Source organism: Myxine glutinosa, chromosome 4, assembly GCF_964187855.1.
Source record: "Myxine glutinosa chromosome 4, kmMyxGlut1.1, whole genome shotgun sequence".
In the NCBI taxonomy this organism is placed as follows: domain Eukaryota; kingdom Metazoa; phylum Chordata; class Myxini; order Myxiniformes; family Myxinidae; genus Myxine; species Myxine glutinosa.
Window position 1 is genome coordinate 30,424,641 of NC_136264.1, and position 59,643 is coordinate 30,484,283.

General features: G+C 45.3%; 1 protein-coding gene across 2 annotated transcripts; it reads left to right on the forward strand.

Annotated features, from left to right (window-relative positions):
* Nucleotides 1-518: 518 nt before the first annotated feature.
* Nucleotides 519-29,197, forward strand: DDOST (dolichyl-diphosphooligosaccharide--protein glycosyltransferase non-catalytic subunit). Of its 2 annotated transcripts, XM_078775591.1 has the most exons (12): nt 678-701; nt 841-1,051; nt 1,631-1,741; nt 6,566-6,652; nt 6,939-7,042; nt 7,728-7,822; nt 11,579-11,672; nt 11,985-12,133; nt 17,913-18,060; nt 21,267-21,387; nt 22,930-23,036; nt 28,361-29,197. In XM_078775591.1, the coding sequence occupies exons 2-12, from the start codon at nt 910-912 to the stop codon at nt 28,508-28,510; spliced, it is 1,308 nt and encodes a 435-aa protein (XP_078631717.1). In that variant the 5' UTR covers nt 678-701; nt 841-909; the 3' UTR covers nt 28,511-29,197. The 2 variants fall into 2 exon arrangements, with proteins under 2 accessions (XP_067968229.1, XP_078631717.1); XM_068112128.2 differs by having other exon boundaries at nt 519-1,051.
* The last annotated feature ends 30,446 nt before the right edge of the window (nt 29,198-59,643 follow it).

The following is a 59,643-nucleotide window of genomic DNA, read 5'->3' on the forward strand; positions in this document are numbered from 1 at the left end:
TTGATTTGATGCAATAAAGAAACTCGGACGAATTCCAGCTTTTTGTCGCGTCCATTCTTTCGATTCGAGTTGGAGCACAGCTCCTTCAGAGTTTTTGATAAAGATGGCAACCCCACCACCAGGACGAGGCTCAGGTCTATCATACCGGAGGAGGGAGTAACCAGGGAGAGATATTAAGGAATCAGAGACATCATGAAGGAGGAAAGTTTCTGTTCAGCAGATTAGGTAAATGGAGAGATCAATCAGGTTTGAGCGAGATCGGGGTGGACAGGATAGATACTAGATAGAGAAGGAAACTTCTTCCACCCCCCACTCCCGCCTCATATTTCAGATAGCTGTTCCTCATGACATTATCTCAACCTAATTAGATCACGGCTGTGATTGGCATTGGATAAATTATGTTGCCATGGCAACTATATCGGTAACATGGCTTATGTGTGCAATGCAGTATTTTAAAAAACCATTGAACATTTATCTTTCATTTTACCCAGATCTTTTCCTCATACCACCCAAAAGGCGGGGGACCTAGTCTCCAAGACTCGAGTGTCACTCCTTGTTTATATGTTACGTAGACACCCCTTGTTATACATGGTACGTGCTCTTTCCTTGCTTAATTAATTGACGCTCTGTATTCAAAAAGATTACGGGCAAACAACCTACAATGTTTTGAGCGGTTTGTTGTCGCCATGGCAGAAAGGTTAGTGATAGTAATTTTTTTTTTAGACGGTTCCTTCACACTTGTCAACGCATCCTCAGTCTTAGTTTGTGTCATTTGCTTCTTTTGAAAATTCTGAAACGCTATTTTTCAATGTCGAACTGAAAGGTAACGTGGCACGTTAGGTACCTCAACATCAGTCATCAGCACCTCAGGCCTCAGGGCCGCACGCATGAGACGTGTGCGGAAACAGTATGGCGGCAGCACGGGTGTTCGTGGTCTTATTTGCAGTGTTGTTTGTCCTCAATGGCGCGTACGGCGGCGGAAAAACCCTCGTTCTGCTGGACAACATGGCCATCAAAGAAACGCATTCCATGTTTTTCAGATCGCTCGCAGGTTCGTACTTCCTGAATCCGCAAGACTTACCCAATTTGCTTTCAAAAGCGGTTCATGACGTGTACACTGTACAGGTAGAAATACCTGTCTTGTGTTTTTTGTATATTGCACACGTTCATGTCGGTCGTGCTCGTGTGTAACATGCAGTGCACCGTAATCCCTCGATATGTTTGTCGCCAATGACAATGTGAGGACGCTTATTAGTATTACTATGAGGGTGTATATTATATTATTAATTATTCTCTTATTTCATTCATTATTTTTTATTTTACATACAGTATATATTTTCAATCATATGGCCATTCATTCATTATTCAATTCATTCGTTCGTTAAAGTATTTCATTAATTCATTCATTCGGTTTCATTCATTCGTTTAATTCATTCGTTAAAATTCATTCATTATTCATCCATTCGGTTTTCATTCATTCCTTATGCATTCGTTTTCATTTATTCATTATTCATTCATCGTTTTCATTCATTATTCATTCATTCGTTTTCATTCACTATTCATTCATTATTCGCTTGTAGAAGATGGTGCGTTTGTTTCGATGTCATTGACATGCGTCTTACTCCTGCAGACCGTGGGTTCGAGTTGACGTACAAAACGGCTGATGATCCAGCTCTGTCACTCATCAAGTATGGCGAGTTTATCTACGAACACCTGGTCATCTTTTCACCATCCGTCGAGGGTCAGTGTGGTCCAATCATTGCTGTCCAAGGTCTAAAATATCTGCGATAAAAGGGGAAATGTAAGCTATTTATGTAATGTCAGATGTACGGTTACTATAACTTTATGTAAATGTTTACCAATGGGGTCATAGTGGCCCAGGTGCCTTTCACAAAAGTGGGCAAGCTATCGCCGGCACCCCGAACAAAGGTTGCGGGCATAAGCTTCTCTACGTGCGGGGATCCATGTGAATGTGGGACCTGGCCAGCCGGTTCGTGAAAGACTTGTGTCCAGCCGACCCCATACGAAGGTGGGGTCATTGAAGTACTGCAGTCGCAATAGTTGAACCCAAGTACACATTTAGTGTGAGGGGCTTAATGGAAGCCCAAGAGAAGGGCATAAGCTTCTCTATGTGCAGGGATCCATGTGAACGTGGAACCTGGCCAGCCGGTTCGTGAAAGACTTGGGTCCTGCCGACCCCATACGAAGGTGGGGTTTATTGAAGTACTGTAGTCGCAATAGTTTAACCCAAGTACACACTTAGTGTGAGGGGCTTGATGGAAGCCCAAGAGAAGGTAGAGTTGCATGAAAAGCAAACAGACTTTTCTGTTTCAAACTTCAAACATATGAGATAATATTGGGAGGCAAACATGAACTCATTCCTGCATCGTGTAAGATTGTAATCCTTGCTAAGAGACTGCTTTATTAAAGTGGGTGCTCTATAAAGAGCGTGGTACATTTATGATGAAACTTTCATCAGATTATTTGCAGTTTCACTGAGATAGATGTAAATTTAATTGATTTGTCACCGATTGTAAATGAAGAAACATACAAATTGTCGCCTTGAAACATACGAACCGCCTGTTGAACTCTGTTTCTAGTGCAGAAGCTGCTACACAGACAGCACCCACATCCTGAAACATTCAGCAGTGTAACTTGGTGTCAAGGCCATAACACTTGCTACCTGCAGTCCGGGCAGGGAATTTGGAATTTGTTAAGGATTCCGGTGATATGGCTCGCATACTCTTCGTGAAGGACACCGTGGGATCTTTAACATCCATCAACTAATATTAGCAAATGGGGCACCCAATTTAACTGATGTCTGTCGAGGGATGGTGCACACATTGATGCTTCACCTTGTATCCAAAACACCAGGGTGACAGTTTGTACTCCGGTTGAGATTCTAACCCACGATATAAGTTACAGCATATAACTGAGTGCGTATACCTTTAGGTTATTCTACCAGCCCATATGTGAACTTTCAATGAGTATGGCTAACATGCAGGAGTTAAGTATGAAACCATCGTCAAGCTGTATTCCAGGGGTAATGAAACTAACTTACTACTGCTGATAAAAACTACCTTTCCAAGACCGATAGTCTAACAACAGCGTAGCCTGAGAAATTTCATACTGATCAGATCAAGCATTCTACTTGTCGATTTATGACGTCATAATGAAGGCACCTATGACATCATCATTAACATATGTTATTCCCCATGGGGAGTACTTTACAATGGGCCACCTTTCAATTTTTTCCATGGAGCGGTTTTGGAGATATAGAGGTGCAAAGTTTTTCGGTTTTTCCAAGATGGCACCCCTACCACGTGACGACCTATGGTGCCATAATTATTAACAATTCTACAGGAGGAGGCGCTCCTAATATTTAGGCAGGTAAGACCGAAAAATAGGGCGTATCGTTCATTTTTTCAGGAAAGCACCAAATTTGGCACAGATGTAGTATGGACCTATACAATTGTTTTCCTGAGGGGTGCCCAAAAATTCAGAACCCCTGGTGGCCGCCATATTGAATTTCAACATGACCGCCCTCTGTGACCTATTTCCCTCAATAACTTCTATACTATGAGCGATAACACCACAGTTCCAGTGTCTTACCCCATGTTTTCATGGTCTCTGAATCCAATGGGATCAATTGCATAAAGATTGGCATCCATCATCTTTAATTTCAAGATGGCCGCCATGGTGTTTCCATTTTCCTTGAATCTCTCATAGTATTTTAGGTAAAATTTCAATTCCAAGTGATACACATTGTTTTATTGGTCTCTGATAACAATGGAATGGTATTAATTAATCAAAGTTACACGCAGTTGCAGTTTTAACTTAAAATATTGTGGGCACTTGAAAGGTGGAGGCTCTCGTGCAGACGCGTAGTACTACAAGCACTGTCCATCGCAGTCACACAGTGATGTGCATGGCAGATTTGCCCTGGAGCATTTACAGTTGCCTTTACAGGCCGACTTACAATGGCAGCTTGTAAGCTCTGAACATGCCTCCTGTATCAGTGGTATTGGTGTCCAAGAAGTCCCTGTTTTCATCCAGCCCCAATCAGCTGTTGATGGAAGTTCTGGGTAGGGCACAAGTGCCTGACTCCATACGTGTCCAGCCTGAAAACATGCACGTTTTAGGTGTTATTCGAATGCGTCTGCTGTTGGGGGAATGTGATCAATTGTTCTTGCCTTCTTCGTGAACAAGTGTCGGCGCATGTCATTCACTGTCTTTATCTCGGTAATCCGGTCATAGAGGATGGCAACATATCTTTCTATGCTCTGTAGTTCCATAGTAATAGCGTCCACAGATGGCCTATAAGCGAGAGCATGAAAGGTCTGCGTGATGCTGGGGTATGCCTCCCAAGCCTTCCAGGCTGTCTTTTTCCCAATTTGGGCAAAAAATGACACTGTGTCGCAGCCAGTGAAGGCATGAAATAATGGCAAAGACTCGGACTTCCTGCGGCCAAGGCCGGTGGCAATTTTATGGATGGCAAGGTAGCGGTAGCTTTTACCAGTGCCAATGGCAACAATCCCTGGTGTTGGGCTAGCGGCTAGGGTGCCGGTTTAGGATCCTAGGATCCTGGGTTCGAATCCCGGTCGATCGCTGAATTAACGCCAGGGGGGTTGACTCAGCCTGTCATCCTTCCGAGGTCGGCTAATTGAGTACCAGTTCACTGGTAATTCCCTGTTTGTCGTTAAAGGCGGCAAAAAGGGTTGGCGTCAGGAAGGGCATCCGGCCGTAAAACATTGCTTCAAAAAGGGGACCAAAAAACAAGAACAACCACGGTGCCCGAAAAGGCCAACCCCCGCTTTGCGGGGAAAAATGGCCTCTAAAGGTGGTTATTATTTATTTTATAATGGCAATCCAGAGTTCCTCCACACCGTGTGACTGGTAGGTAAAGTAGTGTGTTATTGCCAAGACCACAATACAACACCAAGACCACTCATAGTATGGAAGTTATTGAGGGAAATAGGTCACAGCGGGCGATCATGTTGAAATTCAATATGGCGGCCACCAGGGGTTCTGAATTTTTGGGCACCCCTCAGGAAAACAATTGTATAGGTCCATACTACATCTGTGCCAAATTTGGTGCTTTCCTGAAAAAATGAACGATGCTTCCTCTTAACTGCTCTGCTATAAGGTGAAACTTTTGTGTCTATCGGACTAAGTTGCAGAGAAAATGAATTTTAATGGGAACTAGAACGGCACTCAGTCGAGAGCATACCTCCGCCTGGTTGGCCATATCTCAATGGTGAAGAATCACTTAAAAAATTATACTAGCTGGATCTGGATCTTCACCAAAATTGAATCGATTCTTCCTTGTCGCACACACAACCTGTCCAACAAGTTTCATCCAAATCCATCCTTAACCTTTTGAGAAATACAGCTATGTATCGTTTTTGACCCCATCTCCCAATGGTGAAGAATCGCTTAAAAAATTAAAGAAGCCGGATCCGAATCCGGATCTTCACCAAAATCTAATCATTTCATCCTTGTCACATACGCTACATCACTGCTCTCATCCACTCACTCACACACCAAAAAAATAAAACAACCAACCACCTACCCTTACAACATGCACCACTCAAACAAAAACACTCATGCAAAACCACACCCACTCCTGCAACACACACACACACACACACACACACACACCATTCACACATCTCAATTTCTCTTCCGTGCTCACACCATATATCTCTTCCGTGCTCACACCAATCATCTCTCTCTCCCATATATATACATACACATGCATATATAACTTTGAGAAATAGTAGAAACTCCACAGTACGAGCAGGGCGTCTCATTTGCATTAAATAAATAAGCGGGAGGTTAAATCAGACGCGGACGTAGCTTCAGGACGTCGATCTTTAATTTGACAAGCTTTCGACCAACAAAGGTCTTCTTCTTAGTCGTCCCCAAGACTTCCGTTGAACTTGTTTTTTTTTCGTTTTTTCGTTTTTTTTTCGTTTTTCTTCCCCATGTCTTTCGTTTTTCATTTTTTCTTTAACATAAATTTTCATTTAGGTTTTTATTTCACAGTTTACAGTTATATAAATTACAATTTTCAAATGCTAGATATCAATTTAGGCTTCATTTTTTATTACTTTTTATTTTTACAGACACGTTTGTTTGTTTGTGTAAATTTTCATTTACGGATGCTTTCCGACGGTTCTGTGATTTTTCCCAGTGTATCGGCTTCAATGTCTTTCGGCACACAAAATTTCAGCTTTCTCCATCACCCGGAAGGTACCGAACATTAATGTCAATCAGTCAGTGAGTGAGTGGTTTAGAACAAACTTTACACACACTATCGGGTCGCACACACACACACACACACACTAGAAAGAAGTCTTGTTGCGGAAGCGATAGAGACTACCAGAGAGGTCTGCAGACAAGGCAACCAGACATCCCCAAATGGACTCTTGATCCATGCACTTGATGAGGTTTAGGTTCAAAGTCTTAGTTCCAACATTTTTTAATTTGTGAACTTGTCCACTAATGATTTGCTGTATATTCACTATTTCACTTTAACCCTTAGCATATCATATCATTGCAGACTTTGGTGGAAACATCAATGTTGAAACCATCACTACATTTATTGATGGTGGAGGCAACGTTCTTGTGGCTGCAAGTTCAGATGTTGGTAAGGTTTTTGGCTTTGTCTTCCCATTTGTCCCCAATATAAGAATGTTTAGAATGTTTCATTCCATAAAGAAAGAGGTAGTTTTGTTCAATGTTTATTTAAATTTTTTGAGTGGCAACTGTTGGCTTAGTAGTTGCAATGTGTTGTCTTTCTGGAGACTTCCATTCAGGTTTTGGTTGCAATAGGAGTTGACCATATTCCTGTTGCCTGTGGGTTTGGCTGGTTACTTCTTGCTTCTTTTTGGCTGGTAAGACATGCTGATTATTCTGGGATGCTTTATTTTCAGGGGACCCCCTGAGAGATCTTGCTACAGAATGTGGGATCGACTTGGATGAAGAAAAAACGGCTGTTATTGATCATCACAGCTATGACGTATCAGATGATGGACAGGTAGGTGCAATACTGACAGAATATCATCCCCCCAACCCTTCACCTCCAACAAATAGTCCTCACACGTGGAGGCAGGTGTGTGTTTTACATCCCCTTCCACGGCCAGATTGTTGTTTGGCAAATATCTGTTTCGATCCAAATTGCTGCCCTCCCTAGGAATCTCCATTATGATGACATCCTGCACACATTTTTGAAAAAGTAAATTGAAAAGTGGAAAATTCGACATCGCTGTTTGTTTTTCTTCTCCTCGGCGTCATTTTGTTTAAAAAAAAAATATGCAGATTCTCGTCACAGATTGTGCTGGAGTGATCGAAGCATGTTATGAAGGCATGCCGACCAAAAAAGAGCAATTGATACAGAACCAGGAATTATCTGGAGATCAAGCAAATGAAAAGTTTTAAAGAGAAGGTTGTGACTTTGTAGCCATCTAAACGCGTTAACCATGCATTTACAAGCATCTTCAAAAATATTTGTTTTTCTTTTTCAACTTTGTGACATTTGAAATTCATTCATTCATTTTCTCCTCCCCCCCCGAAGAAAAAATTTTTTTTTTTGTGTATTTTATTTTGATCACGTGACCACCAACCCTTTATGCTTGCCTTTAGTTCTTAACTGAAATGTTGACACTGCAAGATGCTTTTCGTTGATTTTCCTCTCACTGTCCAATTCTATCCTTTAACCGCAGCATACTTTGGTGGTTGTGGATGCTGAGAATGTAATCCAGGTTCCTACAGTGGTGGGAACACCCTCGGGCAATCCGATCCTTTACCGTGGAGTTGGGTAAGGTTGTTATGTTGCAGCAAACTGAAAATAATTGCGAGTTGTAATTGAATGGCTATAAATATGTTGACACTTGTGCAAGTGCCGTTTGCCACTGATTGTTTGAATTTGATTCAAAATTTCACTTCCTGCTTTAAAAGTCTACGTGTGTTGTCCAAAACTTTGCTTGGTATATGCTATACTAGGAAGAGTACCTGTCCCAAGTTATGGGAAAAGCTAGCAAAAGTATCCCCCTCCTCTCTTCCCTCCCCTTATCCCCCCCCACCCCCTCCTCCTTTCCCCACTCTCTCTCTCTCTCTCTCCCCCTCTCACCTCTCTCCACAACTCCCGTCTTTCCACTACTCCCTTGTTAATCCCCTGTCTAAACCACTCCATTCTCCGCCACTCCCCGGTCTCTCTCTCTATCTCTATCTCTATCTCTCTCTCCCATCTCTCTCTCCCATCTCTCTCTCCCATCTCTCTCTCCCATCTCTCTCCCATCTCTCTCTCCCATCTCTCTCTCCCATCTCTCTCTCCCATCTCTCTCTCCCATCTCTCTCTCCCATCTCTCTCTCCCATCTCTCTCTCCCCCATCTCTCTCTCCCATCTCTCTCTCCCATCTCTCTCTCCCATCTCTCTCTCCCATCTCTCTCTCCCATCTCTCTCTCCCATCTCTCTCTCCCATCTCTCTCTCTCCCATCTCTCTCCCATCATCACTCCCATCATCTCTCCCATCATCTCTCCCATCATCTCTCCCATCTCTCTCCCATCTCTCTCCCATCTCTCTCCCATCTCTCTCCCCCACTCCTCCCTTCCTCTATTCTTTTTATACGGATTTAATTTCCTTTTCAGTTTTTGTTTCGCTATTCAGTTGTGAATTATATTTGATATCAGATGTACCATACTCGTTAATGAGCGTCTGTTCCACGAAAGCAGCTTCCTGAGCAATGGTTATACTAGATGGGTTGCAATTGCCTTCCCAGCAGTAGTTAGCACAGGAATTTGCAATTTGGCCAGAGTGCCGGTGATAGCTCGTCTACTCTTCGTGAAGGACACCTTGGGGATCTCAAACGCCCACCAACTAATGTCGGAAGACAGGACGCCCAGTTTAACGTCGGTCAGAGGGACGGCAAACATTTACCCATTTACCCAGTCTGTGAAACACATGGATGATGGTTCATAGCTGGGTCGGGATTCAAACCTAGGCTAGACAGCTTAGAGGAGAGTGTGGGGACCTCGGAAGTCACCCTGTCAGCCGAAGTCGTCCCTTTACGCACTGTTGTCAATAATCAAACTGTGATTTCATGTTCTACCGGTATGTATTACTATACGTTAAAAATGTACAATAAAAGTAGAATTTCAATCCAAAAAGATCGCAACCAATGTCCCTGGACAGTGTAAAATGAAATCGGACATACAATAATTACCTATAAAAGAAAAGAAAAAAATAATTGTGGAGCCATTTTACCTCATGTCTCGCCCTCCTCATTTTACCTTTTACCTGTGATTTAATTTTTAAAATCGCTTTTTTCCTAATTTTGTTCCGATTTCACTCTAGATTTCAACATCGTTACTTAGGCCATGAGTTCCGATCTTGAAATATGGAATCAGATTTCAAGTATCAGCTTTTAATAAGCCTATACGATCTATTTTTCAATCTTGCCAGGAGCCCATCACATTGCACCGAGCCTAACACCACCCAATCAGCCGTAACCGCGAACGGGCAGCCGTGCATGCATGCGTGTGTGTGTGTTTGGGGGGGGTGGGGGGGGGGGGGTGCGTGCACGCGCGCGTGCATGCATGCGCATATATATGTATATATATATATATATATATGTCGGGAATCGAACCAGGAATATATATATATATGGAAATGTAATATATACAAATGGGGAGGACAATATGGATATAGAGGCAAACAAGAAGGAAAATATTGAGATTTGGAAGAAGAGTTTTGATGTTTTTATATTTTTTGGAGTGAGAAGGGAAGAAAGATCAACCGGATCAGAAATGACAATACTTGGGAGAAAAGATGTGACAACTAAGCACGTAGGGTCAAATCGGAGACAGAAGCAACATGCTGATGAGCAGAGCCCCAGGTGAGCAGGCTGGACTTTAACAGGGACACAAATTCGACAATTTAGCACAACTGGGTACAGTTTGATATGGAAAATTTGACAAACACGACCAGCAAGACAGGAATAAGATTTCGAAAGACAATTGGTAGAGCGCGTACCACCGCCAAGCTGAACAGTTTACCTTTTATATCCCACTGATAGGCTGGATCTTCATCTGATCCTGAACCAAAATCGACTCGGCTTGTTCATGTCACATAACCAACTCGTCCACTTCGTTTTGTCTTAACTAGACCACAACGTTTTGAAATATTGTGATGTTTATCAGTTTTAGTCCCATCACTCAATGGTGAAGAATCACTTTTAAAAATTGAAATACTCGTATTTCGATCCGTATTCAGGTCTTCACCAAAATCGAATCAATTCGTCCTCGCACAGACAATCTGTTCACCAAGTTTTGTGCAAATCCGTCCATAACTTTGTGAGATACCATGCTATATAGCTGTTTTAGCCCTGTCACTCAATAGTGAAGAATCACTTAAAAATTCTCTGATCTGAATCCGGATTCGAATCTTCACCAAAATTGAATCAATTCTTCCTTATCACACAACCCAATCTATTCACCATGTTTCTTCAGAATTCGTCCATAACTTTGAGATATTGTGCTATCTCGTTTTTTGCTCTATCTCTCAATGGTGAAGAATCTCCTAAAAAATGATTGGATCCAGATCTTCACCAAAATCTAATAATTTTGTCCTTTTCACATGCCCAACCTCTCCATCAAATTTCGTCAGAATCTGTCCACAACTTTTTGAGATATCGTTTTCACAAACACAAACAGATTTGTTGGGCTAGCGGTGTTGGGCTAGCGGCTAGGGTGCCGGCCTATGATCCTAGGATCCTGGGTTCGAATCCCGGTCGATCGCTGAATTAACGCCAGGGGGGTTGACTCAGCCTGTCATCCTTGCGAGGTCGGCTAATTGAGTACCAGTTCATTGGTAATTCCCTGTTTGTCGTTAAAGGCGGCAAAAAGGGTTGGCGTCAGGAAGGGCATCCGGCCGTAAAACATTGCTTCAAAAAGGGGACCAAAAAACAACAACAACCACGGTTCCCGAGAAAGGCCAACCCCTGCTTTGCGGGGAAAAATGGCCTCTAAAGGTGGTTATTATTTTTTATTTATAAACAGAAACAGACAGACTTGGGGTGAAGACATAACCTCCATCCACCTTCGGGTGGCGGAGGTAATAAAACAGTAAAACAACGGATCTGATCCGGGAAGCTTAGTTTTGATGAGCTGAAGGGAGGAGCTGCTCGGACTAGAGTCACACATGAAGGCACCCAGAACAGGAAGTCTTTACCAAGGACTTCGTAATAATCCATTTATTTTAATTAGAGACGCCTACTGCTTAGCCAGTGAAAGGTTTAACGTATCCGCCAAATAACAATGCGATCAGAAGCTCGTGTTATTCCAGTGAATTCCTAATGTAGCCCAGATGACACTTATTTATTCGTTAATTCATTTGTTTGCCTTTAAGCCATATGCTCAAGCAATAGAGATGTGACTATCCTTTTGACGACTGGTTACGCAAGAGCTTTGATCCCTGGTAAAGTAGTCAGAAACATTGGCTGGGGACTGCAAGTTCAGCAGATGAAATGAGTTGCATTTTGACTGATTGTGTCCACCCGCACATATCTGATGCAGCATTGTGGCTGATTCCGACAACCCTCTGGTGATGGACATACTGACGGGCTCTTCAACTTGCTACAGCTATCTTCCAGACAAACCCATCAATCAGGTTGCGGTCACAGTTCCTGACTTTTTATTTTGTGAGAGATTGCAAAACAACTCTGTGTGCATGGAGTAAGAATTTGAAGCTAGCACTTTTGCCATTTGTTTAAACCCTGATCGGCTTGATCCTTAAGCGACCTAAACCACCATTCTTTTTTAAACTGACATCTTTGTATGTTTTCCTGGTGTTTGTACTGAAGTTTTCTTTCCAGCTGCATTGATTTACATCTTTGTTGTAACACCGAATATTGCCATGCCCCCATTTGAATATTGCCATTTGCATTTTCTGAGTGTATTTTTCTGGTTCAACTAATTTCAGTACCCACATGCCATCGGCAAGAACACCTTGCTGCTCGCTGGGCTACAGTCTCGCAACAATGCCCGCGTGGTCTTCTCTGGCTCACTGGACTTCTTCAGCGATGCATTCTTCAACTCGCCAATCCAGAAAGCCCTAGCCGGCTCACAGAGGTTCAACATATCTCGCCAACCACTTCAATTGTTTTGCAGTACAATACACAATACACAATGCACTCTGCACTAATATACAGTGCATTCAGAAAGTATTCAGACCCCTTCACTTTTTTCACATTTTGTTATGTTGCATCCTTTTGCTGAAATCGTTTAAATTCATTTTTCCCCTCATCAATCTACACTCAATACCCCATAATGACAAAGAGAAAACAGTATTTTAGAAAGTTTTGCAAATTTATTAAAAATAAAAAAACTGAAATATCACATTGACATAAGTATTCATACCCTTTGCTATGACACTTGAAATTTAGCTCAGGTGCCTCGCATTTCTCTTGATCATCTTTGAGATATTTCTACACCTTGATTGGAGTCCACCTGTGGTAAATTCAATTGATTGGACATGATTTGGAAAGGCACACACCTGTCTATATAAGGTCTCACAGCTGACAATGCATATCAGAGCAAAAACCAAGCCATGAGGTCGAAGGAACTGCCTGCAGAGCTCAGAGACAGGATTGTGTCGATGCACAGATCTGGGGAAGCCTACATGAAAAATTCTGCTGCATTGAAGGTTCCCAAGAGCACAGTGGCCTCCATCTATCTATAATTCCAGTAATCTCTGTACGTTTGTACGTCTGTACGTTTGTCTGTGACCGCTGTTTCTCGACAACCACGGGTCCGATATACTTGAAACTTGCCAGGTATATTGCTGGGGACCCGAGGATGTGCCTTTTCAAGGTTTCATATTAATCGGACAATTACTTACCGAGCTATGTCCAAAAAACGATTCAACCAATCAGAGAGCAGCGAACTATCGCGTGTGCCGAACGTGGCGGACACACTCTGCCTCGGATGGCACATTTGAGAGCGTATTCATTTATTTCACGTTTGCAAACTATGTTGGCGTTAAACTATGTTTTAAAACTAATAAAAACGAATTTGCGATTCATTCGCTTTCCTGCGCGTTTGTGCACGCGATGGCGATTTCTTTACCAAACTCCGGAAGCCGTTCGCTTTGGACCAAACCATTTCATGTAAATAGAGGGGGGGGGGGTTGTCACCGTACTCGCAAGCCGTTCGCTTTGGACCAAACCATTGCATGTAAATAGAGGGGGGGGATATACTTTTAGATATATATATAGTACGGGCATGCCCTAGTCTATCTATAATTCCAGTAATCTCTGTTTGTACGTTTGTACGTCTGTACGTCTGTTTGTCTGTGACCGCTGTTTCTCGACAACCACGGGTCCGATATACTTTTAACTTGCCAGGTATATTGCTGGGGACCCGAGGATGTGCCTTTTCAAGGTTTCATATTAATCGGACAATTACTTACCGAGCTATGTCCAAAAAACGATTCAACCAATCAGAGAGCAGCGAACGATCGCGTGTGCCGAACGTGGAGGACACACTCTGCCTCGGATGGCACATTTGAGAGCGTATTCATTTATTTCACGTTTGCAAACTATGTTGGCGTTAAACTATGTTTTAAAACTAATAAAACCGAATTTGCGATTCATTCGCTTTCCTGCGCGTTTGTGCACGCGATGGCGATTTCTTTACCAAACTCCGGAAGCCGTTCGCTTTGGACCAAACCATTGCATGTAAATAGAGGGGGGGGATTGTCACCGTACTCGCAAGCCGTTCGCTTTGGACCAAACCATTTCATGTAAATAGAGGGGGGGGATATAATTTTAGATATAGATATAGTACGGGCAATGCCCTAGTAATTCTTAAATGGAAGAAGTTTGGAACAACCAGGACTCTTCCTAGAGCTGGCCGGCCGGCCAAACTGAGCAATCGGTGGAAAAGGGCCTTGGTAAGAGAGGTGACCAAGAACCCGATGGTCACTTTGGCTGAGCTCCAGAGATCCTGTGTGGAGAAACTTCCAGAAGGACAACCATCACTGCAACACTCCACCGATCTGGGCTTTATGGCAGAGTGGCCATACGGAAGCCTCTCCTCAGTGAAAGACACATGAAAGCCCGCTTGGAGTTTGCAAAAAAGCACCTAATGGACTCTCAGACTGTGAGAAACAAGATTCTGTGGGCTTCCATGTGTCTTTCACTGAGGAGAGGCTTTCGTCTAGCCACTCTGCCATAAAGCCCAGATCGGTGGAGTGTTGCAGTGATGGTTGTACTTCTGGAAGTTTCTCCCATCTCCATACAGAATCTCTGGAGCTCAGCCAGAGTGACCATCGGGTTCTTGGTCACCTCTATTACCAAGGCCCTTCTCCCCCGATTGCTCAGTTTGGCCGGGCGGCCAGCTCAGGAAGAGTCCTGGTTGTGCCACCAGGTTGTTGAAGAGTTATGGAGGCCACTGTGCTCTTGGGAATCTTCAATGCAGCAGAAACTTTTTTGTCGGCTTCCCCAAATCTGTGCCTCGACACAATCCTGTCTCTGAGCTCTGCAGGCAGTTCCTTCGACCTCATGGCTTGGTTTTTGCTCTGATATGCATTGTCAGCTGTGAGACCTTATATAAACAGGTGTGTGCCTTTCCAAATCATGTCCAATCAATTGAATTTACCACAGGTGGACTCCAATCAAGGTGTAGAAACATTTCAAAGATCAAGAGAAATGGGAGGCACCTGAGCTAAATTTAAAGTGTCATAGCAAAGGGTCTAAATACTTATGTCAATGTGATATTTCAGTTTTTTTTTTTAAAATAATTTTGCAAAACTTTCTAAAATCCTGTTTTCTCTTTGTCATTATGAGGTATTGAGTGTAGATTGATGAGGAGAAAAATGAAGTTAAACGATTTCAGCATAAGGCTAAAACATCACAAAATGTGAAAAAAGTGAAGTGGATTGAATATTTTCTGAATGCACTGTATGAATATATTATACACAGTTATACAGTGCATATAGAGAGTCTACACCCCCTTTCAAAATTTTCACCTTTTGTTGCCTTATAGTCTGGAATTAAATTGCATTAAATCAGACTTTTTCCACCTTTATTGACACATTGACCCACAACTTCCAAATGAAAACAATCCTGACAAATCCCACACTCTTACTATGTCTCTACGAAAAGACCGACTGGACAATCCTCCCATCTACTTTCTCAACAATCCTCGACAAGAAGTTCTGTCACTCAAGCTTTTGGGTCTCACTATCTGCCGTGATCTATCCTGGGAAAACCACATTTCCAAGCTGGCCTCCAAAGCCAGTCACCGACTGGGCATCCTCCGTCATGCGGTCCTTCCTTGGCACACCTGAGCTCCTCACCACATACAAGGCTTTCATCCGCAGCTCAATGGAATACTGCTCCCCCCTCTGGGCCGGTGCTCCTGCCTCACACCTAGCTCGGCTTCACGCTGTTGAAACCAAAGCTTTCAGAATCATTGGAATCTCCCGCGATGAAGCTGATTATGAGGGCCTTTCACTCCCTCACCGCAGAGATGTAGGTGGTATTTCTGTCTTCTACCGACTCCTATCCGGCCTAGCTCCCTACCAACTCCTCCCCGGCCTAGCTCCCCCTGCTCTGTCTGTGCTATGTCCCCCAAATATTCCTACAGGTCGCACAAGATCTGCTAGCAACCCTCTTCTGCTGAAATGCCAAAATCAAGACTCTCTGCTCACCTTCACTCTTTCATTCCTCTTTCCTCCCGCCTCTGGAACAAACTCCCTCACTCTCTTCAATCCCACTCCTCCCTCCAGGTCTTTAAAACAGCTGTTCACCACCATCTCTCATCTTCCCCCATCCAAAACTTTGATCTTTTCTACCCTTGTTAATGCACCCCAGATCCACTTTTTTGAAATACCAACTTCTTTCCTGGAAGTCCTCGCATTGTCCATGTGTTTTATCCCCACCCCCATTCCCCCCCACCCCCATTTCCATGCCTCCTCCCCATAAGCCCTCTCCCTCACACAGATCTCCCGATGTCCCTGTTCTCTGCTGTTGTACTTGTGTGCTTCCCTCTCTCTCCCCATCCTGTCTCCCGCTCCCTTGATTGTATGTTTTGCGTGTCAGTTTTTTTTTTTGTGATTAATATTAGCTCTTAGGCGAGCCTCGATCTTGTGCACAAAAAAATTTAAAATGCTACAAATTTCAGAAAATTATTTTAAAATACAAAACTAGAATATCGCGGTTGGATAAGTGTACATCCCCCCCTCCCCCCCCCCCCCTCACCCCCCAAGGTAATACTTGGTGGAAGCACCTTTGACAGCAATTAGATCTGCGAGTCTGTTGGGATAGGTCTCTCCTATCTTTGCACACTATGGTTGGGCAATATTTGCCCACTCTTCTGTACAAAACTGTTCAAGCTCAGTCAAGTTGTGTGGGGTGCGTTGATGGACAGGGATCTTCATGTCACGCCACAGATCTTCGATGGGATTTCGGTCGGGGCTCTGACTGGGCCACTCAAGGACATTTATCTTTTTGTTCTTTAGCCACTCCAGTGTAGCTTAGGCTGTGTGCTTCGGGTCGTTGTCCTGCTGAAAGGTGAACTTCCATCCCAATTTCAGCTTTCTTGCAGAGGGCAGCAGGTTTTCCTCTCGGATTTTTCTGTATTTTGCTCCATCCATTTTCCCTTATGTCATGACAAGGGCCCTTGTCCCTGCTGATGAGAAACATCCCCATAACATGATGCTGCTGCCACTACCATGCTTCACAGTAGGGATGGTGTTCTTTTGGCGATGTGCTGTGTTGGGTTTGCACCAAACATAACATTTTGTGTTTAGGCCAAAAAGTTCCATCTTGGTTTCATCAGACCACAAAGCTTTTTGCGACATGGATTCAGAATCTCCGGAGTGGTTTTTTGCACACCTCAAATGGGACTCAAAGTGGGCTGTTTTGAATAATGGCTTCCTTGCCACCCTACCATGCAGGCCAGACTTGTGGCGTGCTTGGGATATTGTTGTCACATGCACACAGTGACCAGTCTTTGCCATGAAGTCCTGTAGCTCTATCAAAGTTGCCATTGGCCTCTTGGTGGCCTTTCTGAATTGTCGTCTCCTTGCTTGATCATCCAGTTTGGCGGGACGGCCTTATCTAGGCAGGGTCTTGGTGGTACCATACACCTTCCACTTCTTAATGATTGCCTTGACTGTTCTCCAAGGGATATTCAAGGCCTTTGAAATGTTTTATCCCCATCCCCTGATCTGTGTCTTTCCACAACTTTATCCCGGAGGTCTTTTGAAAGCTCCTTGGTGCTCATGGTTGAGTCTTTGCTGTGAAATACACGACCCAGCAGAGGAAACCTACAGGAACAGCTGATTTTATTCTGAAATAATCAGTCATTACAATTTCACACAGGTGGAGGCCAATTAACTTGGTGTGTGATTTTTGAGGGTGATTGGTTACACCTGAGCTAATTTACAAATGTTATTACAAGGGGGGTGGACACTTATCCAACCAAGAGAATCTAGTTTTGTATTTTTAATTAATCTTCTGAAATTTTTAGAATTTGTTTTTCATTTGGAAGTTGTCGGTTACGATGTGTAAATAAAGGTGGCAAAAGTCTTGATTTAACGCAATTTATTTCCAGGCTGTAAGGCAACAGAAGGTGAAAATTTTGAAAGGGATGTAGACTTCCTCTAAGGTGTGTGTGTGTGTGTGTGTGTGTGTGTGTGTGTGTGTGTGTGTGTGTGTGTGTGTGTGTGTGTGTGTGTGTGTGTGTGTGTGTGTGTGTGTGTGTGTGTGTGTGTGTGTGTGTTAGTGTTATTACATTACACATATAATTAACCCCCATCTCATCCCTCTCTTCTTTGCCATGTCCTTTGTATTGTTCGTAGAACGTCTGTAACAGCTAAAGTGAAACTCTTGTCATTCTCTAGGTTTGAACGGTCTGGGAACTATGAGCTTGCAGTGGCGATATCTCGTTGGGTTTTCAAGGAGGAGGGTGTCCTGCGTGCAGGCAGGGTTCACCACGCTCGTATCGGAGAGAGAGACCCCCCTCCAGCATATACTATTACCGATCTTGTGGTAAGGGGACAGTGCGCAGAGACAACTGCTGCGCAGCATTTTGAAATTCTGCTGTCGCATCCGTTTTTTACTTCGGCAATTGTTCGAGTTGTAGGAGGACCCGGTGGGAAAAAAAATCCCTGTGACATAGAAGTGGCGAAATGAAATGACAGTGATTGTTCAAATATTGTTTTTTAATTTTTGTTAAACTTTGCTGAAATTGTTCGGGAGAGAATATATATATATATATATACAGTGGAACCTTGACTTACGAGTGCCCCAACTTACGAGTTTTTCGAGATACGAGCCGTCGCTCGGGCGGTTTATTGCTTTGAGATGCGAGCCGAGATCTGAGTTACGAGCTTTCGCCACCCGGTCACGTGGTTATCTTGCCGTGCAAGTACAGTATCTCTGTCGTATAGCGCTGCATTTTTGTTTTCGCATGTTGGTTATTTTGAGTTTACGCCGCCAGGTGGGTTCTGGTCACGTGGTTATCTTGCCGTGCAAGCACAGTATCTCTGTCGTATAGCGCTGCATTTTTGTTTTCGCATGTTGGTTATTTTGAGTTTACGCCGCCAGGTGGGTTCTGGTCACGTGGTTATCTTGCCGTGCAAGTACAGTATCTCTGATGTATAGCGCTGCATTTTTGTTTTCGCATGTTGGTTATTTTGAGTTTACGCCGCCAGGTGGGTTCTGGTCACGTGGTTATCTTGCCGTGCAAGTACAGTATCTCTGACGTATAGCGCTGCATTTTTGTTTTCGCATGTTGGTTATTTTGAGTTTACGCCGCCAGGTGGGTTCTGGTCACGTGGTTATCTTGCCGTGCAAGTACAGTATCTCTGACGTATAGCGCTGCATTTTTGTTTTCGCATGTTGGTTATTTTGAGTTTACGCCGCCAGGTGGGTTCTGGTCACGTGGTTATCTTGCCGTGCAAGTACAGTATCTCTGACGTATAGCGCTGCATTTTTGTTTTCGCATGTTGGTTATTTTGAGTTTACGCCGCCAGGTGGGTTCTGGTCACGTGGTTATCTTGCCGTGCAAGTACAGTATCTCTGACGTATAACGCTGCATTTTTGTTTTTGCATGTTGGTTATTTTGAGTTTACGCCGCCAGGTGGGTTCTGGTCACGTGGTTATCTTGCCGTGCAAGTACAGTATCTCTGCCGTCAACTTGTTCAGAGTGCCGGCGATAGCTCGCCTTCTCTTTGTGGAAAACACGGTACTGAGAAGAAGAAGAGGATGATGTGCTTGGATATAAAACACGCAATCGTCGAAAAACATGAGCGAGGTGTCGAGGAGGACGTATATAACGGCAGAGGAGAAGAGCATGCCAGGCCACAACTTGTGGATATAAAACACGCAATCGTCGTGTTTTATATAAAACTTGTGCTTGGATATAAAACACGCAATCGTCGAAAAACATGAGAGAGGTGCCGAGGAGGACGTATATAACGGCAGAGGAGAAGAGCATGCCAGGCCACAACTTGTTCAGAGTGCCGGCGATAGCTCGCCTTCTCTTTGTGGAAAACACGGTGAGATCCTTAACATCCAACAACTAATGGGACGCAAACGGGGCGCCCAGTTTAGCGGTACACACATTGATGAATCACCCTGCCTGTGATTCACCCATGACAGGTTATAGCTGGGTCGGGATTCAAACCCAGGCTGGACAGTTTAGACTTTAGAGTCAAGTGTGCGTACCTCCAGTCCAGGCCATCCTGCCAACTTGTATGCTGCATACAGGTGAAATATAAAGCGCGAGATATTTTTATATATACTGTATATTTAAAAAAAAATTGGTGTGGTTTTTGGCGGGCTGGAACGGATTAATAGCATTTCAATGCATTTTAATGGGGAAATTTGATTTGAGAAACGAGCAATTTGAGTTACGAGCTCGGTCACAGAACGAATTAAACTCGTAAGTCAAGGTTCCACTGTATATATATGCTGTCCAGTACTTTAATTTTGTTGAACTCTGTCTCGGTACATACACATACACATGCACACACCTACACATACACACACATACACACACATACATACACATACACACCTACACACATTTTGCGTCTAAAACCAGAATTGGAGAGAAAAAACATTTTTTGATTCCCTCTCATATTTGGGTTGACTTTGCAACTTTATGTGGTCTGAGCACTGGTGGTCGACTGGATGATAAAACAGTCTTTATCATTACGTAATATTGATATGGACTTGAGATGACCTCTCTTTGTGGAGCATGTCATGCGTCTCGTGATTCCCTGCTCTGCAATAGAACACCCTGGCAATGGACCAAAGATTTGACATCCATTACCGTTTTAACGTTGAGCGTGGCGGACCGTTGTAAAACGGGCAATCCACCGAAAGAAAATGTTCAAATTTATTTTAATCGTTAATGATTGGAAATATAGGGAAAATGTTTAACTTTTATTTACAAAGTTGACAATTATGATATCCGTTTGATACCATCGATGGTACACAGATCATGATGCTGGGATCTCGGGTTCAAATCATGTGTGTTGTTCATTCGTCCATTTTCTTATAGTTGTAGAGGAGATTGTAGAGGAGCTACGTACACAATTCGTGCATACACGTGGGCAAATACATGACACCAATACCTGACTTAACTTCAGACAAACTGCGCCTGGGGGAAATGATGTCACTTCTCAGAGCATGCTGGGTAACAGCGACGCCATCTTTTATGATGACGTTCATTTTGCTCTCCGCACTCAGTGGGGCAGTTGAGAAGGAATTTCCTCCTCTCTAAATGCCAACATATTGGGTTTATCCATACTCTATCCTTTGAATGCTGAGTGTCAAGCAAGGAAGTGGCAAGTAACATTTTGATTGTCTTTGGTATGACTCAGCCAGGGCTGGAATCGAACTGCCAAATTCCCAAACTCAGAGGGGATGCTCTAACCAATAATTCCTAAAATATTTGTGTGAAAGTGCAGATGTCTCCTAATGTCCTTGTCCTGTATGAAATACAAGTCAAACTTCTCCATGAGCCTTAGATCACAAACAAAAATAAATAGATCGAATTGTCACTTTGCATCCTCACATGAGTAAATACGCCATGTTGAAGCAAGTGTGGCTGCGGTCAATGTCTCAGCAATTTATACGGAGCCTTGCGTGGCCTTTCCTGGTGGCTCCACAATTGGCTGTTGAACGCACGTTACATTTGTGGTCTTGATCTGTTTTCACCACACCGGACTGTTCTGCATGTGCAGGAGTACAGCATTGTCATCGAGAAGCTGGATGAAGGCAAGTGGATCCCTTATGACGGAAAGAACGTGCAGCTGGAGTTTGTCCGAATCGACCCCTTTGTGCGACGTTACCTGAAACGAACTGGTGAGATGCTACACTACCATTTTTATGCCTCTGCCCCCGAAGGTGGCCAGAGGCATTATGTTTTTTGGTTGTCCCTCCATACAGGCTAACCTGCCTAACCTTAACCCCGCTTAACCCCCGTTAAGGCTAACCCCCGCTCTAGCAGGGAAAATGGCCTTTAAAATGCATGTTGTTGTTGTTGTTGTTGTTGTCCCTCCATACAGGCTAAACCTCGTTTTTCTCAGCAACCACATATCTGATTGAGACTAAACTTTCAGGGTAGGAGAGACACCCATGCAGAATGTTCTTATGATATTTGTGACATCATAGGTCACGTGGTATGGCAGCCATCTTGGATTAAACGCAAATAGTTAAATTATTTCTCGGAAAATGCTGAATGGAAAAATTTGAAGCTTGGCACATTGTCAAGTACTCCCAATGGGGAACAAAAGCATGATAATGATGACATCATAGGTGAAGTGGTATACCAGCCAAAAATGTTTTAATCAAATTCCCTATCCTAAAAATCAGAAATTGCATGCGCATGATCTATGACCATTGACCCATTTATATTGAAATATTAAATTTATGACATAAATGCACAAAACCATGTGACCAAACCATGTAGGTCACATGGTTTGGCAGCCATATTGGATTTAACCTAAAACCATAAAAAAACATATTCTCCCAAACCACCAAATCGGTTGACTCGAAACTTTACGTGTGCCATTGACTAGGCATGGCGATTAAAAGGTGACCTCGAAAACGTCATTGGTCACATGGTTTGGCAGCCATATTGGATTGAAGAAAAATAGTAAATAATTATATCTCTGAAACGGCTTTCCCTATGGATGCAAAAGTTTACAAATATCATCTAACACCACTGTTGTATATAGTTTGAAAATGATGTCTTAGGTCACGTGGTTCGGCTGCCATCTTGGAAAGAAAAACTAACCTTAACTGATCAACACAAAACTTCACAAACATGACCCCCTACCCGTACATATGCAGAGTGTACATTTTTAAGGTCATATGTCATGTGGTGTGGCAGCCATATTAGCTTGAAAGCCGATAGTTTAAAAAATCCTTCTCTGAAACCGCTTCACTGATCGGTATGAAACCTGTCAAGGCTGGTGAAAATGTGATAATTGAAAACAGCTGAAGGAATTTAAATCAAACTTGTTTATTTTTAGGACAGTGAACGTGGGCATCGACCCATTATGGGACTATGCGGAGGCATATTGGCGACACAGTCGCATTGCTCTAGTTTTTATTCTGCAAAAAGTGATCTTCGTGCATGTGATGAATGTTTGGAGAGCTTCTTTCAAGCTTTTGTATTCGCCAAGGGCTCCTTTGTTTTGAACACATCCATCTTTGGGTGTCAGCATGCATGAGACTAAAGCATCTTGAATGTATAGGGGTTGTGGTGAAGGTGTATAGAGGAGTGGAAGGGAAATTTCAGTTGCTGGTAACTTTTCACTAACTTACTTAAAAGAGTCTTCATTATTCGAGCTATTGGATGGATTTTTGAGGCCGTGGTCTCGTTCGTTTACTGGCGCGCAGGAAACTACTACAGCACGCAGTTCAAGCTCCCCGATGTGTATGGGGTTTTCCAGTTCAAGGTAGACTACAACCACAGGGGCTACACCTACCTGTATTCTACCACACAGGTGGGTACTGTGCATTTGGACTGTTTTATCTCATTCGCCAAGGGCTTCTTTGTTTTGAACACCTCCATATTTGGGTGTCAGCATGCATGAGACTAAAGCATCTTGAATGTATAGGGGTTGTGGTAAAGGTGTATAGAGGAGTGGAAGGGAAATTTCAGTTGCTGGTAACTTTTCACTAAGGATAGGGGTTTTTATTTGTACACCCTCTTTTGTGAATTTTGAACTTCTGCCACTTTTGCAATCTAATCTCTCGTTGCCAATCACAACCTTAACTTTTTTCCAACGAAACTGTTCCCCCTTCTCCCCTCCCCCAATAACAATCATATTCTCTAATTGATCATAAATTTCATCGTCTTCATCCGTCTAATCACTTTTAAGCTATGTTTTATCAGAGCTGCGGATAACACTTGCAATGTGAGTTGCAGCTCAGGTCAAATGATACTGCAACACCTGCCTCTTTCCCCTTTCTCTCAGAGTAGATTACCTTCACATCATCACTCGTGGGATCGTCAATGTTTTTCCATCGCAATTCACAAAGACCAAAAAAATATCAGACTTCCATACTGCATTTCTCACTTGATGTTCTAAGTTTCCCACCTGTATTAATTGTGCACACATTCCAGGTACTCATTCGTATTTATAAATTAAGCTCAAAATTGCAGGTATTTGCTTGATGCCCTGAGAAGCCCTCTTCCTGAACCTTGAGCGACACCTTTTCTTGCATGTTGAGAGGTTCTGTTAATGTCTTATTTTTTATTAGTCCCCTACCGGTGTACACCGGAGGGGACTATAGGTTTGCACTCCGTCCCTCCGTCTGTCAGTCTGTCAGTCCGTCACGCAAAGAACAGTTTTCCGGACTTTTTTTCTAAACGCTTAATGCTAATGATTTCAAACTTGGCACATCGTTTCCTCATGATAAGATACAGATCAAGTTCGAACTTCACGACGTTTCGATCATTTTTGAACTTCACGACGTTTCGATCATTTTTGACAAAGTTGTGGCACTTTGAACTTTGGGAATTCTGATAATTCTGATGATCCTTAACTCGGTACCATTTTAAGTTTTAATTTGCTTTAAAAAAGATTTTCTCTGCAATAATTGGACCGATTGAGATCAAATTTTCACCGTCGGGGGGGGGGGGGGGGCGGGGGTGACTCTGTCTGTAGAATATTTTAATGGTAATTATGACGTCACAGGTCACGTGATTCGGCTGCCAATTGTTTTTCGTGAAAACACGAAAACCACTTTTTCTCTGCAACGGCTGAACTGATCGAGGCCAAACTTTGCAGGCAAAATCGCATACCCATGACGAACAAAAAAGTCAACGAGCATGACGTCATGCATCACATGGTTTCAGAGTTATGACGTTTTTAAGCATGAACCTTTAAAACCGAGCTCCTCCCTCATTTTTGATCCAATCGAGGGGAAACTTCACAGATCTGTTCAGCATGTCAGTCTACTAAAATGTCCTTTTGGAATTTGCGATAGGGCACGTGGTTTGGCAGATATCGTTAATTGTATGAAAATATTTTTTTAAATGGATATCTCTTGAATCCTTCTACCTCAGACCGTGAGTTGGTAATTATATAATTCACACAGTGCAATACGTGCAGGCCACTCCACGGAGCGACCTTGCGGGCGTATCAACGAGGCGAGGGGTGACACACATGTCTCAGCATACCTCAGATCAAGTTTGAAAACCAGCATCAACAGTGCATAAATTTGCATATTCGATCATTTTTGACAAAGTTATGGCACTTTGAACCTTGGTAGGGGACATGTATTGCAGCGCAATACTTAGAATGCTTGTTTGTTTTTTGTTTTTTTCCAAAATCGATGCTCATGGAAGTGTGAGGGGATGAGGCGGGGTGCGAATGTAAGGTAACACATTGATAGTGGGGGCAATAAGCGGGGGAATGAACGACCAGGAAAAGAGAAGGGAAGGAAACATGACAACACACCTGAACAAGGCCACAAGTGTGCACAGCCTGTGGACAAGGACACAGAAGTGCAGTACAAAAGCACACACGAAGGCACTCGACGAGACATGCACATACATTGATTGCATCGACTGAATTGCTAAAAAAAATAAAAATATTAAAACAACTTTTTGGAACAGATATGGCTGTAAAGTCCCATCTACCCCAACCATACACATTCTCCACCATTGAGGACCATATTGTCCTACTGGATCAGCCATATGCCTAATCTTGCACCCTTAGCAGGCGTCCTTCCCAGTTCCATCAGCTAGAGCCGAGCCCTGGGCATGTAATCACATGGGCAGGAATGACCGTGTCTGACAGGGCAGCCAAGTTTACCACCTGCTACCCATGGAAGTAGTAGTGTGGTAGTTATTTTTAAAGTGCTACTCTGTCCTGGTGAAAAACGTGTTTACTTTCCTTCACCAACGCAGATTTTTAGCACGACCCTAATTATTTTATTACCCAGAATGCTCTTCTTTTTGGCCATGAAGTGACATTGTTTGCCGCTTGTTCTTTCAGAACCCGTGGATTTGTTGTTGTGCTTTGATTCCTTCTATGCATCAGCATGCATTAAATCTATGTTCCAGATATAATTCCACAGCCACAGTGGGGGATTTAAACTTTGAAGGACAACATGGTGGATGTGGTGGAGGGTATGAATGATAACGTTTTTATTGCCATGATAGAAAGGTTTCTTCGCTTACGGCCTGAAATTGTATACGCCCGCTAAACCTGTGTATAAAACCCAGTCCCCAGAATGATACAGACGACATTCATAAAAAGTACTCCCCCCCCCCCGCCCCTCCTTTGGCAGATAATGTGGGAGAAAGGGAAAATGCGCAAAATTATGGGGCTCTCCCAGATTCAATGGGAGACATCGTGCGTGCACTGGGAAATAATGAAAAAAAAAAAAAAACCCCCACCTTTTAGAGGCCATTTTTCCCCGCAAAGCGGGGTTGGCCTTTTTCGGGGACTGTGGTTGTTGTTGTTTTTCGGTCCCCTTTTTGAAGCAATGTTTTACGGCCGGATGCCCTTCCTGCCGCCAACTCTTTTTGTCGCCTTTTACGACAAACAGGGAATTACCAGTGAACTGATACTCAATTAGCCGACCTCGGAAGGGTGACAGGCTGAGTCAACCCCCCTTGCGTTAATTCAGCGATCGACCGGGATTCGAACCCAGGATCCTAGGATCCTAAGCCGGCACCCTAGCCGCTAGCCCAACACCAGGGTTAATGAAATGGGAAATGGGAAATAATGGGAAATAATGAAAACTGGAGCGAATTTGATGGCGCGCCATTGTAAATCCCCACGCTTCCCACCTTACAGAAAGTTGAAAGATGGCAAAATGTTCCACCAGGAATGACCAATATCATATTTTGAGTTTAAAAAAAAATACTGTTTTGACCACTGTAACCTCGTGCCCCATTAACCTGGGGCGTCAAATTCAAACAATCAGTACATATTTAAAGAGGCCCCCAATGTTGATTGCATACACAAAGTTTCGTTTAAAAATGTTTTAAAATGTGCCCGCAATTGCATTTTGACCCCGCCCACCAGGGAGCAGGGCCAAAATGATACTGCTTTTGCACCTTCTTACCACGTGGTGATCATAACTACCAGATTTGGTGAATTTCTGCTGAACCGTTTAGGAGGAGATAGTGTGACAGACAGACGGGGCTGATTACAATATCTCCCCGTTTTTAGCTCACCTGGAACGTAGTTCCGGGGAGCTTGTGCGATGGCGCGTCCGTCAGTCCGTAAACAGTCCGTGCAACTTCTTCTCCGAAACCGCTGATGGAATTGTGACAAATCTTGGCTAAAATGATATTTGGTATGTTGCAACTCAAGTTTGTTCACAGCATGAAAAAAAACCGGGGTTCAAAGTGGATCCAGGTTTTTCCCCCAAAAATAGGAATTTGCTCTCTTCTCCGAAATTACACACACAATTTCGATGAAACTTCACCACAACCTTCGTCACCTGTGATGTACCAATGTTTGTTCACCGCATTCGATAAATCGTGGTCTAAGGGGATTAATGGGGGGTGGGGGCGACCCCCCCAAAATTGGTCTTTTTTGTTTTGTCCTATGATTACGTGTTATGTCCTATGATCCTCCCCGACCCCCTGGTCACGGTGTACCTCCAAGCCCCGAGAGGAGTCACGGCAGAAAAATGTATTATTCTGTGTGTCAAAGATCAATGGAGAAGCCACCCCAATTGTTACTCACAAACAAATATTGTATTAAGATCACACAAGAATAACAGTACAACAACAATAGTATTCAAAAGTACAATCAATAAGTCCTATGATGGTACCATCAGTTTTGTAATATATAACTCACTGTGCTCCAAGTGAGTGAAACAAGAACATTCCCCAATGTCTCTTATTCCCGGCTTCAAGACGAAGTTGATTCGCTCCAGCGATCGCCAGAATGATGTCCAATCGAGACCAGAATCCCGTGCGGATGGCAGGTACAGTCACACAGCCGAAGCTGTACAAAGGCGCCCTCAAGGCGACTGGGAAATCCAAAGGCGCCCTACAGGCGACTAAGAGATCACACCCTCGGGTATGGACGAAGTAACCTTCAAAAAGCCACGTCACACACGCCCCAGATCGACGTCTGAATGCGGTGAAAATGGTCGAAAAGAGACGAAACCGCGAGCGAAGCACAAGTCCTGCGCGAGTCAAAATGGCCGACGACCCACTCTTGAGACGTAACGGCCCGGCAATAATTCTCCTCGGAATCCACCGCCAAAACCTGACACACAGGTTGATCGGTCACAGCGATGACAACTCTGTCACAGGGACCCCTTTCCTGGGAACTCGAAAGTTCGCTAGTGACTCTTGCTCGCCAACGTTTGCTTCAGAACTCGGAGCGGCTCGGCTTTCTTGTCCGACTCACTCCCTCCCTCTTCTTCCTCTTCGTCGTCCGGTTCCCGATCCGGTTTCCTGTTTCTTTTAACATTAACTGTTTTACCTTTTGAAAACAGTTCATGAACAATAAACCTTTTGAAAACAATAATAGTACATGGAATCAGAAATATTTACAGTGGATGCAAGCCACCACAACAGAAGTGACGAATCCGTAACTATGTCGTATATGATCAACTCTTCAAAAGAGATTGAAACAAAGTTTCCTTTGGCTGAGCCCAGATGAGTCTTGTAGCATGTTCCATTGTTTTGTTTTACACGTGGTGAATAATTATTGTGAGGCAATTGGTGTATGGTATTTATTCCATATCCAGTGTATTGGATTTTACTTTCCTCTCACTTTCTTCTCCCCCTCACCTTTACCTTTGTACCCCTAACCCCCTCCTCCCCCCCCCCCCCCCCCCCACTTAGGTCTCTGTGCGGCCGTTGCAGCACACGCAGTACGAGAGATTCATCCCGTCGGCGTACCCGTACTACATGAGCGCCTTTTCCATGATGGTCGGGCTCTTCCTCTTCTCGCTTGTCTTTTTGCATTACCAAGAGAAGGAAAAGTCTGAATAGCAGAAAGTGACTGCCTGGCCTCGTATACCAGGAAGGAATACCAAGCCCCAAACTACTGCAAATTTGTCAGGTTCTTTTTGTAATATATATTATATATTTGCACCCCTTCAACGTAAATCACAATGAATACTTGGAAAGGTTATTTTCAACCTTGAACTCTTGTGTATCATTTCCTGAAAAGGCAGCTTAGTACCTACCTACTTATCTTGGAATCCACCTGATCTTGGAGATCTTTCAGTGAAAATAGTTGTTTTTGTTGTTTTTGAAAAAAAGATTGGGTTGTACATCTCGTAGTAGATTTGGTTGTATCTCGTAGTAGATCGATGTGGTCCCACAGTTTTGGGAAAAGAAATTAACAATTTATTTGAACAAGTGGTATTGCTCATCATTTGACATATTAGGTGGTGCACCACTATCCCATGTGACCAACACAAAAACAGATCCTTAACCACAAGCTTTTCTTTTTTTATACTCACTGACCTTGCCGAGCACAATGCTCTTGTTTTCACGTTGCTGTTTCCTGCCCTGTTCTCTCCTCTTTTCCTGTTTGTTCAATTATCTTACTTGTCATGTCCAACTGTTGCTCCATTGCCCAACTCTGTTCATTTCTTTCGTCACTTACCTATTTTTCAGGAGCCTCAATCTTGTGAAAAAGAAATAAAGCGCCCTCAGCTCCATGAAACCCTACTCAGCTTCGTATGTTTCATTCGTACGGTTCAATCACGTTATATTAGTGTGTTACAATCTTTTGCACTGTGCTTGCTTGATTTCATAGCGATGCTGTTGGTTGTTTTTTTCAGTATATTTTCTCACATTTGAGAGTAAATATCTCGTAGTTTGAATGGTGATTAAAAGCATTTGTTTGTTGTACTTTAATCCAGATGTTCATGTTGATTTCAAAGATTACTGGAACGGACAATAAAGTGACTGACTATTGCATCAAGAAAAGTGAAATGCAAATGCAAAATAACCAATCAGCAGCTTTTCAAACGCAGCGTGGGAAACGGACACCGTAAAGGGGAGACAGAAGAATGTATGGACGGACACCATAGTTCTACGGATGCAGAATAAAAGATAAATATAGACAGAATAAAGTATTAAATATAGACATCACGGACGGATGTATAAATAGATAGCCAATAGATACGCTTAGTGAGCACGCCAACAAAGGGAAGAGATTAGTCAAAAGCGACGACTCACACCATCGTATATATATATTTATATATATATATATATATATATATATATATATATATACTAGCGGGGTCACCCGTGGGAATCCCACGGGCATGGATGTGTGTGACATTTCGACATATTGAGTTCGATGCTGCACCTGCACATTCAGTTATATAAAATGGTTTAAAAAACTTTCTTCTGATATTTGTGATTTATTTCAAACAAACTGTATTTCCCATCTACACGGGCATGTATTCCTATTAACGTTATGTAAAGTACATAAATTGTGTGGATTACATCATTTGTGGATGTGATCAATTGCCAGTAACCATCTTATATAACTGAATGTGCAGGCGCAGCATGTAACTCAATATGTCGAAATGTCACACACATCCATGCCCGTGGGATTCCCGCATGGATGTGTATGGCGAATTTTAAATATATGTCGACTGTTATTTTAGGCGGTGTATTTTCGTTTATCATCATGGCGCGATTTAAAAAAATATATCTCTGCATTTTCCTCTCCAATACCTCCTCACACTTTACACACACACCGGCCCATGTTTACATATACACACACACACACATATACAACCACACACATATACACATACACACACACGTACATCGACACACATGCACACACACACACACACACACACACACACACACACACACACACACACACACACACACACACACGTACAGACACATATACACATATGCACATATGCAAATATGTATACACATATGTATCCACATATACACATATATACACATATATACATCTCCATACATCTCCACACACACACACACACACACACACACACACACACACACACACACACACACACACACACACACACACACACACACACACGTACAGACACATATACACACAAACACACACACACAGACATGTATATACACATACAACAACAACATGCATTTTAAGGCCATTTTCCCTGCTAGAGCGGGGGTTAGCCTACATACACATACACACACATATATACACACACACACATATTCACGCGCACACACACACACACACACGTACACACGTACACACACGTACACATGTCCCACATGTATATATCCCACATCCCACATGTATATACATGTTTAAAGTGTACGTGCCCTTCCCCCCTCCCCCGCCCGGCAACGCTGGGTACTTCTGCTGGTAACGAATAAAATAAAAACGAAGAAATAGGTGGAATTGGCTGAAATTCGCTCGGTGAATTCACGCGGTGTATTCGGTTCGGCTCGGTTCACTCGGTTTAAAGAAAAAGCGATAATGTCGACATGTTGCTGTCTGTGTCATGTTGGGCGGTGTATGATACTCGTTGGCTGTTGGGCGGTGTATGATACTTGTTGGCTGTTGGGCGGTGTTGTGCGGTGATATGGTGTATTTTAAAAAATATATCTCTGCATTTTCCCGCGTTGGTGACACCGAGTCGTTCTTCATCGATCGTCTCATTCATTTTGGAAATGGAAGTTTCCACGCAACGCATGAATTGTCACGATCCTCAAGAGGAATTTGTCTCGTAATCATCAAATGATAAATGGCAAGTAAATTATATTGTGGAAAATTAAAGATTTCAAATAAACCTATTTAAAGTGTATGCGCACATAACTAATAAAAAAAACGAAGAAATATCTCTCGGTAATTTCCTGAAACATATTTTACTTCCGGCTAATATGTTGAATGAAATAAAAACGAAGAAATATATGTCGGCATCATTGTTGACGTTTTTGTGACGACTATCATCAAACGAAATAGTAATATATCATAACGGAAAAGCAAAAGCGAATTTTTAATATATATCGACACATTGCCGGCGGTGTCATGTTGGGCGGTGTATGATACACCATGACGCGATTTTAAAAAATATATCTGCATTTTCCCGCGTGTGTGGATTGTTCTCAATTATTGCTGACACCGAGTCTAAAAGTAAAACCATCGATAAAAATGAAATCATATGGTGAGTTAGATTGGAGATAAAGGCGTGAGAGAGACTCAATGGCCTTGAAGTTACAGGCCTTTGAGAATTCATTTCGTTCTATAAACGGCAACTTTCATCGGATTTTCTTCCCGTTTTTTTTCAACCGAGTCTAAAACTATGTTAGCGACTGTGAAAAATGAAATGATTTATCGAATTTGATTTGAAATAAAACTGGGGGAGAGCAAGACACCACGGGCCTACAAAACAGGACTCAAAGCTATGCGAGTTAATAAAATGGTGGATATTTGTTTATAGCCACTCCCAGAATGGGTGGAGCTATGGGTGGAGCTACTCTGCAAACCGAGTAAGCCACACCCCGGACAGACACCCAACAGATAGACAGACAGACAGACAGACAGAATCATCTACGGCTATTATAATATAGATATATATATATATATATATATATATATTTATTTCTATATATATATATATATATATATATATATATATATATATATATATATATATATATATATATTGTTACGGTTCTCTACGCCGCCCTTAATCCCCTTATCAAGGGGGGATTAATCCCCTTGCCTTTCTGGGCTTGGCGGAACCGAGACTTGAGACGTCCCTCTCGGACACACGCGGAGTAGGGTTTCGGGACCACTTCTTGCTTGTACCTAATTCCCCGCGCTGCCCTGGGAGCGAGGAAACAAGCCTCGCACGAACCACATGTGGTTTGAGTACGCCGAGCGGATTGCGTACACGTGGTCCGCGCAGTTACTTAGATGTTGGAACCCGATTGGAGCGGTTCTACCCGTACCATGCTTAGCGAATCGAAGAAACCACAGAAACGGTCGAATCAGGAAGAAAGGAAGAACAAAGGTTTTAATTATTCCCACACGTATATACAAGGTTCAGGGACGCAGAGACACAGAGCAACCTTAGACAGTCTTATCTTAGTCCCAGACAACGGCCCCGTCTCACACTCACACGGGGAATTGCAGATGGGTAGATGTTCCCCAAAGCGTCGACGCGTTGTCCAGAGATGGCCCCCGTCCGGTTCGCCACGGCCCCGGAACGTCCCGCGAAGATGGTGGCAGGCAAAGGCAGGGACTCGTAGCGCGTCTCCCGAACAAGGCAGATGTTGGGGGCGGAACGGCAAAGGGCGGACTTTAGCGCGGCTGGCGGTTACTCAGCCGTTCTCACTCGCGCGTCTCAAATGCGCGGTATTCGGTTCAAGCGCGTCTGGCTGCGCCCGCGTATCTGTACCGCTCTCATGCAAGTGCGTGAAGTTCATCAACTGCCGCGAGTCCTCCTTTGCTCTCGGCTTTCCCGCGCTAGTCCTCTCTCTTTGCTACGGTCTTTCGCTTCAGTCCTTCTTTACTCTCGCAGCAAGTCCTCCGATGCAAGTCCTGTCGAGGGCTTTGCGCAGCGGGTCTTATAGCTACGCCCCCCGAACCTTCTGGAACTCACTCGAACCTTCTCACCACGCCCTGTGACGCAACGCCGCCGTCACCACCTCCGAGCTCTGATTGGCGGCTCATGCTTACCATCAGCGCTTCCGCCGCTCCACCCTAGACTCCGCCCCGACCTTCCTAGGCCTGCCTCATGTTAACTCGCCCAATAATCAACCAACGCTAACGCAAACGGGATTGAGGCTACGGTAGCTGGAAAGTCGGTGGCAGTAGGGCCTATTCTCCTGGCTCTACTCAACGCAGAACCAACACGGGAAAGGAACGAAGCTCACAAATACTAAGACATAACTATACTATCGCGAGGCTACATGTTGCTTGTGTGACTAACTATGGGGGGCAAACTTTAACCTTTATTAGGCTCACTTGACAGACTCAAAACCGCAACACTGCCCCCCTCCCTCGTCAGACTCGTCTCCGAGTCGAACCTACAAGAACTGGAACGACCGGTTTTGAGAAAGAGTTGGGACTAACTTTTAATTCCGTGTGACACTTCGATGTGGTTCCCTCTAACATTTATTCTAACCCGTGTGTGCGACAGTTTTACGACCCTAAATATGTCCCACCTACTGCGTTGAGCAGCTAACTAACAGACTCACGCCCACAATTAACCGAATTGCGGAATTATTTTCAAACTAAACATAAAGCCGGTGGGCAGCATTTTATATACAATCACAAAACCTAACCTTATTTACATTTCTATGACCCAGGACCTGTCCTTTTTGGAAAGAAGAATGGAGGGGAGAGAAAAGCACAGCAATGCACAAAAACACATTTCAAAAATCACATTTCACAATTCACATTTGCTGCTGGTGTCTGGCATCTTCTTGCTTCCTGCATCTTCTGTGCGCATAAAACTTACAGTTCTTCTTTCCTAGCACACCAATAATAAAAATGTACAAAACGTGTTCGTTTTTATTTTGCCAGCAGGGCCAACCCTATGTGGTCCAACTGCGTGACATTGATGCCACTCAAAACGAGTGGTCCAAAGATGCAAGGTGAGTCTGCAGCCAAGTGCTGCACAGCAAAAGTGTAAGGCCACAAAACCTGTGGTCCGTAATGTGGTAATGTGCAGCAAAGTGTCCGTGGCAGCAAGTGCTGCACATGTGCAGCAAAGTTATAACAAATGCAAGGAATACGGCAGCAAAGTGCCACGCAGTTCAGCTGCACAGATGTAGTGAAGTGCAGCAGGGGTTCTGCACATGTGTAGCAAGGTGCAGCTGCACACGTTCCACCTCCAAAATGGTCCTGGGGTGGGGGAGAGACAAAGCACGACCGGCAAAGCGGAAAGGGCACAGAGGTACACAGCAGTACAAGGTAATGCAGCATGAGGGGTGCGGGAGAGCGAGCAGAGCAAGCTCGTCCCTAACCGTCCGTACCCCCCCCCCCCCCCCAATGTCAGCTTACACTACCCTTACCCTTCCCTGTATTTACAAATTCGTCACTACGTCCTGTGTCCCATATCCCCCTCTAATCCAAATTCGTCTCCCAATCCCTCCCTGGAAGGAAGGAATGGAACAAACGCAATGTTTTCTTACGTCGTGATGCGTCTTACACACTCAACAGTTTACAAAGCCTTGGTGCTGGTGTGGAGCTTTGTCATCCTCGGTGAATGGATGTGGATGGCGCGAAGGGATTTCTCTTCCTAACTACACGAGTTACATTAACTCAGTTACACTACCCGGGGTCATGCCCTGCCAATCGGCCATCTTTACACTATGTGGTTATAAAAACCAAATTCCCCATTGACCACTCTACGGTGCCCTACAAATTTGGGTCTCGCCAATTTTTCACACTGTGCCCTTGCACAATTTCGGGGCTGGGTCGTGTGGCTCCACTAGCAGGTCTACCTACCTGCGCACCTCCGCCACTGAAGTCGCCACCCGAGCTTACCTGCTTCTGCCACTACCTAAACTGGGGAAGGCCCCTCCTGGCTCTTTACCCCTCTGATGCCCTCTCTGGCATTGGGCTACCCGGGTCCTTCCCTTGGATCCTCGGGCCCCACTGAACAACTACTCTGACTGGCTCCCAGAGCCTACCTGCGGCCTCACCTGGTCGACAAACTACCTGGAGTGCTCCAATACCTGGCGTGGTCGAGTGGCGCAGTGCTCCAATAACCATACGCACCAACAAAGCCACATGCCCAGCCATTCACTGACTCATGCACCCAACCAAAGCACTACTTGCCACTTCCCGCACCACAGGTGTCAATATCCAAACAATTTACCAAAGCCCTCTACCTGGCTTTACACTACCCACCCCGGGTATTCGTGAATGGGTCCATCTCCCCCCCATTCACTCCTTCGCACCATGCATTCCACACCTTCGATCTCACCAAGCATTCCACACCACTCATTCCACACCATTTTTGTCGCACACCAAATTCGCACACCTTTTATGCTCACACACATTTTTTCCTTGCACACCATGCAAGTCAATTCACACTACTACTTTTCATACACCTCAAAAACACAACTCCATTTGTTCTCCATACACAATTCCTGGTTATTCTCAACCAATTCCTCATTTGCTCAATACACAAATCCTCACACACACGGTTATTCTCAACCAATTCCTCATTTGCTCAATACACAAATTCTCACACACACAGCATCATCTAACTAGCTGCTTTTCCCCTAATACTCGTGCTTCCCCGTCATCCCATTACACTAAGCACTCCCTCGTCATTAACAACCATCTAACCTCTCTACGTCCCCACTATGGTTCAAATGTCACTACTTAAATCTTATCCTCTACCGTCATCTAATTCCCTAACAATTATCCGAGCCCACCCTCGGCTAGCTTCGGTGCCCCATGGAGGTAACCATCGCTGGTCCCTCCATGTGCATGTCACTGCCATCCCCCTAAACTAATGCTCATGAGCCTGAAGTGAGGAATGGTGAAATTACCATTCCTACACACAGGGTACGATTCCCCAAAATGACTTCTATTCGTCCACTATACTCGAGCCTCTCCGTGTGGAAATACATCGCCATTACGGCTCGGCTTCGAAAAGCCGAGCGATGCATGCGGATGGTTGGTCTACTGTTGGTTGGGTCCGTCCGGCATTTTCGATCCAGGGAAGGAGGCATGGAAGGGCCAAGGTGCAGAGGCCCATCTCTGCGCGAGGCCTTGCGGTCCCATGCACGATGGCCCAACCGCCCATGGTCGGAGCATCGCACCCGCCAGGGGACATGGCTCCGAACTCTCCTACCTCCCCTTGAACCGTGCCGATCGCCTTTCCCGCCACGACGCGGCACCAACCATACAGGGCGGGGCCCGGCGCGAACCATGCACTCCGGTCCTGGTAAGACGCCGCGGCACCGATCCCCGCCGCACACAAAGCACACAACTCACTGAGGGCTCACGTCGGCTATTCGTCGCGCTAAACGCTACCCCGGTCTGCGCCGATGCTCGAGCCGCGTTCTCACCACACGTGACCCACTCCATACTCGCACACCAAGGCGCCCCCATACACTGCATACATTCCGTTACTGCACTCTCTGGTGCACACTCTTCTGTTACACACTCAGGTGCACACCACCCAGGCACACTCACGCCGTTCGCACACTCCATTATCACACACTTTTCCTCCACACACTCCTTTACCGCACACTTTTCTGTTACTCACACGCTCGTTACGTACTCCGTAACGTCCACGGGTGTGCACTCTCCTGGTACACACCCAATCACGCGCTCTGGTGTGCACTCCTGCACACGCTCTACAACACCCTCTGGTGTGCATTCTCTCTCACTCTCCTCGGCCATCGCACACTCTAACACACTCTTCTTCAACGCACTCCATCATACACTCGCGCTCTGGTGCACACTTCCTTCTCACACGCGCGCCATTCGCTCTCGTACACCGTACACTGGACCTTCCACGACCGCCCGGGTTTCGTCTCCACCCCAAGCGCGCCAAGAACCTTTTCCCGCCAAACACTTTCGCGCCATACACACCCCTACTCACCTTGGGGATTCTCTTCTCCGCCAGCACCTGCAAACCTTTATTGGGGTTAGCAAGCCCGACATCACGGTGCAAACACAGACTTTGCGCGGATTCCATTTCTACCTCCCGCGCTTCATTTCCCAACTCTACTGTCTCTTCGGCCCCAATTTCAACTATAATCATTTCTTTTTCTAGCTCGACGACCGCCGGCACGCATGAATTTTCCCTGTCCAATTCGGCGCCCGTCGGCTCTTTTACACCCCGAGTCGCGATCTCTATGCTCCCGGTCAACTTGGCTGCGCTCTGCTCTACCTCGCTTTCCACGCGTTCCTCGCACTGCGTTACCTCGTTACGTACCAATGCGACCTCCTCGCTCAACCTGCGCCTTATGTCCTTCCCGGCTTTTTTGTGTCCTTCGACGCCGCCATAAATTTTTCCATTTCCCGGGTGGATTTGTCTCCCAATTCTTTCAATTGGCCACCCATTTTGTTTTTGTCCCCCGTCGCTCAGCGGAGCGAAAGGGGGACTATGGCTTTCCCCTCCGTCCGTGTGTCCGTCCTTCCGTGCGTGTGTGCAGGTGTGCGTGCGTGCGTAAGCGAAGGACCGCATTCGAATTTGGTGTGTGGGTGCAACCCACGTCAAAATCCAAGATGGCCACCGCCATGTATGTCTGAACATTGTAACCTGCATATCTTGAAAAATAAGTGAAGTACCAACTTCTAATCTGGTGTGTGGGTGTATCTAGGCATAAGGAAGAACGCTATTGAAAATTGGGTCGCCACGTCAAAATCCAAGATGGCCGCCGCCATGTATGTCTGAACCTTGAGATGAATATCTTGAAAAATAAGCGAAGTACCAACTTCTAATCTGGTGTGTGGGTGTATCTCTGCATAAGGACGAACGCTATTGAAAATTGGGTCGCCGCGTCAAAATCCAAGATGGCCGCCACCATATATATGTCTGAAACTTGAGCGAAATATCTCGAACAATAAGCGAAGTACCAACGTCTAATCTGGTGTGTGGGTGTATCTATTGGGTCGCCACGTCAAAATCCAAGATGGCCACCACCATGTATGTCTGAACCTTGTGAGATGAATATCTTTAAAAATAAGCGAAGTACCAACTTCTAATTTGGTGTGTGGGTGTATCTCGGCATAAGGAAGAAGGCTATTGAAAACTGCGTCGCCACGTCAAAATCCAAGATGGCCGCCACCATATATATGTCTGAACCTTGTGAGCGAAATATCTTGAAAAATAAGCGAAGTACCAACTTCTAATCTGGTGTGTGGGTGTATCTAGGCACAAGCAAGAACTCTGTTTAAAATTGGGTCGCCACGTCAAAATCCAAGATGGCCACCGCCATGTATGTCTGAACCTTGTGGGATGAATATCTTGAAAAATAAGCCAAGCACCAACTTCTAATCTGGTGTGTGGGTGTATATAGGCATAAGGAAGAACGCTATTGAAAATTGGGTGGCCACGTCAAAATCCAATATAGCCACCTCCATGTATGTCTGAACCTTGTGAGCGAAATATCATATCATAGCATGTTTTCTGCGTCTTAAACGTTGTCAACTCACATCACTTCACCGACGGGGGACCTAGGCGTAACGCTTGTTTTATTTATGTCATTCTTCAGTTCGCCCTTCATTCCTTTCATTTCCGCCATGAATTGCGCCATAAAGAGTTGCATGTCCATAACCCCCACATGTGCAGCGGGCGCGGCCCTCGTCGCCACGTGCGAGGTGCCGCCATTTTCTACCCCTACTGCCGGCCCGTCATCGATGTCCTCCTCTTCTCCCAATTCTTCCCGTGGGTCCTGGGTCATTAATTCTTCCTCATCTACCTCCTCTTCTACCCCCACCGGCATTTGACCGCTTTGGCTAGCCATGGCACGAATTTAAAGTTTCGAATTTTAAAACTAAATTTCGGTCGCTCGTGATTTTGGGCCAAATTCGTCCAACAAAAATGTAGTAGGGTTCCAAATCCCACTCCCCGACACCAATTGTTACGGTTCTCTATGCCGCTCTTAATCCCATTATCAAGGGGGGATTAATCCCCTTGCCTTTCTGGGCTTGGTGGAACCGAGACTTGAGACGTCCCTCTCGGACACACGCGGAGTATGGTTTCGGGACCACTTCTCGCTTGTACCTAATTCCCCGCGCTGCCCTGGGAGCGAGGAAACAAGCCTCGCACGAACCACATGTGGTTTGAGTACGCCGAGCGGATTGCGTACACGTGGTCCGCGCAATTACTTAGATGTTGGAACCCGATTGGAGCGGTTTTACCCGTACCACGCTTAGCCAATCGAAGAAACCACAGAAACGGTCGAATCAGGAAGAAAGGAAGAACAAAGGTTTTAATTATTCCCACACGTATATACAAGGTTCAGGGACGCAGAGACACAGAGCAACCTGAGACAGTCTTATCTTATATCCAGACAACGGGCCCGCCTCACACTCACACGGGGAATTGCAGATGGGTAGATGTTCCCCAACTCCTCGACGCGTTGTCCAGAGATGGTCCCCGTCCGGCTCTCCACGGCCCCGGCACGTCCCGCGAAGATGGTGGCAGGCAAAGGCAGGGACTCGTAGCGCGTCTCCCGAACAAGGCAGATGGGGGCAGAACGGCAAAGGGTGGACTTTAGCGCGGCTGGCGGTTACTCAGCCGTTCTCACTCGCGTGTCTCAAATGCGCGGTATTCGGTTCAAGCGCGTCTGGCTGCGCCCGCGTATCTGTACCGCTGTCGTGCAAGTGCGTGAAGTTCATCAACTTCATCAAGTTCATCAACTGCCGCGAGTCCTCCTTTGCTCTCGGCTTTCCCGCGCTAGTCCTCTCACTTTGCTGCGGTCTTTCGCTTCAGTTCTTTACTCTCGCAGCATGTCCTCCGATGCAAATCCTGTCGAGGGCTTTGCGCAGCGGGTCTTATAGCTACGCCCCCCGAACCTTCTGGAACTCACTCGAACCTTCTCACCAGGCCCTGTGACGCAACGCCGCCGTCACCACCTCCGAGCTCTGATTGGCGGCTCGTGCTTACCGTCAGCGCTTCCACCGCTCCACCCTCGACTCTGCCCAGACCTTCCTAGGCCTGCCTCATGTTAACTCGCCCAATAATCAACCAACGCTATCGCAAACGGGATTGAGGCTACGGTAGCTGGAAAGTCGGTGGCAGTAGGGCCTATTCTCCTGGCTCGACTCAACGCAGAACTAACACGGGAAAGGAACTAAGCTCACAAATACTAAGACAATAAGACATAACTATACTATCGTGAGGCTACATGTTGCTTGTGTGACTAACTATGGGGGGCAAACTTTAACGGAGAGCGGAGCTTTAACGGACGGATGAACGGAGAGCCACCTCGATTATAATATATATATATATATATATATACAGTGGAACCTTGACTTACGAGTTTAATCCGTTGCGTGACCGAGCTCGTAACTCAAATTGCTCGTATCTCAAATCAAATTTCCCCATTGAAATGCATTGAAATGCTATTAATCCGTTCCAGCCCGCCAAAAACCACACCAATTTTTTTTTAAATATACAGTATATATAAAAATATCTCGCGCTTTATATTTCACCTGTATGCAGCATACAAGTTGGCAGGATGGCCTGGACTGGAGGTACGCACACTTGACTCTAAAGTCTAAACTGTCCAGCCTGGGTTTGAATCCCGACCCAGCTATAACCTGTCATGGGTGAATCACAGGCAGGGTGATTCATCAATGTGTGTACCGCTAAACTGGGCGCCCCGTTTGCGTCCCATTAGTTGTTGGATGTTAAGGATCTCACCGTGTTTTCCACAAAGAGAAGGCGAGCTATCGCCGGCACTCTGAACAAGTTGACGGCAGAGATACTGTACTTGCACGGCATGATAACCACGTGACCGGGTGGCGAAAGCTCGTAACTCGGATCTCGGCTCGCATCTCAAAGCAATAAACTGCCAGAGTGACGGCTCGTATCTCGAAAAACTCGTAAGTTAGGGCACTCGTAAGTCGAGGTTCCACTGTATATATATATATATATATATATATATATATATATATATATATATATATATATATATATATATATATATATATATATATATATACATACATACATACATACATACATACATACATACATACATACATACATACATACATATATATATATATATATATATATATATATATATATATATAATTTTTTTTATTTTTTATATTTTTTTATATATATATTGTTGCGGTTTTTAGAACCTTCACTTTATCAAATTTAGTATTAAAATCCCTAATAACCCCCCGTGTACATTTCCCCCTTAATTGGCTGTTAATTGAAATGAGTGCACCTTAGCTAGTCCATGTACAAGCACGTAGCCAATCATAGAACCTCTCTGTAGTTATTTCTTTCATCTGTGTATCAGTATAAGGCTCTGTTTTCCACTAGTTGACCTTGCGCTGCACCAAATCAAATAAGATAGATCCCCTTTCAATGGCCCCAGAACCACCATTACCAACTACATTCGCCGCCATTGCACATGTGCTACGACTCAAAGAAGAAGGGCGTTGCCTGCCCATCGTCATCAGGAGGAGTGAGCCAGCCCCGACCGACCAACCAAGAATGAGGGGTTTGGCTTGAGAGGGCGGAGGGAGAACCATCGAGCAGTTTCGCGAACGTCCCAGGGTGTGGCGCTATATAACCCGTTGCGCAGAGCCCCCACCGAAGAGGGTTGAGAGAGTTGAAGGTTTGAGGGGTTTTGAAGAGTTGAGTTCTGTGAGGAGTTGAGGAGTTCGGCAGGAGGTTCTGAGTGCCGAGAGAGACGCGCAACCTGCAGAGGTACAAGAGGGAGACGACGCTGTTCAAACAGCCCCTGCGCGCGCACAGCTTTGACGTGCTGCTGCGAGCAAACGCCGCGGTGCGTGAACCAGATTGCGGTGGAGTCGGCGGCCGCTCACTTCCAGCCCCGACGTCCCGTGCGGGATCAAGCTCCAGCCCTGCGTCCAGCTGAACCTTCCTCTCCTTCCAGCCATTCGTTCCTGCCTTCAAGTTCCCCCATTCGTGTGAGTCTGCCTGTCGTCTGTCCTTTGTGTTGTCCTGGGAATAAGTAAGCCGTGTAGATAAGCTAGGAATTGCTCTGTGTCCTTCTGATCCTTCCATTTTCCTGTATATTACTTTTATTTCTTCTCTTCTCCTTGATTTTGGTTTGTGTAAATAATTAATAAATATGTGTTCTTCCTACCTTCGTCTTCTTCTTCATGCTCGTCCGATCGTCCGTCTTTTACCCATTGAACACCTGTGGCACGATTTGGCCAACGCTCAGAATCGGGTTTAGTCCTTGTTAACGGTTTGAACTCCGGGTTGCTAAAACCACTCGGCAATTAGTCCACCTAAAATCGGGGTTTGAGCGGTACTTGTCTCCCTGTTCTGCGGAGGGACGGATAAAGGTATTCGGGATAAACCCTGGACCCATAACCCTGATCCGTTCCATCCCGCGGGAGAGCGTTACAAGTACCAGGAGCGGAGACGGTCAGCTTAACAAGACAAGGGGCTAACCACCTCTTGCTAAGGGGAGAGCCGTACTCCATTTCTGTAACAATTGGTGTCAGGAGTGGGATTTGGACCCGAACCAAATTTTTAACATCTAAAAAATTTGGTCGAAATTACGAGTCGCCGAAATTTTATTAAAACATCATAAATTGAAATCGTGCCATGGATAATCAAGGCGACCGGATGCCGGCAGGGGAGTTAGAAGAGGGGGTAGAGTCGACCCAGGATCCCAGGGAGGCAGTGGGAATAATGGAGGAGGAGCGCAATACGCATTGGGTAGCGGAGGGTTCAGGCGCACAAGATGGCGGCCTCGCGCACGAGGTTGCAGCAGCACCAAATGGCGCGGCGCACGTGACCGCAGCAGCCACGCCCGCAACACCGTTGGACTGGGGCCTATTTATGCAACACATGATGGCCTTTGTGGACAAAACAGGGGATAGCCTCAAGGGATTAGACAATAAATTTAGGGGATTGGAAAATCGAATCGGGGGGCTAGGAAGCAAATTGGAGCGAATCGGTAAATTTGGGGACAGAATGGGTGAGAGCATGCAAAGATGTGGGGAGAGCATGGATCGCATGTTGGGCGAGCAGGTCCCAGGGGTACGCGATGAGGTAAAGCGGGTTGAGAAGCGCGGGTTGAGCGAGGCGGAGCAAAGCGCGATTAAAATGACGGTTATAGAGATCGCGACCTGGGGTTTGGGGAAGCCGGCGACCGCTGAGGTGGAAGAGGGAATTTTAATAAAGCCAGCGGTCGTCGAGGTGAATAAAGAAAAAGAAGTAGTGGGAATTGAAATTGGAGAGACCGGGGGCTTAGAAAAGCACTCGCGGCAGGGAGAGATGGATTATGTGCAAAGTCTGTGTTCACATCCTGATGCCGTACTTGCTAATCCTTATAAAGATTTGCAGGTGCGTATGGAGCGAAGAAGAGGAACCCCGAAGGTGAGACAGGCTGTGTATGGTGCGAAAAGGTTTTTCGGCAGTGTTTGGCGCGAAAAGAATTGTCGCGCGATTGGGGTCGACATGGCACCCGGGCGTTTGTGGGAGGTCCGTGGTGCGTGGTGTTGGAGAAAATGGCACTCGTGTGAGGAAAAAGTGTGCGTCGGCGAGTGAGTGTTATAAAGTGTGGGAGTAAAACCGAGTGCGAGCGGGAATGCACGTCGGAGTGTATGGAGTGTGACACAGAGAGTGAGAGCGATACGGAGTGTACGTGCGAGGGTGAGAGTGACCCGGAGAGTGAGTTGGTGGTGGAGCGGGGGCAAGAATGCACACTGGGAATGGGAGAGAGTGTGCGAGAATGCACACCTGAGTTGGTGGTGAAGCGCGTGATTGGGTGTGCAGAAGAGTGCACACCCATGGTTGTCACAGAGGATGTGACCGAGGAGTGGGTGTGAGGAGGTGTGTTGAGGAAGTGTGCGCAAGAGGGTGCGCGAGAGGTGTGGTGTGTAACAGGGAGTGCGGTGGTGGAATGGACGGAGTGTGTGGGATGTATGAGCAACAAACGGAACGAGTGGTGTGAGCATGTCCGGGGAGCATCGACGTTAAACGGGATAGCGGTTAGACCAACGGTTAGCCGACGCGAGCCCCCGGTCCGTGCCGGGCAGTGGGTATTGCGGGAGCCGGCGGGGATCAGTGCTGCGTCACTTCTCTTCGGAGTGTCGTGCACGATTCGGGCCTGGCCCCGCCCCGCACGGTCGAGTCCGGGCCTTTCCGGGCAAGGCGACCGGTCCGGTTCGAGGGCAGGTAGGAGGGACCGGAGCGGTGCCCCCTTGTGGTTGCGGCGTTCCGGCCGGGCGAGATTGAGCTATCGGGCCGGAGACCGCAAGGTTCCGCGCCGAGATGGTGCGTGGAATCTCGGGCCGAGCATGCCGCCTTCCCTGAACCGAATGCCGGATGGACTCAACCTGCAGGTGACCAAACCACCCGAATTCATTGCTCGGCTTTGCGAAGCCGAGCTTTGAAAATGTCATGACGTACCGAGAGGCTCAGATATAGCGGACTGTGATGATGATGATGATAGTGTTTTGGATTCGAAATTGGGAATGGTGGATGGGATTGGCAGAAATGATTGGCAAAATTGATAGTGGGAGATGCCCGATGTGCAAGGATGGTAAATCCACCATTCCTCGCATCTCCCGGGCACATGAGCACTAGTTATGGGGTTATGGCAGTGTAAGCTCGCCGAGGGAGGGTTTGGATAATGTATAGGGATCTAGAGAAATGACAATAGGTAACGGTAGAGGTAAGTAGCGACATTGTACAGGTAGTCGGGGACGTAGAGAGGTTAGAATGGTTGTTAATGACGTGGTATGTGCTTAGTTTAAAGGGAAGACGGGGAGCACCAAGTTAGAAGGAAACCAGGTAGATCAAATGATGCAGTGTGTTTGTGGAATGAGGAATTGGTATGGAAGTTTTGCGGGTGAGCATGTTGAGCAAATGAGGCAATGCTCGTGAATGGTGCCGTGTGTGTGTGTTGAAAGTGTATTCAGTAGCGTATTGTGAAAAGTGTGAGGTGATTGTGAGTGTATTGAATGAATGAAGAAGCCTGGGAGGAAGGAGGGTGCAGGAAGCACCAGGTGTGTGAGCACAGGTGTGCAAGTGAGTGAACAGGTGTATGGAGAATGGTTGAATGAATGGTCTGGGATACATGGAGTATGGAATGGATGGTGTGGAGTAAGTATGGTGGAAACTGTGGAGTGGAGTGGTTGGTGCGAAGGGAGTGTATGGGGAGGATGGACCCCTATCACGAATACCCGGGGAGGGTATTTTAAGAGTTAGGTAGACTGGTAGAGGGTATAGGTAAATTGTGGTTGGATATTGGCATCTGTGGTGCAGATAGTGGCAAGGAAGTGCTTAGATGGGTGCACAAGTCTGTGGGAATGGCTGGGCGTGTGGGCTTAATTGGTACGTATGGTTATTCGGGCACTCCGCCACTGGTAGTTTGTCGGCGAGGTGAGGCCGCAGGTAGGCTCTGGGAGCCAGTCAGAGTAGTGTTCAGCGGGGCCCGAGGATCCAGGAGAAGGACCCGGGTAGCCCAATGCCAGAGAGGGCATCAGAGGGGTGAGAGAGCCAAGAGGGGCCTTCCCCGATTTAGGGTGGTGGTAAGGAGCATGGTAAGCTCGGGTGGCGACTTCCGTGGCGGAGGTGCGCAGGTAGGTAGACCTGCTGGTAGAGCCACACGACCCAGCTCTGAAATTGTGCGAAGGCACAGTAGTGAAAACTTGGGGGAGTGAGACCCCAAATTGAATGGCATCACAGGATGGTCAATGGGAATTGGTTTGTAGAATACATAGAGTAAGTTGGCCAATGGATTGGCAGGGAAAGACCCCGGGTAGTGTAAAGCGTGTTAATGTCATTTAGGAAGTAGTTAGGATTGAAATCTCCTTGCACCATCTGCATCCACTCACCTGAGGTGACGTAACTCCACACCATGCCATGTTTTGATTATTTTTCTGTGCAAATGTTTTGGATTGTGAGATGCATCATGACGTGGGTGTGACATTGTGCTGGTTGTTCCATCTCTTCCTCCTTAAGAGGATGGATGATGAATTGGTGATGGCAAATTTAGACATTGGGATTGTGACGAATTTGGTATTAGGGGAGATATGGGAAGACAGGACATAGTGACGAATTTGTAAATATGGGGTAAGGGCAAGGGTAGAGTAGGTGACAGGGGGGGTGGCGTACGGTAGGGACGAGCTTTCTCACTTCGCTCTCCGTGCGCACCTCGTTCTGCATTACCTGTGTTGATGTGTACCCTTGCGCCCTTGCCTCGCTAATTCTGCTTTGTCTTCCTTCCCCGACCCATGGATCGTGCTCTCTGGGCACTGAGGGGGAGCTTGCGGGAGGCCGTGTCTATGTGCCCGAATTCTCGCTGCCAGCTGCTTGCATCGATGCACCACTTTATGGACCGCCGTTTTGCGACCAAGCACCACAATATGGACCACGGTACTGTGGCCGAGCACCACACTCATGGACCCCACGTTTTGGGGCCTGGCACCTCTGCTGGGGACCGGCCATTGTGGCCAGGGAGATCTTGCTTGCGGACCACGGTAAAGGTGGCACCAAGCCTACAGGTGAACCACCCATAGTTGGCCCCTGCTGGCCATAATTAAGAGAAAAGCTTACGCGTTGTGTGCCCTTTTTATTTTCAAATAGGCCGCAAGCAAAGAACATCAAGAACATCGGCCCAGCAGCCAAGAACATCGGCCCAGCTGAGAAGACGTCATCGTTTATAAATAACAAATGTGATGACTGTGCACTGGATGGTGCTTTATGGTGCTTTGGTGTTTATTGGTGCTGGTGCGTCGATGCAGTGCATGCTGTCTCCTCCCTCCCACAGGTTTTTCTCTTTTTTTGTGTCCCTCAAAAAGAAGTCACAGGTCCTGGGTTGCGTTTTGTAAATAGTCAAAATAGTGTCACTTGTAAATAATGCTCCCCACCGTTCATGTTTAGTTTGAGCATTAATTCCGCAATTCAGTTATCCTGTGGGCGTGAATCTGTTAGGCAGGGTGCAGCGCAACAGCAGGACATATTTATTTGTGTTTTAAAATTGTCGCACTCAGGGTCAGCTTAATTGTAGAGGGAATTACACCTGCGTGTCACACTAAGTTAAAGTTTTGTCGGCCCGAGACGTGCCGTGAGGAATGAGGGTGCTGTGTTGCGGTTTTTAGAACCTTCACTTTATCAAATTTAGTATTAAAATCCCTAATAACCCCCCATGTACATTTCCCCCTTAATTGGCTGTTAATTGAAATGAGTGCACCTTAGCTAGTCCATGTACAAGCACGTAGCCAATCATAGAACCTCTCTATAGTTATTTCTTTAGTCTGTGTATCAGTATAAGGCTCTGTTTTCCACTAGTTGACCTTGCGCTGCACCAAATCAAATAAGATAGATCCCCTTTCAATGGCCCCAGAACCTCCATTACCAACTGCATCCGCCGCCATTGCACATGTGCTACGACTCAAAGAAGAAGGGCGTTGCCCGCCCATCGTCATCAGGAGGAGGAGTGAGCCAGCCCCGACCGACCAACCAAGAATGAGGGGTTTGGCTTGAGAGGGCGGAGGGAGAACCATCGAGCAGTTTTGCGAACGTCCCAGGGTGTGGCGCTATATAACCCGTTGCGCAGAGCCCCCACCGAAGAGGGTTGAGAGAGTTGAAGGTTTGAGGGGTTTTGAAGAGTTGAGTTCTGTGAGGAGTTCGGCAGGAGGTTCTGAGTGCCGAGAGAGATGCGCAACCCGCAGAGGTACGAGAGGGAGACGACGCTGTTCCAACAGCCCCTGCGCGCGCACAGCTTTGACGCGCTGCTGCGAGCAAACGCCGCGGTGCGTGAACCAGATTGCGGTGGTCGGCGGCCGCTCACTTCCAGCCCCGACGTCCCGTGCGGGATCAAGCTCCAGCCCTGCGTCCAGCTGAACCTTCCTCTCCTTCCAGCCATTCGTTCCTGCCTTCAAGTTCCCCATTCGTGTGAGTCTGCCTGTCGTCTGTCCTTTGTGTTGTCCTGGGAATAAGTAAGCCTGTGTAGATAAGCTAGGAATTGCTCTGTGTCCTTCTGATCCTTCCATTTTCCTGTATATTACTTTTATTTCTTCTCTTCTCCTTGATTTTGGTTTGTGTAAATAATTAATAAATATCTGTTCTTCCTACCTTTGTCTTCTTCCTCATGCTCGTCCGATCGTCCCTGTCTTTTACCCATTGAACACCTGTGGCACGATTTGGCCAACGCTCAGAATCGGGTTTAGTCCTTGTTAACGGTTCGAACTCCGGGTTGCTAAAACCACTCGGCAATTAGTCCACCTAAAACCGGGGTTTGAGCGGTACTTGTCTCCCTGTTCTGCGGAGGGACGGATAAAGGTATTCGGGATAAACCCTGGACCCATAACCCTGATCCGTTCCATCCCGCGGGAGAGCGTTACAAGTACCAGGAGTGGAGACAGTCAGCTTAACAAGACAAGGGGCTAACCACCTCTTGCTAAGGGGAGAGCCGTACTCCGTTTCCGTAACAATATATATACACAAAGAATTAAGTTAAGCACCCCCCCGTTTTTTTACAACCTCGCACATTACAAGTTTGTTGTCGTCAAAACAGTGTAATATACCCATGATATTGCTATATTTTCTGGAGAAGTGATATTATGGTCACATAAAAACATAACAATCATGCCGTTTTCAATATTTTATTCTGAATAATTTAAGGTGAAATTTTTTGGGAATTTTAGGCATATTTTCACCTCAATTTAAGTATGGAGCTATAGGTCCATCACGGACAGTGTGGATGACGTTTATGTTTTCTAACGTACAGTCATTGGTCTGAGAAGACCTCTAGCGATCTTTGCGTCAATAACGTGTGTAGGACCCACGTGATCGGATGGAGCAAGGTGCTGTGACAACCATCCCCTGGCCTGCGTACAGTCCTGACCTGAACCCCCTCGAGCACGTTTGGGACATGTTGGGACGACAAATTGCGAAGATGGTCCCTCCAATAGCCAATCTGGATGAATTGGAACGTGCATTACATCGGGAATGGAACAACCTGCCACAGCAACGCATACGACGGCTTACAGGGTCTATGAGACGTAGGGTTGAGTCAGTGATCCGATCACGTGGGTCCTACACACGTTATTGACGCAAAGATCGCTAGAGGTCTTCTCAGAACAATGACTGTACGTTAGAAAACATAAACGTCATCCACACTGTCCGTGATGGACCTATAGCTCCATACTTAAATTGAGGTGAAAATATGCCTAAAATTCCCAAAAAATTTCACCTTAAATTATTCAGAATAAAATATTGAAAACGGCATGATTGTTATGTTTTTATGTGACCATAATATCACTTCTCCAGAAAATATAGCAATATCATGGGTATATTACACTGTTTTGACGACAACAAACTTGTAATGTGCGAGGTTGTAAAAAAACGGGGGGGTGCTTAACTTAATTCTTTGTGTATATATATATATATATATGAGGTGGCTCTCCGTTCATCCGTTACGTCCTGGCAAGATTGAATAACGTATCGTACAGGCTTATTAAAAGCTTCTATTCGAAATCTGGTGCCATATTTCATGATCGGAACTGATGGCCAAGATAATTATGTCGAAATCTAGAGTGAGATCGGGAAAAAAAAAATGGAAAAGCAATGTTTTTAAATAATTCAATAAAATAGGCTCTGCGATATGTGATGGCTACAAAATTCATTTTTTCACTCTTCGAAAGTTAATAATTGTGCGCCTGATAATTGTACTGGGACATCAGTCGGGATATTTTTGGATTCGGATTCTACTTCTAACATATGTACATAGTACTGTGTTCAAAAAGTATCCGACCTTTATTTTTCGTGCGTAAAAAAAAAGAAGTTTAGGGAGGCGTTGATTGGTGCACGTATGTCGGCGATCCTAATGCACACGCGTGAATTTTTTCCCACCTGCAGAAGCTGTCATTCGACGGCAGACCGCCGATGAGTGAGGACATGTAAGTGAGCGCCATCGGATTTTCGTTTTTGACAAAATGACGGAAAACTTGAACAACGCTACTGCATCAAATTTTGTGTAAAGCTTGGCGATTCCCAAGTGGAAACGACCCGCAAGATTCAACACCGTTCATTCCATTATGAAGGAGGATTTGGGCTTCAGGAGAATCTCAGCGAAGTTCGTACCAAAGCTGCTAACGATTGAGCAGAAGCAACTCCGTTTGGAGATCGCACAGGACATGCTGGAGACTGTGAACAGCGATCCCAGCTTCCTCAACACAGTGATCACTGGCGATGAGTCCTGGGTTTATGGGTACGACCCGGAAACCAAGTTGCAGTCATCACAATGGAAGCATCCAACATCCCCGAGGCCAAAAAACACAAAATTTGATGCAGTAGCGTTGTTCAAGTTTTTCCGTCATTTTGTCAAAAACTAAAATCCGACGGCGCTCACTTACATGTCCTCACTCATCGGCGGTCTGCCGTCGAATGACAGCTTCTGCAGGTCGGAAAAAATTCACGCGTGTGCATTAGGATCGCCTACATACGTGCACCAATCAACGCCTCCCTAGCTTCTTTTTTTTTACGCACGAAAAATAAATGTCCGATACTTTTTGAACACACTACGTACAACATGGAAGCGTGGTTTGATTATTAACAGTCCGTTCAGGTAGGATCTTAGCAGACAGGATGACCTTGAGGTACCCACACTGCCCTTTAAGCCATCTACCCTTGGTTTGAAACTCGACCCAGTTATAAACTGTCATCCTGGTATTTCACAGACGTAGTTGTCATGGGTTGGGCCCTCGATTCAACAGATCTCAGGGTTCTCCACCACCAAATTGCTGTCATCCCTCCTTCCTTCCTTCTCTTCTCGTTCTTGATGCGTGTCCACTCGAACTCCATCACACAATCGGTGCAGTAACTGCTCCACTTCCCACGATCAAGGGAAATTTTCTCCCATCCAGTCGTGCTGATCTTGCACCGTTTGAAGTTAGCTTTGAGCCAATCTTTGTATTGTTTTTTTGAGGATGCCAATTTATCTTTTTCCTTCTGCAAACTTGTCATAGAACAAATCTTTAGGCAGACGATGGTCCTCCATCCTCACGAGGTGCCCTGCCCAGCACAGCTGAGTTCGGATCAGCTAGGATTCGATTCCGTCCAACCCGCATTGGGACAGGACTTCTGTGTTTGAGACTCTGTCTTACCAGCGAATGTTCAAAATTATCCGCAGGCAAATCATGTGGAAGCTGTTCAAAGTCTGCACATTACGACTGTAGAGCGTCCAGGTCTCACAGCCGTGGTGAATCTTCCCCCCAATGGATGTAAACGGAAATCCCGTCTTCCGACATTAGTTGATGGATGTTTAAAGTTGATGGAGTACAAATTCCTGTCCTAACTACTGCATGGAAGGCAACGGAGTATCAAGCCGCCGTATTACCACGGTCATGGAAGCCAAGTGGCTTCAGCACTCACGCAAGCACTCCAACTAAACAGTTGAAGAACTAGACGGCACTCAGTGGAAAGCATCCACCTCCTCCACCTGGACCTCCACCTGGTTGGCCATATCACTCAATGGTGAAGAATCACTTCAAAAATTCTACTTGCTTGATCCGGATCCGGATCTTCACCAAAATTGAATCGATTCTTCCTTGTCACACACACAACCTGTCCACCAAGTTTCGTCCAAATCTGTACACAACCTTTCGAGATATCCTGCTATGTATCGTTTTTGTCCCCCGTCGCACCGCAGAGCAAAAGGGGGATTATGGTTTTCCCCTCCGTCCGTCCGTCCGTCTGTGGGGGCGTGCGTGCGTGCATGCGTGCATAAGCGAAGGACCGCATTCGAATTTGGTGTGTGGGTGCAACCCACGTCAAAATCCAAGATGGCCGCCGCCATGTATGTCTGATGCCATGTATGTCTGAACCTTGAGATGAATATCTTGAAAAATAAGCGAAGTACCAACTTCTAATTTGGTGTGTGGGTGTATCTCGGCATAAGGAAGAACGCTATTGAAAATTGGGTCGCCACGTCAAAATCCAAGATGGCCGCCACCATATATATGTCTGAACATTTTGAGCGAAATATCTTGAAAAATAAGCGAAGTACCAACTTCTAATTTGGTGTGTGGGTGTATCTCGGCATAAGGAAGAACGCTGTTTAAGATTGGGTCGCCACGTCAAAATCCAAGATGGCCGCCACCATATATATGTGAACATTTTGAGCGAAATATCTTGAAAACTAAGCGAAGTACCAACTTATAATCTGGTGTGTGGGTGTATCTATGCATAAGGAAGAACCCTATTGAAAATTGGGTCGCCACGTCAAAATCCAAGATGCCCGCCTTGCGTCTCCCACTTTGTCAACTCGCATCACTTCACCGACGGGGGACTTAGGCGTAACGCTTGTTGGTCCTATCTCTCAATGGTGAAGAATCGCTTTAAAATTATAGTAGCCGGATCCGAATCTGGATCTTCACCAAAATCTAATCATTTCGTCCTTGTCACATAAGCTGCATCTTTGCCAAATTTAGTCTGAATCCGTCCACAACTTTTAAAGATATTTTGTTCACAAACAAACAGACAGACAGACAGGGGTGAAAACATAACCTCCATCCACCTTTGGTGGATTTATTATTATCACCTTCGCATTGTCTTGACATTTTATCAACTTAACATTGTCATTAACATTTAGAACTTTAATTTCATAAACGATGTCCGCTGTGATAACAAGTGAATTACACCACTTGCGACTATCGCCCTCCTACCAGTCGACGATGACGACCACTCCTTTTTCATCTTCAGATACATAGGACATGAAGAAGCAGTTTCCTTGTCTCGGGGGCACAATCCTGGAGGGATCGCCACTCCGACGCACGATACTCAAATTCCAGTAAGCTGGTACTCAATTTACTGACTTCGGAAGGATTGACAGGCTGTCAACCCGGCTGGTGTTAATTCAATGGCGTGGCAGGGGATCAAACTTAAGTCACTAAGATCTTAAGCGGCTACTTTAACCATTAAGCCAACACCAGGCTTGGTGTGTGTGGGTTGTTCAGTATCTTCATAAGAGAGATGGGGGTTGGGTTGGGGGCAAAGGAGATGGGGGGGGGGGGCATCACGAAAGTGCGATTGCATTAGCCATACATAGATGTCTAATATATGAAGCTCTTTCTAACCACTGTTACGGATTCGTCACTTCCGCCTTTGTTATTATATACTTGTAGGATTTTTATTTTCAGGTAATATTGTTAAGATTTTTGTGTGAAATGGAGATGACTTTAGCAAAAGGTAAAAATAAATGTTTGTGAAGGAAAAAGGAAAACGTGGCAAAGAAACCGGAAGAGGAGAGAGGAGGAGATCGGCTGGGAGAGGAGGAGACGACATCTGTGAGTCGCATTGAGGCTGCGAGGGGACTTTTTTTGATATTGGTCGCGAATGAGTTGAGGTTTTCCCGGGAAAGGGATTGCTCGTGACATCGTCACATATTGTGATTGCAATTAAACCTGCGTCTCAGGTTTTATAACCAAGTGTGAGCTATTGTTGGAGGAAAAGCAAGCGCCTCCATTACAAGCCGATCCGCCATTTTCCCTTGAGGAGACTGTCGGCCTGGTGCATCGTGTTTGTCGTTGGGATTTCCATATCGACCTCATCGTGTTGATTGCCGTTGGTTTCCATATCGGCTCAATTCCCATATCAACCTCCTGGTAACTCCTCATCCACACCTGCGCCAATACTTGCCTATTGATTTGCCGTTCTGCATGACTTCGACCTTCAACCAGCGTGAGGATCCGTGCACGGACTTTGGGGAATGTTACATTCCACTCACATTTGGCGTGTCGTCAGTTTATTGCTTTGAGGGCATTGGGGAATGATGGTACTGTAACGACCCAAGGGTCCCCCAAGCGAGACCAGCAGCAGAATCTCCTTGCTCCAGCCGGTGACGTCACCGGCGGACAACCTCGGCGCCGGGGTGGCTGGTCACGTGACCACCAAAGCGTGCCGCGCGTGCGGTTATAATCCTTTGCACCTGTCGGTCACGTGACCACCGAAACACGCCTCTCAGGCGAGGCGTGGCTTTCGGTTTCGGTTGTGCTTTCTGGTTGTGATATATATGCAGCCCGATAAACGGGCTTTAGAGGGTTCCCGAGTTGGTTTTTACAATAAACATCTTCTCGGACGAGTTTGTGTCTTGCCCGTCACTTCGTCCGTCTCAAGCAAGAGCCCGGCTCTTCAGTACCATCATATGTATTGTTCATTTTATGAAAGTGATATTTTCATTGTACTTTCTTTCATCGTGTTATTGTTTCGGATCCCGGGTCGGTCGACGTACTAAGGGGGGGTTATGACCCCGTTCCTCCTCAAACTCCGGGTCCACAGGCTGCCGGCCGTGACTAAACTCGTGGTCGACATGTTGCTAAGCAACTCCAATCGCCAATCTCCCAGCCACGCTCCGAAGAGTTTGCTGGTCAATGAATCCCAAATACCTTCGAGACACGCGGCGGAAGAAATTGGGGATTGAACCCTCGCTTCCACACACCATATGGTGTGCCGAGCGGATTGCATGGTGTGGGAAGTGGTGTTACCTTGGGTGATTGATGGGCCTGATTCAAGCCAAATTCGATTTCGGATGATGCTAGGCCAATGGAGAAAAGGACTATTAGTGTAGGCTGCTATGTCTTTAAAATGGCTGTCGTGGTTTTTTTTTGTTAAAAGCAAAATTCCACTTGATTCCTTGTCTTTGGGGTGTCACATGTTCGAAAAAATAGGTTGTTAATTTTTTCAAACGGATTAAGGGTGTCAAATCCAAGATGGCCGCCAAAATATATAAATTCCATTAAAACTGGTATTCTGAACACAGTATGAGGTCCAAATTAATGATAATACCCATAATTTCAATACCAAGGAGTTCAAAAACAATTAATTTCAATATGGCAGTCAAATTCAAAATGGTGGAAAAATCCAAGATGGCCGCCACTTCTTAAATAACCACAGTACAAAAACTTAATGTTCTTGATAACACAAATTGTGAATGATGGAAACGGTCCATTTGGTGGTAATACCCGCACAAGCAATGCTTAGCCGTTGGGGAAATATGTTACCGATTCGTTGAAAACGGTGGATGGCAGCCATCTTGAATTTTAAAATGGCTGCCATTAGAAACACAGGCCGATCTTATTATTTGAGTGAGTGAAAACGTCTACATCCTCTACCAGTATTACAATATTGATTATAATCTTGACATTAATGTACAAAGCACTATTTCTATTTTAGGTTACTATGCTGTCAACCATGTCCATCCCCAGATTTTGAAGTTCAGGACAGATTAGCAAGCAAAAAAGTTGTTAGCTGTACCATGGTAGGAGTCCTTACCCACTCAAGATATACCGTATCTGAACAAGCGTTTTGATAGTAGCCAGGTTAGTGAGTAGTATTGGAAAATGAACCAGAAACTTAAGCAACAAAACAAGAGAAACTGAATAGCAGAAAACAATTTGTATTGACTGTAAAGGCGGGCAATGGTCCTTCAATGATCCTTTTTATACATCCACGTATGTACTGATTCCTGTCATATTGTATTATATCTGTAGTGCATTAAACACTGGTTGTCCTATGTACACATTTGCTGTTATACTTGTAGGTTAGAACGCCCTAAACCCTGTTCCTCCCCTTCTCCGAAGTTTGAACAAGCATCTCGTATCAAAGTTGATAAGAAGCCACAGGTAGAAGCCCTGACGACAAGCACAAAACACAACGTAGTGGATTTATTGCCAGGTTAGTGGTGGATTGTTAAGTGTAGTTACAGTTATATGCAGCAACATTGGATACTTATTATGACGAGTTTGATTCTACATTGATAGTGTTACTGAAACAAATATCAAAAGCTGTTAATACATCAAATAGTGATATCTTTTTAAAATGGTGTCACTACAACTATCATGATGTATACCTCACTCTCCTTAATTTGAACCTATAGGTGAGGTTGATACCCGTGATGGAAGCTCTTCCCCCCGACAAGAGGCCAAAATCCGTGGATTTCAAGCTGTGTTTTATTTGCCAGACTGGTGTTCGGCAAGCTGACTACAAAAGCTATGTAGCAAAACCTGCATTAGATTCCATTCAGAATATCATTGACTCTGCTCAACTGCGATATGGATATGGAGACACAGACTATGCTGAACTGAATGCCCGTGTTCAGGACTTTTCTGCAGAACAACTGATAAATGAGGGTGTTTCCTATCACAAGAGATGCTATGCAAATGTTACACACAAAGGTAACATTGATAAGGCAAAGACACGATTCAAAAAGGCAGCATTAGTGGGAGATGTTGCTGTCATACGACAGAAGAAGATAGGACGTCCTTCTTGTTCTGCAGCGGATTCTCCTTCGACGTCCGTGAGAGGTAGAAGAGAAAAATATACTGACAACATCAAATGTGTTCTGTGTGCTGAAGACACAAGAGTCAAGCTCCATGATGTTGCAACCAAGAATATGGGATCCCAGTTTATGGAAATTGGCCGAAACACAAATGATGTAAATCTGAAGGCAAGGCTAAGTAATGTTATTGCAGCAACTGATCCCCTAGCAGCAGTTGCTTATGATATCAGATATCATCTACCTTGCTTTGTAAAAGCAAAGAGGGACATTGCAAGAGCAAAGGAACCCAGATCAGCAAAAAAATTTGGCCAAGCCATATCTAACCTTGAGATACTTGAAGTAATAGCAAATGAACTGAAAACTAGAGAAACTGCTTTGAACATGAATGATATTCAAACAACTTGCATCAACATATTAGAAGGAAACGGAGTGCCCTTAACTTCCAAACAAATGTACAAACCGTTCCTAAAGCAGCTGATTCTGGATAACATCCCTGATGTGCACTTCAACAGACCACCAGACAAGACTAAACCTGAACAAGTTCTTCCAACTAAAGTAAAAGAAGCAGCTCTGTCAACTGCCCTAGAGACAGAAGATCTCACAGGAGAATTGAAGATCCTGTTGAAAGCAGCCACAATAGTAAGATGAGATATTGCCAATTCACCCAACTGGAAGTTCCGTGGGACATTTCAAGACTATGAACCACCTCCACTGTTGTACACATTTTGCAAACATGCCATCCAGGGACCAAGACCAATTCAAACTGAAAGGAGGAGAACATCTGTAGATCAAAGTGCCTCCGTTTTAGCACAGCACTTTGTTCAAGCTTACAAATCTGACAGACAGGTGTCGTTTACACCAAAACACTTAGGGAGTGACTTCAGAAACCTCTGCGAAACTCCTCTTTCAGTGGGCTTGGCCTTAGACGTGCACAAGAATACAAGATCGAAGACCCTTGTATCAAAGTTGGAACAGCTTGACATTGGCATCAGTTATTCCAAAGTTATGGAAATTGAGACTGGCATCGCCAATACTGTCAGAAAGCAAATGGATTCAGTAGGTGGACTTTGCCTACCACCTTGGCTAGTTAAGGATACATTTGCTTGGTATGCCTTAGATAACATTGACTTTCTGGAAGCCACGCCTTGCGGTATGAACACGCTCCATGGAACAGCAATAGCTGTTTACCAGTCCACAGACCACAACAAGCCAGCAATGTTGCCCAAAGTCGAAATTGACCATACATCAAGTTCTCAAACATTGGTTGATGCCGTAGAAGGTGAGTATCTCACATGCAAGAAGCCGGAGATTATAAAGAAGAAGTTTCCGTGCAAGCTATGCAGCTTGCTTAGCCATGCTGAGACATATTTCCTTACCAGAAAAGGAAAACTGAATAGGAAAATTGCAGTCAAACCTATCTTTGAAAAGTTAGGAGTTAACCGCGCCTCAGCTATTCTCGGGTTTCATTCTTTCACAGGATCAGATATGTGTGGCAGGTTCGCCGGCAGGACAAAGGACTGGTGTATGAAGGTGTTCATGTCCTGCGATGATATGATACTGGATTCACTTGCTTCACTTGGCAAATCTGCTGCTACACCCTCTCCAAACGCAATTGACCAACTGGAAAGGTTCGTTTGCTTGTTGTACAGATCCAAAACACACACCAAAGTAAATGCACTACGATGGTTCTTGTACTCAAATCGACAGGCCGAGGGAGAGAGTCTGCCTCCAACCTCTGGATCATTGACACAACACATTCTGCGAGCACATTTTCTTGCAATGATATGGATGCAGGCATGCGAAAGTCAACCGTCCCTTCCTTCTCCCACTGACTACGGATGGAAGTCAGAGAAAAATAGATTTCTTCCTGTGATGTGTTTGAACCCTCCAGCACCAGAGGCCGTGAGTAAGCTGGTAAAATGTGGCTGCAAATCAGGATGCAAAGGAAACTCCTGTAGTTGCCGCAGCAATAAACTCCCATGCACAGAGGTCTGTAGCTGTTTGAACTACGGCTGTAGCAACAATGAACAATCAGCTCAGAACATTGTGGGAGATGAACACGAGGACTTGTAAGGTAAAACGGATGATTGTGAGACAGGAATATTTAAATATGGTCAAACAGGAAATTACATTACGCTATCATTGTTATAGCAATGTGGACCTTTGTGTAAAACAGTGGTAGCCATATTGGATTTTCTCACTATTTCTCACTATGGCTGGCATCCACCGATTTCAACGAATCAGTAACATGTTTCCCCAATGGCCTAGCATTACTTATGTGGGCATTACCACCAAAATGGACCTATTTCATCATTCACAATTTGTGTTATCAAGAACATTAAGTTTTTGTACTGTGGTTATTTAAGAAGTGGCGGCCATCTTGGATTTTTCCACCATTTTGAATTTGACTGCCATATTGAAATTAATTGTTTTTGAACTCCTTGGTATTGAAATTATGGGTATTATCATTAATTTGGACCTCATACTGTGTTCAGAATACCAGTTTTAATGGAATTTATATATTTTGGCGGCCATCTTGGATTTGACACCCTTAATCCGTTTGAAAAAATTAACAACCTATTTTTTCGAACATGTGACACCCCAAAGACAAGGAATCAAGTGGAATTTTGCTTTTAACAAAAAAAAAACACGAAATGACATAACAGCCTACACTATATACGAGCAGGTTTGAAAGGATCAAAATGTTCAGCCTTTTATTTATAAGGCAAAGAGAAGGAGACAGAGGGGCAGTCTTATCGATCCTTATCTACCTAATCCCAACAGGCGCCTTCACACACACACAGGGAATGACACACAGGTTAATTATTGTACTGGGAAACGTGCAGATGATGTGGTCTGGCACTTCCCGCGCGAAGCTTGCAGGAGCTCCACAGGACGAACCGCCGCTTCGAAGTCTGCTCGAACGATGAACTTTAGCGCAGGAAAGACGACCCAGCACGTCGGACAGCCAGCTTCGAGATGAATCGTGGGCGAGAAGAACATTTGCAGGTCGGCCGGATCGGAGAGAGAGGAAGAAGATCATGAGAGAAGATCCGAATTGCGATGGGCATGGGTTTATATTGGACCTGAAAGGCTTACCAGAATGTTCCACAGGCTCCCATTGGCCGAGGCAATGATGGTAGATTGCCGGCGCAGTTTGCTGGGGGAAAGTCCAGACCTGATTGGTTGTTCTGCCCGTCCTC

Bases quoted from the DNA above. Each gene is read 5' to 3' on its own strand.
- DDOST (XM_068112128.2), top strand. From the start codon at position 910: ATGGCGGCAGCACGGGTGTTCGTGGTCTTATTTGCAGTGTTGTTTGTC. The intron at 7,043-7,727 runs GTAGGTGCAATA...CTTTAACCGCAG, and splicing joins ACGTATCAGATGATGGACAG to CATACTTTGGTGGTTGTGGA. The intron at 21,388-22,929 runs GTGAGATGCTAC...ACTGGCGCGCAG, and splicing joins ACGTTACCTGAAACGAACTG to GAAACTACTACAGCACGCAG.